The following is a 71,280-nucleotide window of genomic DNA, read 5'->3' as shown; positions in this document are numbered from 1 at the left end:
ACAGCAGGGGGCTGGACAGCTCCAGGCTATAACCGCTTTTGGCGGGAAAGCCTGAATAGAGCTAGTCGTTGACAGCCCCAGGTCATGGTCAGCTCTGGCGGGAAGCCAGGGTTTAAATCCATTGGCCACCTGCACTGGTGGGAAGCCTAGGTTTGAATCTATTGGCTGCGATTCACCTGGGCAGGTATAAAGAGATGCCAGGTAACCCCTTTGCCTCAGCTTCATTCCTGATCAAATAAAGAAGTACTACCCAGCTCAAGTGTCCGTCTCTCTGTGCGACCACGCGACACTGCACTGGCAACAAAGGTGGGATCCTGCACCGGACAACGCTAGCCATGGACGGAATCCAATCGGCAGCCCCGGACCAAGACGCAGGACGACCGAGACGGCGGAATGGCACAACTGGGTCAGTATCCCCTTTTCAATAGCAACCGCCCAGAGGAGTGAGAAGCCTTCGTGGGGCAGCTCGAGTGCTATCTAAGGGCAAACGGGGTGAAAGATGACTGGCAGAGAGTGGCGGCGCTACTCTGCAGCTGCGGCACGGAAACGTACCAGCTGGAGGTCGGTCTCTGCGCACCCGACGACATCCACACCGTCGGGTACAACGAGTTGCTGGCGAAGCTGACCGAGCACTTCAAGCCCGAGATGTCCGAGATCGCCTGGCAGTATCGCTTCGAGAAATGGGACCAGCGGCCGGGTGAGTCTGCCAAGCTATACATGGCCGCCCTGAGGCAGGCGGCTCGCCTCTGTAATTTTGAAAATTTAGAGATCCGGCTGCGGGATCGGATTGTCTGTGGGTTGAGGGACAGGAAGCTGCGCCAGAAAATCTTCGCAAAGCAGAAGTTGACCCTGAGGGATGTCCAAGAGGAATTCCTAGCCTGGGATGAGGCCGAGGAGTCCGACGCGAGAGAGGGCGGATCCATCCACCAGTTGAGCGGTTGCAGTGATGTGGATGGGGCAGAGTCGGAAGTGGACGCCATTCACCGACAACAGCGACCCGTCACCTCCAACCGAGACAACGTGAGGGAGACAAGACCAGCAAACCCAAGGTGCCAGGAGTGCAGGTGCGGAGCGAATGGTCCCCGGTTTACCCAACTCCACGGCTACAGCGCGAATCTACCCAGCATTGCGGTTGCGGCCCCCGGTCTACCCAGCACTGCGGCTGCGGACAACCCTGGTCTACCCAGTGCTCCGGCTGCGGTACGAACAGCTCCCGGTCTACCCGTTGCGCCAGCTGCGGAGGACAGCATCCCCGGTCTACCTGCCGTTTCAAGTCGGCCAAGTGTCGGGCATGCGGGAAAACCGGGCACATCGCGGCGGTCTGCAGGAGCAAGCAGCGGGATAGCCTGCACGAAGTGGAGGCGGAATTCCAGTTCACTACAGGTACCGGGGAGCAGTTGCCGGGATTGACGGTCAGCCACACGACGGGACGGCCGGACGTTTGTCTAACGGGGGCCCCTGTGGCACTAACCCCAAAAATAAAATTGAGGGTGAAGCTGCAAGGGGTCCCCTGCACGATGGAGCTGGACTCAGGGTCAGCCGTGTCCATCATCTCCGCCAGAACGTTTAAGGAGATTTGCAAGCGGAGCGGCCAACGTGTTCCCTTGAGGCCATCCAGACTGACCCTCTCTGACTAAATTCACCCATTAACGTCCGGGGGAGGCGTTGGTGAGGGTTCAGTACAAAGGGTTCGAGGGCAAATTAAGTGTACTGGTCATCGAAGGGCAGCAGACCAGCCTCGTGGGGTTAGGGTGGTTCAACGCGCTGGGCATCGGAATCACGGGGATTCACCAGACGCAGAGCTGCCTTTCCCTTGAAGCTGTCTGCAAGGATTTTGCGGACGTGTTTGACGGGCAGCTGGGAAGGTACACAGGTCCCCCAATCTCATTTAAATTAAACCCCCAGGTGCAACCCATAAGGATGAAGGCCAGGAGAGTTCCGTTTGCGCTAAAACATAAGATAGAGCGGGAATTGGATAAGCTGGTAGACCAGGGGGTGCTAACGCCAGTCGGTGGAGCAGAATGGGAAACCCCCATCGTAACACCGCTCAAGGCAAATGGCGAAATTAGAATTTGCGCCAACTATAAGGGGACAATCAACCAGGCTCTGAGCGCTCATTCATACCCAGTTCCTGCGGTAAGCAGCATTCTTGCGTCCCTGCAAGGCGGGTCGGTGTTCGCTAAACTGGATCTGGCCCAAGCTTACCAGCAGCTACTGGTTGACCCGGAAGCATCAGAAGCGCAAACGATCATAACACACAAGGGGGCGTTCCGGGTAGACTGGCTGCAGTTCGGGGTTAGCGTCGCTCCTGGAATTTTTCAGGAGGTGATGGAAAGAACCCTCAAGGGAATACCTGGGGTTTACCCCTATTTTGACGACGTCCTAATTGCGGGCAGCTCGGAGGACGTCTTGGCAGACTGATTGAAAGCTGTGCTACAGAGGTTTAGGGCTACAGGTCTGAAACTAAAAAGGGAAAATGCAAGATTGGGGTGAAGGAGACAGAGTTCCTGGGGTTCAGAATCGATGCTCGGGGCATCCACCCAGCTGCATCCAAGGTCAGGGCAATCAAGGAAGCCCCAATTCCCAAAAACAAGTCTGAGTTGCAGGCATTCCTGGGCCTCCTCAACTTTTATCATGCATTCCTGCCACACAAGGCAACCATTGCAGAACCGTTACACAGGCTGCTGGACAAGCAGGCACACTGGGACTGGTCGCACACACACACAAACGCGTTCAACTCACTGAAGGACTTGTTAGCAGGCAATGCTACAGTCACACATTTCAGAGAGGACAAGCCAATCTGCATTGCCTCCGATGTGTCCCCTTATGGTATTGGGGCAGTCCTCAGCCATTTAGAGGAGGATGGAACCCAGGCCCCCATCGCATACTGCTCCTGGACCCTGTCAGCTGCAGAGAGAAATTATGCGCAGATAGACAAGGAGGCACTGGCAGTGGTTGCAGGAGTAAAGAAATTTCATGACTACCTTTATGGTAGGGAATTTCTAATATATACTGACCATAAGCCATTGTTAGGGTTATTTACAACAGAGAAGCAGACACCACAGATCCTGTCACCCCGGATGTTACGCTGGTCCATATTCCTGTCTGCATATTCATGCAGGCTGGTACACAGGCCGGGCAAAGAGATGGGGCACGCAGATGGCCTCAGCAGACTCCCACTAAGGGATACGGAGCCGGACCCAGCACCGGCTGCCCAAATACTGGCAATACAGGAACTGCCAGAATGCCCCCTCAATGCAAGGGACATAGCCACAGAGACCCCCAAGGACCAGGTTCTGAGCAGGGTATAATCATGGGTGAGCAGTGGGTGGCAGGACAAATCACCAGGGCAAGAGTTCATTGCATACTTCTCCAGAGGGCATGAACTATCCACACACAAGGGATGTCTCTTGTGGGGGAGTAGAGTCATCATCCCCACAAGGCTTAGAGAAAGAGTTCTCCAGTCGTTACACGAAGGCCACCCAGGGATAGTAAGAATGAAGGCTCTGGCAAGGAGCTACCTGTGGTGGCCAGGGTTGGACAAGGAGATAGAATAATTAGTAGCAGGGTGTTACACATGCCAGAGGTCACGGCCAGAACAGCCACATGCACCAGTTCACAAGTGGGAGGAAACACACACCCCATGGTCCAGGGTGCATATAGACTATGCAGGCCCATTCCAAGGACACACATTTCTGGTTGCAGTAGACAGCCATTCTAAATGGCTGGAGGTGGTGCCTGTGGGCAACATGACCTCAGCAGGAACCATTCAAGCATTGAGGGGGATGTTTGCTACACATGGTCTGCCTGATGTAATCGTGTCAGATAATGGAACACAATTTACCTCCTCGGATTTCCAGGTGTTCCTGAGGACCTTGGGGATTAGGCATGCTCCCTTCCACCCTGCCAGTAATGGATTGGCAGAACGATTTGTGCGGACAACAAAGGATGCCCTCAAGCGCATAGTACAGGGAAATTGGAAGCAAAGACTGGCCACCTTCCTCCTACACCAACATGCAACACCCTGCACAGCCACAGGCAAAAGTCCAGCGGAACTCAGATGGGGCAGACGCCTCATAACAACACTGGACAGGCTTCACCCAGACAGGGTAGCAGCAGACGCTGGGACCCCCAACATCAAAACAAGTTTCCACCTGGGGGACCCCGTCTGGGCCAGGAACTATAGCACAGGTCACCCATGGGTGCCAGGGGAGATACTAGAGCAAACAGGACCCCTTTCCTATAAAGTAAGGGTGGAGGGGGGACTCCTTTGGAAGAGGCACCTGGACCAGCTGAGGAAAAGGGCCCCTGAAAGGGTTGTTGTGGACACACTGGGGGCTGAGGAGGAAGAGCCAACACAAACACAAACACAAACACAAACACAAACACCCAGGAGGGCTACCAGAGGGGCACAGTGGCAACCCCACCCCAGGCAGGAGACTGACAGAGAAACTAGGCAGTCACTAGAACCCGGGCACCGCAACACACACACACACACACCACAATCCACCACAACAATTACAACAAGGAAGAGAGTCTAGACATAGCACCACACCACCAGGAGAACCAGTCCCAAGAAGATCAAGCAGGCCACACAAGGCTCCAAGCTACCTCGCGGACTATGTGCGCTCTTAGGGGGGTGGAGAAGCAACCAAGGGATAACAATTGTAAATTTTGTGTATAGTGTAAATAAGTGTATATAGTTATGGGAGACGGAATGACAGAGGGTAATTCCTCACTATGGGGGAAGGGGTGTAGTGTATGCTCTTAAAGCATACACGGAATGTCAGCACAGCAGGGGGCTGGACAGCTCCAGGCTATAACCGCTTTTGGCGGGAAAGCCTGAATAGAGCTAGTTGTTGACAGCCTCAGGGCATGGTCAGCTCTGGCGGGAAGCCAGGGTTTAAATCCATTGGCCACCTGCACTGGCGGGAAGCCCAGGTTTGAATCTATTGGCTGCGATTCACCTGGGCAGGTATAAAGAGACGCCAGGTAACCCCTTTGCCTCAGCTTCATTCCTGATCAAATAAAGAAGTACTACCCAGCTCAAGTGTCCATCTCTCTGTGCGACCACGTGACATTGCAACTACAAAGGCTTTGTGCCACCTCTGAATGAGACCCAAAGGCTTTGCAAGTAAGGGAATATATGAAACTGAAAATGTGTTTTTGAATTTTAAAAAAGCTCCATTTGAAATGTTCTGTCAGAATATTGTATGCTGGCAAAATAGAACAGAACTCAGATTAAGTCTAATCTTGAGATCAGAACTCTTCCGCATAGTTTGTAACAAACAATTTTGAAGGTAAAACATTCCTGGTAAGGACAGAACTGGCTATGCCAAAGTTAGAGCAGGCCCAGTGTCCAAGCAGCCGCAGCCCGGTAGTGGGCTGCGGCCCACAGGTTGGGGACCCTGGCCCTAAACACAGCCTCACAATGGTGCCCTTCCATTGCTTCAGTGATCAGACATTAAGACTTAATATGCTGAAAGTAAAACAAGAAATTAAAATTTCAGGGTGATTCTAAGGCCATCCCCCAAGTGAGACCCCACAATTATATTATAATATAAACATTTAATTTTTTCCAACTATTTAACACTAGTCAAAAACAATATACACAACTTATTTACTTAAATAGAGCAACAGAAAAAATGGAAAATTTGGAGCCTTTTAGTGCATTTTAATAAAATTGTTATAATGGAAAAATACAAATACAAAATATTATTGTGTAATAAAGCCAAGAGTGGCAATGACAGAATTAAGGGCTTGTTGTCTAAGGGAAAAACCTCTGTGATGCCCCTTGGGGCCCTGAGAATGCTCTTATTTTGCTTAATGGTTAATCCAGGGATGGTCTGAAACTAACTTCCCAAGCCCAGAAGGAGCAGGGGCCTCTCGCTCCAAACGAAATCCTTGGGATCTGCTGACATTTCTAGTGTCTGAGACAATCCCCACCTGTAACAAAATACCTGTCCTTGCATCATTTATTTGGGAGGAGCTCAGCAATCAAGAAAATTGCTGCAGAACAAATTGGAAGTCAGTTTGGGTCTCCCCGGCCCAGCAGGATCAATCAGCCAAATTTCCAATCTACAGGAAATAATCTGTCAAACACACATCCTGGTCATGGAATTCAGGATCAAATGTTAGGCACCAAAGTCTGCCTGCCTTCAGCAATGATGCTTAGAGGGTCCAGAGGGCGAATGATTAATGTTGCATGAGGATGTTACCTCCCCGAAGTTCGGAAGTTACAAGAAGGAGAGTTTGCAGTTTCACCCAAGAGGAGGGGGGATGTAGGAAATGTAATTACATCACTGCTGGCAATTGCAGGATACTAAGCTTGATTGTGAAAAGCCTTGGTTGAGCATCTATGAAACCAACCGTAGCATTTCATTCTATCTTTCATTGTAAAGCATGACAAAAAATAGCTGGAATGGATTATGCTGATTTTCCATCCTTATTTCATGTGCTATATATAGATGAATATCCCCTGCCTGGCTTTGAGAGCAATTCTAATGGCCGCTGTCTTTGAAGTGCTTCTGGTACTTGACATAGCAAGAGGCCTGTGTGGGCAGCCAAAGGGCACAGAGCAGCAAAGACATAAGCAGTCCATTATCTCTTTCCCCCTTTCTTAGTTGTATGAAGTGGCTACAAAAAAGATGAACACAATTTTACTTTGTGCAAGAGTTCAGCTTGGCTAGTTTGGGGCTGGGCGGGGGAAACTAAGTCACCTTGATTGCAGGTTTGAGTTTGAACACAGGATCAGTTTAGGGCATTACACTTTAGAGAAACCAGGACAGGGGACCAAATACTCTTATGGCTTATTTTGAGTCTTGAAACAAGATGAGTAGAAGGGGAAATATGTTCCATAACATACAAATAACAGAATAACAGAGTTGGAAGGGGCCACGGGGTCTTCTAGTCCAACCCCCTGCTCAGGCAGGAATATGACAGACCTGAACGGCTAAAAGGTGTACCATACAGAAGAAGGTTGAGTCCTGTTCCCTCCTCTGTCATAATTCAGAATACAGAATAATGGTCTTCTACTACAGGAAGGCAAATCAGGGTGGAATGCTAGGAAAAATATGGTGGAATCTCCAGCTAGGGTGTTGGGGGGGGGAGATTCCAAGAGGGGGGTGAGCTTAGAATGTCCAGTTGGTGAATCCAGAAAAAGAAACTCCTGGGACATTATTTTACCAAGAGTATAAAACTTTACTGAATAAAACACATTGGCACAAAAGAAGCGAAACCAGCTCTGGGCTTCCCGGCAAAAGCTAGCATAGTTCATTCCCCCTCTCCCCACGGGCCACCCGCAGTCCATTACATCCATCAATCACTTCTGTTCATTTTGTTATGGGAACCAGCCGACCACGCTGGGCCATCTGCTCGGGGTGTCCTTGAGGTGGGAGCAATGTCTCACGGGAACCTACGATGGTTGGATGCCATTCCCCCCACCCTTGCATTCCACACCCCCACACCCCCTTTTCTTTGTCAAGCTGCAAGTGAAGCAGAATACAGGTGAAAGTGTGAGTCATTCTTGACACCTTGCACAGCAGAAAGTGGCACACACACACACACCGCCCCGAGACCCTGAAGCCTCACCTGACCCTTCTCAAGAGAATGCTGTCAATCTGGCGCAATTCTTGTAAATCGGCAGTGCAGCAATAAAGAAGTGTCATGCTTCCAGGATGCAAGTCCCCACCCCTTTGTACATGGTTATAGCAGCAAATAGACACCCATATATACACGGGGCCAAAGCCCACAGACCCCCCAGGGGGCTAAGTTACAGGAAGAGAGCATGAAATCCAGTACGGCCAAGAGCATTCAAACTGGGAAGAGCAGGGCTAAGATGGGAGGGTAGGGGAAATCCTTCCTTTCCTCATTCTAGGGATCACCAGGAGCAGATCCCGTTGGGAATTCAGCCTGTTCTCCCATTAAAGGCTACAAGTGACATTTCAAAATTGCTATTTTTTAAATAATCCAGGTCTCTCAATCTCCTGGAAAACCAGGTGAACGAATAACCTTGCTAGGTTCTTTGTTTCTCTGGGTTGTACTTTTCAAACAAGCACAAGTGTGTTTTTCTTCAGGTCTGTACGTGTACTTGTGTTTTTGGTTCTCCCCCATAGGATGATCACTCTCAAAGAGTCTGACATTTCTAAAGTTGAGTTGTTTGAATTGCCTGAACTGAAAAGCAAGCACAAATTGGCAGACACTCTCAACCCTGCCCTGCTATGGACTCAGGGACTAAGTGGTGCTGGGTTTATCTTCTCGCTGCTGGTGACACACTGAGTGTGAAAAGAAAGGATGGGGGAGAATTCTCCATCTTCTGAATTAAGATCTCTAGGACACCATGGTTGCAATTTATGTAACCAGACTTTCCGGACAAATCTAGGCCAGGAGGGAAGCACATGAAAGCAGCTGCCTGAAGAGTCCTCTCATCCCATAACCTCCAGAACACACACACACACACACACACTCTGTCTCTGTCTCTGTCTCTCTCTCTCTGTGTGTGTGTCCCTCCCTGTGCACTTGTGCCTGCAGAAGTGCACACAGCTTCCTTGGGCCTCTGATTTTCTGGATGTTAGGCTCCCATCTCACATTGTACTTCAACAGGTAAGTTCACTAGAATGACTCTTGAATGACTCAAGACGAGGCAAAAGAACCATCCTGTCTCTGTAAAGCGGCGCTTCGCTGGCTGGAGAATTCTGGGAGTTGAAGTCCACCCATCTTCACGTTTCCCTTGGAACATGCGCATGGTCCCTTCCAAGGATTCACCCAGCGCTCTCTCAGGAAGCAATAGTTCATAGTAAATAAAACCAGCAGGCTGGGGGTCATATGCCTCCTTAACTGCTGCTGCCTTTTCTGGAGGGTCCAGTTTGGCAGATTTTTTGGGGGTGGGGTTGCTCAGAGATTTAAGCAAAGGCATTTAGTTGAAGCCAGTTCTTGGCCTGGGTGGGTGTGTGTGTTAGATTGTGACTTTTGAAAAAGCTGGATCAAACCTATGACTCAGTTGTAGACTGATGGGATTTATAGTGTGGTCTTGGATTAAGTTCTTCCTGATTCCCAAATTCTCCGTAGGAAAGGAGGGGACATCCCCCCCCCCTAGACCACAAGGCGACCTGCAACTTCTCCGCCCACAAAAGGGTTAGAAGCAGCAGCTGCCCCCCCTTCTCCCTTTGTTCCAGTATTTCCTCTCGGGCATTTCTGTTGCCCCCACCTGTCTCCGAGCGCTTTAGTCACGCTGGTGTGACTTGCTGCAAGCTGTGGACAAAGACCACAAACAATTCCTCACCTGGCCTTGCATGCAAATGATGGAAAGAGAGGAGGGGGGGGGAGCCAGCCCCTGAAGGAGCTCCCAGCAATGGCTCTGGAAGTCTTTCCTTGCAACTAACATTTTCTCTCTCTTCCCTCCCTCTCTCTCTCCTCTGCACCTCCCTCCCCCCCCCCGCCGTTTCTGGGATTGGAAAGAAGTACATGTTGTACTTTGACAATAAAGGTTTATTTATTTATTTATTTATTTATTTAAGTGGCAAAGAATCGTACACAGCTCCTGTTGCTCAGCATAAACATCGGCGCAGCCTGCAAATGACACCTAAGGCAGAGTCCAGCCTGGCTTCCGAGGAGGACGCGGAAGGAGAAAGCCTGGAGGAGGACTTACTTGCCTCCTAGCCTTTCCTTCTTCATTTGTGGCTTTGGTTGCTGGGAAAACTAACCAGCCTGGAGGAACTGAAAGCAAACTCCACACTTCTGAAGACCTCTGGGGAGAGAGGAAGCAGACAAATCGAGTGGAAAGAAAAAACAGACAGTAACTCTAAGAACTTAAGAGGAAGGAAACAACCTCCATTTCAGGCTGGATCTGAAAAATCTGGAGGAACGTCCAGTCCGGGACTGGCCCTAAAAGGAGAGAAGTTGAAAGAAGGGGGACATCCCTCCAGGTCCCCGTGATTCTGCCGAGAAGAAAACTTTCCTGTTGCTTTTTCTTCTCCCAGCTATGAACAGGCACGTGTGGTTGTCTTCTCCACACGTCTCCAAATCATTCCGTTGGGTGGGAAGACCCAACAGCACCAACTCTACCCTCTATCCACTCCACAATCGATCCTCCTTCCACGAGGACCTGGATGTAAGCCGCCCAGGAGATTTCGAGAGCGACACGGGGTACAAAGAGGAAACGCAGAGCCAGATGGTTAAAGCTCTCCTGGTTGTGGCTTATTCGATCATTATTTGCATCTCTCTTCTTGGCAATGTGGTGGTGTGCCATGTGGTGGTCAAGAACAAGAGGATGCCCTCAGCCACCAGCTTTTTCATTGTCAACTTGGCTGCAGTTGATATCATGATCACCCTCCTGAACACACCCTTCACCTTGGTAAGCAACCCCGGTCCCACAATTGCCTTCTGAAAGAGGGGCCCCAACGCAGACACCTCCGCTGTAAGACCGGTGGATTGGGCCTGTGGCTGGGGCTCAAGATTCCCCAGGGAAAAGTCTCCAATGGATCTGGGGTCCTTCCTTCCTTTTGCCCAAGGCGCTAGGACTGAAAGATTGGGAAAGCGCATCCCCTCTGAAAAGGTGTTTCCTTTGCCAAATGTCTTCCTGGAACAGGAGATGCCAGGTCTGGAAAGATGTAGCCTTGCGACCTCCCTCCTCCAACAGAAGCCAGGCAGGGACACGCCTTCCCTTGATGTTGCAGCAACCGTCCCCAGCCTTTCTGGCTTTGCGGACCGGGTGGGGGGAGGAGAGGGGACGGTTCTACGCAAGCAGCAGGTAGTTCCACTTGCGCGAGCGGCAGCGCTCGCACAAATGGAGCTGCACACCCGTGTGCTCACCTGCTGCTCGCCCAAGGGCAACTGCTACACACACGCACGGGGTGGCTAATAATCGATGACTTTTTAGAAAAATCAAATGGATTTTTTAAAATTTAAATTGGATTTTTTGTATTTTTACATTTTAATAAAATGCTTTTGGAGTAAAAATCTATCCAAATATAGTTTTCTATTTAAAATACATTAATAATTTAGTTTATTCAGCATGAAATGGAACTTAAGTTATGTAGCATGAGGCTGTATATTCTGCAATATTTACATTTTTGGTAAACTCATTCAATGAATGCAAGCTTTGTAAGCTGAGATAACATGCACTGCATTGATGCGTTCAAAGAATTTCACAGTAACCCTGAGATCACTGCTTTTTTTCTAAAAAAAAAAAAGGTGCCGGAACTCTCATCTTGTTAATCTGGCATGGGCGTGGCCTACTGTGTGGGCGTGGCCAGCTCAACATCACTTGCCTCAGGGGCACTTGTTCAGAGCTGGGCAGGACTGGGGCAAATCTGAGGGTCTCTGGCAGAGGGGGGATGGGACTGGGGCAAACGCTGGGTCATGGTCCATTGGAGGAGCCTCACTGATATTAAAGGGGGTGGGGGAAGACAGTGTGAGAGAGAAAGAGAGATTTTCTTTTTGTAAGTTTGCTTACTTTGCAATGCTTTCCTTTCCCCACACTTTTGCTTCCCTACTGGCTCAATCTCTCTTTCTCTCTGCCGCCCAGATCTACAGCTGCAGAGCAATTTCGCTCCCCCCCACAGCCGATCTGGGCAGCAGAAGCATTTTTGAAGCCTCTGGAGCTCGCATCGATGGCCGTGGGGCGATTTGGCAATGCTCCAGCGGCCCGATCCGGGCGTCGGAGGCCTGCAAAATGCTTCTGCTGCCCAAATCAGCCATGGGGGGGGGGAAGCGAAATTGCTCTGCAGCCCTAGATCTGGGCAGCAGAGGCATTTTGCAGGCCTCCGACGCCCAGATTGGGCTGCTGGAGCATCATAAAATCACCTCATGGCCATGGATGTGAGCTCCCAAAGTTTCGAAAATGCTTGTGCTGGTCAGATCGGCGGGGGGGGGGCGGGAAAGTGAAATCACTCTGCATCCCTAGAGCGCGCGAGTTTGGAATTTGGGAAAGTGAGCAGGGCCTTAACATAAAAGGCTGGTTCTGCTTTCAAACATAGAGAAAGGAGGGAAGATTATTGGGCTCCTTGCCTCATTCCCGGAGGTGGCAGGAGAGGCTTGCACTGCCCGGTCACGGTGCAAGCCATGGGAGAATTGGTGGAGTTAGAGGCAGCTGCCACTGGGCAGGTGATCGGTGGGGTGAAGCGCAAAGAAAGCCCCTCTAGCGGTGCACAGCGCAATGGAGCCTTTCACTGTCACTCCTCCCTGGCTCCGATATGGCGGAGGGGGACCAGGCCTACCCCGCCCATCCTCTGTAGCATGGTAGTCTGGCTCGGAAGGGGAGTGAAAGGGAAGGTCATTGAGCAAGGAATTACCTGGCTGGGGGAGGGGCTCTGAAGTAAGCGGGTGTGGAGCGCATGGGGCAGCTCCCCTCTCCCCCACCTGCCTTGCTTCATTGTGGCAGCAGTGCAACACATGCTCTCCTGCCCCATCGTGGCAGTGAGGTGGGACCAAGGGGGCAGTGTCCTAACTAGGGCTTATTTTGGGGGTAGGGCTTATATTAGGCCCACCCCCAAAAATCAGGTTAGGTCTTATTTTAGGGATAGGTCTAATTTTGGGTGAAATATGGTATGTGTGATTAACCTATTAACTTAAAATCGATTCTGATATTGTTTTACTAACCTGACATCTCATTATTCTAAATAGGAAATGTTCAATTTGTTTGCAAATAATAATATTAAAGATTCTAACTACCAGCAAAAATAAGTCCTTACTTTTAAAGAGCACCTGTCATTTCAGATCCATCATGGCAGCACCTGTTAGCTGGCATCCACTCACCTTCTGCCCGCCATGTCCCTCACCTTGTTGTGTCATGGCGGCATCACCAGCTGTCCTATTAAAGTGAATGGGACTGTTGGTGAGTCAACAGTGGGTCAGAGGAGGAGCCACTGCGGGACAGAGATGACAGTTGCTCTTTAAAAATTATGATCTAAATCAAGTTGATTTAATCAAGCCTTTTTACTAGTGATTTAAATCATGATTTAAATTGACTTGATTTAAATCAAATCCACCCTGTACATGCAATTTCTTCAGAAACTGTTGAATGGTCACCTCCTAGATTTGCCTTGTTTTGCTTTGTTCAGGTCCTTGATCCAGTCCATCTTATTGTACCCCCAAGTATTCAAGGAACAGAGAGGAATCGATGAGAAAGAGTTTGAAGGAAGGTGGTCCTTCAAGGTTGAACCTGTGATGTGTTTTCTTGAGGAGAATGATGGGGCTTAAGATCATATGGAATTTTCCTCCAATGGGATTTTCCCATGTATTTTACTAGAAAACATAGGGCAGCCTAGAAAAGTAAGTGCCCTCCTGACCATACCAAAGCACTCCGAATTTGTTGGCATTGTCCATTATGCTCTATGAGTTCATGGTGACCTAACCCTAACTCTCTACACTTGGAAATCATAAGGCTGTGTAAGAACATGTTCCAGGCATGTTCTTTGCAGACATTGTGCCATGCTGAAGCCATTCCAGAAACACCACCCCCCATGGAATCCTCCTTCCATTCCCGCCCCCCATCAAAAATTCCGCAGCAGCTTGGGGTGCTGTCTTGCTCCTTCTTGCGAGGGCTTTCATGGCAACTTGAGTAAGATTGGTGACCTTTGCCTGGACCCATCTCAGCACTGCAATTTGACATGGCATCCAAAACAAGTCATGAGCCTTTCCTTCAGGGATGTCAAAGTGCTGGTCCACAGGCCGGATGCGTGATGGCGAAACCGCACCTACCCTGTTGCCAGCAATGGAAAAAAAGTCGTGATACTTTGTGACACGTCAGGTGATGTTGTGAGTTTGACACCCCTGTTCTAGATGTTTTGAGTTTGTTGCTTGAATAGCTGTAACAACAGCCTATGAAGTTCACACCCAACACCCAGGTGCACAATACAACTTGCTTTGCTCACAGGCAATGCATTCTTCACTAAGATCTGAGCCATGTCACCTGTGATCAGTCAATGTTCAGTAAATATTACAAGCTACCCATTTTAGCTGAGTCTAGTTACTTCAGCGAGTGGTTGATTTTAGAAGTTCAGCTGCTCTCTCCCAACCTAACATATCCAATAAGTCTGTTGTGAGAAGATTGTAACATGGGGGTGCCCCACCCCTGGGCAGTGCCCCAGTACCTCTCTGTGGCCCATTTGGAACTGGCCACAGAAGCGGTGGGCAAGCCTGTCTGTGCACGCAGCTGCATTTGTGTGAGCAGTGGGTGAGCACACATGCGTGCACAGCTCCATTTGTGCAAATGACAGACGGCGAGCAACTGATGCGCATGCCTGCCACTTGCTCAAATGGAACTACATGTGCGCCTGCTCCTTGCGTGGAACCGTCCCCTCTCCTCCCCCCACCCCGCTGGTCCGTATAGCCAGAAAGTTTGGGGAAGGCTGCTGTAGCATCAAGGGAAGGTGTGTCCACCGCTTGGCTTCTGTTGAAGGAGAGACATGGAATAAGCCTGATCTGAGCCTGCATTAGGCCGGATTCTAGGCTCTGCCTAACTTTCTCTTCCAGGCGCGATTTGTCAGCAGTACCTGGCTTTTTGGAAAACCAATGTGCCATGTAAGTCGCTTTGTCCAGTATTGCTCCGTCCACATGTCCGCACTGACCTTTGCTGCCATTGCACTGGACCGCCACCAGGTAAGGGCCCCTGTAGATTCTCTTCTGGGAACTATTTTAAAAATCTCTATTATATTTGTTTCAATTTTTCAAAAACCTCATCATACAGATAAGCCTCAACATACAACCATTCTTTGGGTGACTTTCAAAGTTACAACAGCACTGAAAAAAGCAACTTGCAGCTGTTTTTCACACTTATGACCATTGCAGCCTCCCCGTGGTTACGTGATCAAAGTTTGGATGCTTTGCAAGTGGCTCATATTTATGATGACTGCAGTGTCCCCCGGGAGGTCACATGATTCCCTTTTGCGACCTTTTGATGAACAAAGTCAATGTGGAAAGCAGATTCACTTAACAACAGAGTTACTAACTTATCAACTGCAGTGATTCGCTTAACAACTGTAGCAAGAAAGGTCATAAAATGAGGCAAAACTCACTTAACAACTGTCTTGCTTAGCAACAGAAATGTTGGGCTCAATTATGATTGTAAGTCAAAAACCACTTATAATACATCCTTTAAAACAGGGGTCCCCAACCCCCGGTCCGTGGGCCAGCATGCCAGAAACCGGTCTGCGCAAACAAGCAAAGCCCCAATTTCCAGCATGTGAGACCCAGCCCCCTCTGGTCTGCAGGAAAACCTCTCTCCGTGGAACCGGTCCCTGGTGCCGAAAAGGTTGGGGCCCTCTGCTTCAAAAAATATCTCTAATGTAAAAATTAAGCAGCAGTGCAATAATGTACCTATATTATTATTGTACAATTAAAAATGTAGCTTAGAGTAGGTACATACTCTCTCTATTTTTTATTTATTTATTTATTTTTATTTTAATTCCATTTATATCCCGCCCTTCTCCAAAGACTCAGGGCGGCTTACAAGCTTAGCAGTACACATTTTTCATATGTGTATGTGTTATTTATATTAGAGAAAGAAAAAAAGAAAAGAAATGACTCTATTAGACTACGTACCGGAAAACCAGAGCGGAATTAAAAAAGAAAACCTCTGCCAGATTTTTTAAAAAGTTTTATGCTAGAACTAAAAATTAAAACATTTGAATGATGCATCAGCACGATATATAAAGGAGGAAGGAAGGAAGGAAGGAAGGAAGGAAGGAAGGAAGGAAGGAAGGAAGGAAGGAAGGAAGGAAGGAAGGAAGGAAGGAAGGAAGGACCTAGAATGACTGTTGTCAATTTTTTGGTGATTTTCAACCCTTTTAAACCCTTTTTGAACCGAGGCCAAGCAGAATCATATTTGCTGATCTTGCCTCTTTATTGGTCCAGCACTCAAACTCCTCTTCTGCATCTGGGATAAAGGGAAGGCATCCCACATCAGATACCGGGAGAGGCTGATTATTAGTGGAAGTCAATCACCAAGATTGAAGTGAACTTGCCCTGAAGCGTTGACCATCAGGGTTCCCAGGGGCATCCAGAGGCCATCAAAAAGGTCATACACACTACTGTGAGCCGTAGGCACCCCTTTTGTGCCATCTCCTTGACCGGCTGGGTGCTTGAGGAGGCTTCAGCCTGCTTAACTTTGACTCTTTTTAGGTAATAATGCATCCCTTGAAGCCCCGGATGTCTCTGGTGAAAGGCGCGCTGTGCATCCTGATCATCTGGATGATGGCCACTTGCTTCTCCCTGCCCTATGCCATCTACCAGAAGCTCGAGAGGCTGCCTTACGGGTAAGGTGGATCAAGATCACCAAGGATCGCCAAGGGGGAAAAAAAAGGCCTCCATCACTCCGAACATCAGACACGGTGACCGAGCAATGCCACAAGGATTGGGGAGGGATCGAAATCTCGCTCATGATTGAAACCTCCTCCCTTCTGTATGCCATGCACCTGTACGTTCCACAGGGGAGAGGCTTGCGCTGTGATACTGCACTGCCCTTTGTGCAGATTTTGACACACACCCTTCTGACATGGCTGTCTTGTGTATGAGTCTGTGTTGTGTTTGGTATTTCCTAGTGTGCATGTACTATACGTGTAGATGAGAACCACTTTGGTGTAGAGATTAAGCACCAGGCAAGAAACCAGGAGACCCTGAGTTCTGGTCCTGCTTTAGGCACGAAGCCAGCTGGGTGGCTTTGGGCCGGTCACTCTCTCAGCCCCGAGAAGAAGGCAATGGGCAAACCATTCATGAAAATCTTTTGACGAAAACTTCAGAGATGAGTCCAGGTCTTTCCTAAGAGTCAAGGCTGACTCAAAGGCACAAACACATACACAGTACGTGTATATATTTATATATTTAATTTTCCATAAAACATCTTGAAGTATTTAATAGTCAAAATTAAACCCAATAATGTTTTAAAAATTAACATACTAATGTTGGAAAAATAAAAGCAAAGCCTGCATTACTATTCACTCTTCATTGCTTCATATTTGGTAAGTGTATATTTCAAAATAATTTGGAAGTGAACACAATTGCCTGTCCCCTATTTCTAAAGAGGTAACGCAATTGCTTCTCCCCTTTTTTCCAGCTTTTACACAAACCTGAAAGAAGATGATCCTGCTTTAAGGAATTTAGTCACAAAAGATTCTTTCAGGGTAGCTTTTTCTCCCAGGCTCCTGTTGTGTTCATGCAAGATCAAAAAGCATTTCTTCCAAATACTCTAAAAAACATGGATAGCTCTCCTTTTATCCTGACAGATTCCAAGCTGAGATCCAATCAGCAAAAAAATTGTTTAAAAAATCAGGCAATACAATTAACCGTTTGACTCATTGACTGAAAGAAGGTATGACTGACAATTTAAAAAATAATTTCATCTAAGTACTAGTATCCTTGTTTTAACAAATTGCATGTGTCTCTATTAACTTCCTCCATCAAATAATTTTGGCCAAAATCCTTACAAAACAATATTTTTGCAGTGGCACCTAAAGTTACTCTGAGTGACTTGTCTGATTAGTCTGACTGGTGAGCTGACAAAAGATGAGCTGTAGAGTATTGTCCGTCCTCTGTCAAATGAGAGAAGATACACAGGAGACTCAATCACCTCCACCTTTGTGCAGGAACGGACCTTCCAAGGTGCAGCTTCTTCCACTAAAGCGTGCTTTCTCTTCTTCTGTCTTCCAGAAATAGGACCATCCGGATGGTGTGCCTTTCCAGTTTCCCTCCTCCGACAGATCTCTACTGGAAGTACTTGGACTTGGCCACTTTTGTGCTTCTGTATGTTCTGCCTTTGTCAGTGATCTCCATCACTTACATATCGGTGGCCAAGAAACTCTGGATGAGGAACGCCATTGGCGATGTGACCGTGGATCAGTACTATGCCCATCAGCGGAAAAAGAAGATGACCCTGAAGATGTTGCTGGTGGTCGTGTTGGTGTTTGGTGTCTGCTGGTTCCCCCTGAATTGCTACTTGATCCTCATGTCCAACCAGGCCATCAGTAACAGCAACACCCTTTACTTTGCTTTCCATTGGATGGCCATGAGCAGCACCTGCTACAACCCCTTCATCTACTGTTGGCTCAATGAAGGCTTCCGCACAGAACTCAGGGCCCTGCTGGGAATGTGCCGTAAGAAGGCTGCCTCCAGCAATCAGTCCTTGCAGTGCATATCGGCTGAGTTGAGACTCACCTGGGATGGCAATTATTGCTGCGAGCAAGAGGCCCCCACTCGGCAGGCCAGGGAGTCGTCTCACAGGAACTGCCCAGACAGACATCTCTGTTGTCGATCTGATCACAACAGGCAGCGAGGAGGAGACTTGAATGTGGAATGAAGCAGCCTCACTCTGGTTTAGTAACAGTTTTGTAGTTGGGTCATCTACTGTCCAGGCCTTTGCAACATCCACATTGCGTGCTTTCTGACAAGAACTTACCACATCAGCATTATATGAGTGGACATCACTTTAGGTTGCTGCTTTCCATGAGTGATGGAAAAAACTGCAGTCCAAAAGCCTTGGTATCGGGGTCGAAACCTTCACTGTCTGAAGCTGGAGCCCAACCCGAGGGTTTAATGCAGCGCTTCTCAAGCCTGGCCACTTGGCGATATGTGGACTTCAACTCCCAGAATTTCTCCAGCCAGCATGGAGACGTCCACGTATCTTAAAGTGGCCAAAGTTGAGAAATGCTGGTTTTAATGTCATTATTTTGAAAGAAAATAACTTGCAGACAAAAAAACAGTGTAGATTATTATTGCGTAGAAGAAGAGGGAGATTTCTCTAATCTTTGCCTAAAGGGAACCCCATTTGAACATCCATTTGCAGCTAAAATAAATCAGTCTGGGAAGCTTCACAGGCCTCAACAGGGGTGGAAATAGCTTTCAGGCATGAAGGTCTGGGAATGCACTTAATTATTTTTAGGAAACTCTCAGTGGCAGGAGAAGGAGATAAAAGAAGCAGCACCCCATAATTCCTGGGGCAAGGCTGAGATTTTTCAACCACTTGGTGTGTCTAGAGCAGTGATTTCAGCCTCAAAATGATAGCAATTATGATGCGATACTTAAACTTGGTGGTGCTTTTGGAAAAGCAAAGGAGCCACAGGAACAGGGCGACCCCAAAAACCAATAATGAAAGGTCACTGCAGAACTTATTTACTCAGTGTGCCCTGGAGGAATTCCCTTGAGAAAACAATGGGAAGGACTGCTGCAGACAAAAGGATGCAATCATATTTATACATTTCAGGAAAAGAGGAGAAAATGATATAGTCATACATACACATAGACAATAAGTAATGTAAGTATCAATATTCATAATTAGCAAAGCTCAAGTTACTTCTCCACCCTTCTACCATTATAATCCTCAAGAAAGAGGTTTTGTCGCAATAAAAAAACCAGGAATTAAGTCGCCATGGCAATTTTGATAAAGCAAACTGAAAACCAAGCACTTCAAGGTTGCCTCCATCAGCACACCTTGCTTCTGTGTTTTTCTCTTACTAATAATATCTCCTCCTAAAACTTGTTTTATTCATGGTCTGGGGGGCAGGGGCGGGGATAGTCAAAAATTCAAGATGGCAACCACAATAGTGCACTCAAAGCTCCACCTGGTTTTTAAGTGCATCACATATGCAACACCCATAAAAATATGGGCAGAGAATTGATCACACCAACATGGTCGCCATCTTGAATATTTTTACCACACCGAGCGGAGAGCCCTAATTCAGAGGGTCTTGTTCTGGATTGGGACTATGTGCTCACCAATCAGAATTTTAAATGTAACGAAGGAAACCCCCCTCTTTTGCTTTCTGCCATTTCTTATATGGCTGAAGATGTGAGTTTCCCGAATCCCCAGAGATGAGACTGGATTAGAGCGAAAGATTGCTGGGGAAGGAAAATGAAGAGCCTTAAAGTCCACCAGGATCCTTCCCAAAGAATAGAACTTTGTGGGAACAGAAGACTAGAAACATGCTGTTTCTATACTGTGAAAGCAGACAGCCTCCCTTCCAAGGAAGCCGGCCTAATCGTTGTGCTGCTGGTCAGAAGGATATCTCTGGATCAGAATGTGTCCACCTCTTCAGCCAAGATGGACGGCTTTGAGAAGCCTGGATAGCTCACAAAGGAACACAAAGCCATGGTGACATCAGGTGTGAAAGGCTGACCCTCCCATTAACAGTTGTGTTGTCTCAACGTTGCTGATGGTGCAGAAGCCCTTCATGCTGGCCTGGCTAAAAGGGGATGAAAGAGAGGCTGAGAACTTTGGTCTGAAGAGATATTGCTTCAGTCCACCAGGGCGATGCCCCACATTCCTCTGGGTCTGAGCAGAACTGGATCCTTTGGGGTCTCTTCTCATGGCACAAATTTCATTCAGAGAACTTACACTGTGACCGTGACTTTTGCTACTAAATCTGGTAACTTTTCCTAAACAAAGCAAAAAACTCTGCAGATCCTTTGCTGTTTCATCAGTTCAATTGTGCAAAAAAGGCTCTAATTTGTTTTTAATCTTCTCATATGATTTTTACTTATCAGAATTGGATTTAATACAGGAACCCTGTCTGGGTGCCGATTCTGAATTCAGAGTCACTGTGAGTAGGGCAATATATAAATTCCATTTATATGGTTCTTCACATAGACAAACAGATGTTCAGACTGGATCTGGCGTTTTTATCCACCTATTATTATATACCACAACAATGTGAAGTTATAGCTGCCAATTCTTCAGCTTGCATTGGTCTTCATAAATACCGGGTTCTTCCCAAGAACCAAGGACCTTTTGTAATTGGCCAATGGAAATTTTGTCAATGTGCAGGATTTTGGGGTATGGCACCCACTGTGCTGATAACCACCAGAATCACCACTGCTGGTTTATGCCATAATCTTTCAACTTCAGTTTCCATATCTTGATTCTTTGTGATCTTCTCCAATTCTTTGCTTTTATTTTGTTTTTTTAATTCCATTTATATCTCGCCCTTCTCCGAAGACTCAGGGCGGCTTACAAGCTTAGCAGTAGCCTTCATTCTATGTATATGCCTGCTTATTAGGGCTTTCACACACACCCCAAGCGGCATTATTACAAAGTCAGCTTAATTGCCCCCAACAATCTGGGTCCTCATTTTACCTACCTGGGAAGGATGGAAGGATGGGTCAACCTTGAGCCTGGTGGGATGCGAACCTGCACTAATTGCAGGCAGCTGGTGTTACTTAAGGAGGCATTAGCCCACTGCTCCACCAAGGCTCCTCATTTTAGTCTACCATCCTCTGGTATCCCCACATCCATTATCTTCCTGGTTTGCTTCCCCTTCCCACAAAAGCAATAGAAGACTTGTATACCGCTTCACAATGTTTTACAGCCCTCCCTGAGCAGTTTGCAAACATCAGCATATGACCCCTGCCAACAATCTGGGTCCTCATTGTACCGACCCCAGAAGGATGGGAGGCTGAGTGAACCTTGAGCCGGTCAGGATCGAACTGCCGAATTGCTGACAATTGGCAATCAGCAGAATTAGCCTGCAGTACTGCATTCTAACCACTGCGCCACCAGGGCTCTTTGACAGAAGAATAACACAGTTGGAATGGACCTTGGTGGTTTGTCTGACCAAGGATTACGCGAAGACAGCAGGTTCAGCCTTTCGGTTTATTGGGGTACACCAAGGCAAAAACAGTGGGGTTACAACTCCCTTATATAGTCCGCAGAATGTTGGTTCCGCCAATCACTGGACCCGCAGCTTCCCGCTTGACGGCAGGGCCAATCGTCTGCGTTGGTTCTTGACAGCGAGGGACCGCGTGTGGAGCTGTCAAAAGCTGCGCCTGCGTGTTGGCTGCCGGCAATTTGACAGCTGTCAAATTGCCGCGTGCTGAACTGTCAAATGGGAGTTTACCTCACGAACCTTATTCCAACTTGCTGTAACACAACTATTTCATAGGTTAATAACAAGTGAACACTTATAACAATAACTGATAATACATATCACCCCTTACCCCTCCCCTGAACTGGTGCCGATCCTTACTCTTTGTTGTTGTGATTTGCCCCCCCACTCGAAGTCTCGTAAATATGCTGGCGGTTGTCTTTTTCGGCCGGAGCGTCTAGGGGTTCCGACGTTCTCTTCTTCTCCTTCCCCCGGTGCTGGATGGTAGAATGTGGGGATTTGACGGGTTCCAGATTGCATTTGTGGAGCTGTGTGGGGCGGGGTGGATGGAGGATTGTTTTGGGGTTGACGTTTTCGTAATTGATCTAAATGTCTGCGGATGTGTTCGTTGTGTTGGGTTTGTACAGTATAAGAAAGTGGCCCTGTTTGATCAACTATGGTACCTTGTAACCATTTAGGACCTGTTGTATAATTACGGGCCCAAACTGTTTGTCCAATTGCAAATGTTCTTGATGGAAGGGGATGTTCCGTTTCGAAGTTGCTCCTGTCCGGGTGCATTCTGTCTAGACGAGTGGTTAGTCTTCGTCCCCATCGTAGTTCCGCCGGTGATTTTCCGGTGGTGGTACACGGTGTGGAGTGTTGGGCGAGAAGGTACTGGGAGAGTCTGCGGTGCCAGTCGCCATGAACAATTTTTCTGAGGGCATCTTTAGTGGTTTTTACCATGACTTCAGCCATCCCGTTAGAGGAGGGGTGGAAGGGCGCTGATGTTACGTGTTTAATAGAGTTGCCCCTCGTGAATATCTGGAATTCGCGGGATGTAAATTGTGGTCCATTGTCAGTGACAAGTGTGTCAGGGAGACCATGTGTCGCAAAAAAACCTCTTAAAGCTTGAATTGTATTGTGAGAGGTGGTGCTATGGATTGGGGCAATTTCTAGCCATTTAGAAAAACTATCAACTGCTATGAGAAATGTTTGACCTTGGAAGGGTCCCGCAAAATCCAGGTGGACCCTCGACCAAGGGTTCTTAGTTACCTCCCATCTGTGTGGTGTGTTTTGTGGTGGGGCCGATCTTGTCAGCTGGCAAGGGTAGCACCCAGCGACATACAGTTCGATGTTGGAATCTAGGTCTGGCCACCACACATAGCTTCTAGCTAAGGCTTTCATTTTTACGATCCCCGGGTGGCCCTCGTGCAAAGTTATTAATGTCTTTTCCCTGTGCTTTTGGGGAACTACCACCCTGTTTCCCCATAGGAGGCACCCTAAATGTGCAGAGAGTTCGTGACGCCTAACGTAGTATGGTTTGAATTCCTCTCCGGGGCATGTGGTTGGCCAACCTGCAGAGACCCATTGGTATATTCTGCTGCAAATTCTGTCCGAGGCTGTGGCTGTGGAAATGTCCTTAGCTGTCAGCGGGGTGTCAGGCAATTCTGAGATTGCCAGGATCCGCCCTGCCGGGGCTGGGTCTGGGTCAGATTCAGGCAGGGGAAGTCTGCTAAGCCCGTCCGCGTGCCCTAGTTCTTTGCCCGGTTTGTGGACTAATTTGAAGGAATATGCTGATAAGAATGTTGACCAACGTAATGTTCTGGGTGAGAGTATTTGTGGGGTTAGCTTGTTCCACGTGAATATGCCCAGAAGGGGTTTGTGATCTGTGAATATGGTGAATGTTCTACCGTATAGGTAGTCGTGGAACTTTTTAACCCCCGCAACGATGGCAAGCGCCTCTCTATCTATTTGGGCGTAATTTCTTTCTGCTTTAGTTAGGGTCCTAGAATAGAATGCTATGGGTTTTTGTTCTCCTGAGTCTGACAGATGACTTAATACTGCCCCGATACCATAAGGTGATGCATCGCAGGCGATGCAGAGGGGAAGGTCCTCTCTGAATAGTGTTACTGTTGAGCTGTGGCATAGGGCATTTTTGAGCTTTTTGAAACTGGCATCGTGTTCGGAAGTCCAGAGCCAAGGGCGACCCTTGTCTAGAAGGCGGTGCAATGGCTCGGCTAGGGTTGCTTTGTGTGGTAGAAATGCATGATAAAAGTTTAAGAGTCCTAAGAACGCTTGCAATTCCTGCTTATTTTTTGGTGCCGGGGCAGATTTGATAGCTTTTACGTTAGCATCGGTGGCGTGTATCCCTTTGGCATCAATTTTATAGCCTAAGAATTCAGTTGATGGGACTCCTATCTGGCATTTTTGTTTATGCAATTTCAGGCCAGCTGTTCTGAATCTTGTTAGAACAGCTGACAAGCGCTCTGCTAAGTTTTCTTCGTTTTCACCAGCGATTAGGACATCGTCAAAATAGGGGCATACCCCAGGAATTCCTTTTAACGTTTTTTCCATTATTTCTTGAAAAATTCCTGGGGCAGCCGAAATGCCAAATTGCAAGCGTTTGACTTTAAAAGCCCTGCAGTGGGTTACTATCGTTTGCGCATCTGCGGTTTCAGGAGTTACTGGAAGCTGCAAATACGCTTGCGCCAAATCCAGTTTGGCAAACATGGCGCCGGACCTGATCGAAGAGAGGACGTCCTTCACCGCGGGGATCGGGTAAGCATGTGCGTTTAATGCCCTATTTACTGTTGCTTTATAATCCGCGCATACGCGGATTTGGCCATTAGGTTTAATGGGAGTAACTATAGGGGTTTCCCAGGTCCCTCCCTCGGTGGGTTCTAGGACTCCTATTTTGACAAGGCGGTCCAGCTCGTCCTCAATTTTTTGTTTGAGGGCGAACGGGACCCTTCGAGCTCGGATTCTGATGGGAGGTATGTCTGGTTTTAACTTAAGGTTGATGGGGGGCCCTGTATAAGTTCCTAGGGAACCGAATTTGCAGACGTCTTCGAGGGTTGCGGCCTGTACCCTATTGATGCCTGTTAGTTGAATGCCCAGCGCCCTGAACCAATCTAGGCTGATTAGGTTCGACCTGTTTTCTTGTGTCACTAGGACTTTGAGGGGCCCTTGGAATTTTTTGAATTCCACTAGGATTTCTGCCTGGCCCTTCAGGGGTATTGGGGACTTCTGGTAATCTGCTAGGTTCACCTGGGGTGGTTTTAAGGGAATTTGCCTCTTGTTAATCCGGCAAATTTCCTTGAAAGTCTGCCCTGATATGAGGGTGACAGCCGAGCCTGAGTCCACCTCTAGTTCACAAGGTACCCCTTGCAGTTTGGCTTTAATTTTTACTTTAGGGGTTAACTTGAGGTTGGCCCCCCCCTTCTGTTTTATTAATAGCTAGTTCTAGGTGGTTTGGGGGTCTGATTTTTTCCCAGCCTCGGGGTGTCATACCTGGGGCTGTAGTTTCCACTTCGTGTAGCTCCCCCCGGTTGCGGCTTCTGCATGCGGTTTTGATGTGCCCCATTCTTCCACAGTTGTGGCACCGAGCATTTCTAAATCTGCAGGATGACCTGATGTGGTTTCCCCCGCAGCTGGTGCATGTTACTCGGGGGTCTCGGTTGGAACTCTTGGGTCTTGCCGCTTCTTTGTTGTCGGTTTTTCGGCTTTGGAGTTTTTCGAAGCGGCGGTGGCTGGCGTCCACGTCGCTAAGATCTTCTATTTCGTCGTGGTCTCTGGGGACTGTTTCCCCGTGGTTTGCGGCCCTGGTTTGGTTTTGTTGAGCCCTGGTGTTGTCTTCCGCGTGCGTGTCTTCGTATGCCTGAATCTCTCTAGTGACTTCAGCTAGATTCAGGGCCGGTTTCGCCATTATTTTCTTTTGGAGGTGCTCATCTCGAAGGCCGATGACCAGTTGGTCCCTTATCCGGTCCTCCAGGTCCGGAAAGCGGCACCATCTGGCGGCCTGTCTCACTCCTGATATGAAGTCTGCTGCCGTTTCCCCGGGTTTTTGGCGACGCCTCGCGAACTGGACCCTCCAGTAGATTTCGGAGTGGGTCGGCATGTAGTGTTTGCTGAGCTTCTCTGTCAGCTCCGCGTAGGTCACCTGCGCGACCGGCTCTGGGCTACACAGACCGACGGCCACATCGTATACTGTGGTTCCGCTGAGGTACAAGAGTGCCGCCGCTTTTGCTCGGTCGTCTGTTATCTTGCTGACTAGTAGGTAACCTTCAATTTGGCCAAGGTGCGATTCCCAACACTCAGGAAATCGAGTATCAAACTCACGAATCTGACCGAACGCTGCCATACTGTCTCGGTTCTCCTTCGGCTTGCTTGTGGTGGAAGTTACAACTTCCCGTGACTTAGCTCAGAGCCTCCAGAAGGAACCCTTCCTAAGCTCAGTGACTTCAGCTAGCAAGCCGATCCCACCTTCGTCGCCAGTGGTTTGTCTGACCAAGGATTACGCGAAGACAGCAGGTTCAGCCTTTCGGTTTATTGGGGTACACCAAGGCAAAAACAGTGGGGTTACAACTCCCTTATATAGTCCGCAGAATGTTGGTTCCGCCAATCACTGGACCCGCAGCTTCCCGCTTGACGGCAGGGCCAATCGTCTGCGTTGGTTCTTGACAGCGAGGGACCGCGTGTGGAGCTGTCAAAAGCTGCGCCTGCGTGTTGGCTGCCGGCAATTTGACAGCTGTCAAATTGCCGCGTGCTGAACTGTCAAATGGGAGTTTACCTCACGAACCTTATTCCAGCTTGCTGTAACACAACTATTTCATAGGTTAATAACAAGTGAACACTTATAACAATAACTGATAATACATATCACTTGGAGGTCTTCTAGTCCAACCCCGTGCTCAGGCAGGAAACCCTATACCATTTCAAATAAATGGTGTCCAGTCTCTTCTTAAAAACTTCCTGTGTTGGAGTACTTACGACTTCTGAGGGCTAGTCGTTCCACTGGTTAATTGTTCTAGCTTCCAAAATGAATCCAGCTGTATATAAAGCATAATTTGGCAAAGGACTCTCTTTTCTAAGTCTTAACAGATTCCCTACTTTAATCATCCCTACAATCTACCCCAATCAGTCTCACATATGCCAATCTCAGCCAAACCATTTTACTCAGGTACTGTGCTGTGTTAAATGAAATTTTCAAATGCTGGCTGCACATAAGGTAAGTTATTTTGATAAGGGGGTCCCAATGGGTCATTAGTTTAGTACAGGGGTGTCAAACTGCCGACCCGCGGGCCGGACGTGTCATCCGGAAGCCACACCCATTCCACTGCCGGCAATGGCAAAACCGTCCTGATATGTTGCGTGATGTCATGTGACATTGTGAGTTTGACATGTCTGGTTTAGTGTATAGGCCAGGGGTAGGCAACCTTGGCTCATTTATGACTTGTGGACTTCAACTCCCAGAATTCCTGAGTCAGCCATGCTGGCTCAGGAATTCTGGGAGTTGAAGTCCACAAGTCATAAAAGAGCCAAGGTTGCCTACTCCTGGTATAGGCCAAGGTACCTGTCTCTCACCCTCTTATACAGGCAGCAGTGAAATAGGATGTGAGCCAGGTCCTCAACCTCTGCCGCTCTGCAGATGCAGAGACGTTCATTATAGGTATAGAGTGGAATCTCCCATATCTGACCATTGTGGCAAGCTGTTCAAATCTCGCTCGCGTGAATATTTCCCTAAGATGTTTTGGTAGTTGTAACTTCAAATAGCTGTCTACTTGAAAAGTGCGCTTGTATTTGCTCAGCCATTTCAAGTTACCCACCTTACTAAGGATGGCTATGTCATTTTGTGCTTCAATATCCTTAATTCTTCAGGCAGCTCTTTTTTCAGATCTGTTACGATCTGTAAGAGACAGGAAGGCCACAGCTTCTTACAAAATTTGTCAATTTAGTGAACCAGGAAGTTTGCGATTGTAATTTTATCTGTTCTAGTAGGCATAACTTGGGGAGTCTATCACTATCCATTTCATTAATTTTATGCCAGTAATTTATATGTTCTAATTTTGGATAGAGCATGAATTGTATGAATTCACAGTTCAGCTCTAACTGCTGCAGCAGATGTTCTTGGATCTATGCCCAAAATACATCTCAGGTGCTGGGACTGCGTTTGTTCTAGTGTTGTAATTGGGTAAATACCCCAAACTTCTGCTCCATACAAAAACATAGGAATAATCTTAGCTTTATATATTCTGATTAATGGAACAAGGGACCCTGGATAACTATGATTCTTTAATTTAAGCAGTAGATTCAAACGAGACTTTGTTCTAAGTGTGCTCCGTTGATGATGGCAAGCCCAAGATCCAGTCTTGGAAAACATTATCCCTTATACAAAGGTGTTAACCTGTTCACCATGTAATTGCCATCTACTGTATGTCTCTCATGATGTTTTCCAAACACCATGATTTTTTATTTAGTTTTACTAATGGTTGGGGAATTGTCCTGGCAATAGGAGTTAAACCTTCTTAATAGCCTATGTAATCCTACTTGCAAATACGATAATAGGATATCATCAGCATATAGAGCAAGCTATTGCAGTATGTATTGGTGTCATCTGCAAATTTGATGAGTTCCCCTTCTATTCCTTCATCTAAACCATTTATAAAGATATTGAAAAGTACTGGGTCTAAAATAGAACCTTGGGGTACCCCACTGCTTACTTCCCTCCATGTAGATGTGGTACCCTTAAGGACTACTTGTTGAGTACAGTTTGTCAGCCACTTAAAAATCCATCTGGTGGTGATGCTGTCTGTCCCACAGTTTTCTAGCTTACCAAGAAGTAGGTTGTGATCTACTTTGTCAAATGCCTTACTGAAATCCAAACATACTATGTCCATAGCATTCCATTGGTCCACTAATTTAATTTGCTCAATTATCTTTTGCAGGAACTCCCAGGTATTGATGTCAGGTTGATTGGTTTGTAGTTTACTGGAACTTTTCCCCTTTTTTGAAGTTAGGAACTACATCAGCTCTTTTCCAGTCTTCTGGTAGTTCTCGGGTGCTCCAGGATCTTGGAAAGATATGGTTCAGATCTGCCAGCTCCTTCAGAATTCTGGGATAGAATCCATCATGTCCTGCTGTTTAGAACTCATCTTAAAGTGGACAGCTGTTTTCTTACCATTTTCCTGCCTATTTTAACTTGAATTCCCAGTCTGTCTTTTATGATACTGTTTTTGGTAGGTTGGGCTATTTTTAAATCTTGTGTGAAGACGGATGCAAAGAAAGAATTAGCAGTTCTGCTTTCTCCCTGTTACCTGTCACTTCCTTGCCATCTCCCATTTTAATGGACTGATTGTTTCTTTGAATTTTTCTTGTTTTACATGTTGAAAGAACTTTAAAATTATTTTTGACATTTGTTGCAAGTCTAAGTTTATTCTGAGCCTTAACTACCGTGACTTCATCTTTGAAGATTCGGGCTATACGCTGGTATTCCCTCTTAGTTACGTTCGCCTCTTTCCATTTTTTTATATTTATTCTTTTTTGTCTTTCAGTTTATCAGAGTTCTTTGTGCAACCATGCTTTTTTTCCTTGGATTTCTTAACAGTTAACCAGTGGGATAGCTTCCCTCCAGACGTTATGTGTGCTCCATCACTGGAGGTTTTTAAGAAGAGATTGTTCAGAATTGTGTAGGGTCTACTTCTTAAGTAGGGGGTTGGACTATAAGGCCTCCAAGTTCCCTTCCATCCCTATTATTCAATGTTCTAAATCAAGTTAGTAGCCCGGGGACTGCCTCGTTGGGAGCGTTTGCGTACCATCAGAGGATTCTGGGAGAATGAAAATTTGCTCACTACAAGCCAGTGAGGACATTGTACCATTAGATCAAGCTAGCAGCCCACATGAATCTTACAACCAAGAATCTAAATCAGAAAGTGTACACGTGCCAAGCTCAAACAAAGAGAGACACATAGAGTTACTTCTGAGTAGTTTCCTTTATTGTTCCTCACCTATAGACAGAAACCTTGCATCATTAAAGATGTAGCCTGAGAGCTTCCAGGAGGATCTCTCTTGACCTTCCTCCCAACCAAACTATCTAAACTTCACTGTCTCTTGGTCCTCTCCTTTCTGGGAATCCAGACTACCTGTATTAGGAAACATAGAGCCCTGGAGGAGGAGGGGTGGTAGTATGTCACTCAGAGGACAATGAGAAGACCATCCATTACACTGTCCAGAGGCAAGGAAATGTGAAAATGATCCCTTTGGGATTTTATTTAGTAGAGAAATAAAATTGCACAGGTTTTTCAGATTCTGTTATTATACTCTACAAGTAGGAGTCCTGGAATCACTGTAGCAGCTCTTGATGTTGGAAGGTTGCTGCATTGTCCCTCCTTCAAAGTTGCTCCTTATTTATTAGAGATTATTTCCAAACCTCACTTAAGTGAAACCCTGGAAGACATTTCCATGGTCATGTGGCCAGCATGATGGCACAGAGCACTGTTACCTTCCCACTGAAGTGGTACCTATTTATCTACTTGCATTTGCATGCTTTTGAATTGCTAAGTGGGCAGGAGCTGAGGTGAGGATGGGAGCTCACCCCGTCACATGGAACTCGGGTCTCAAACTCAGGCTGCTGGTTTTTCACCCGACAAGCCCAGTGTCTTAACTGCTGATCCACTGCTCTGCACCTCTTACCATATAAAAGCTATTTTAAAATCAAAGTGCTATGTGCAATTATTCCAAAACATTTGACTGATAAATCAAGTTTGAAATGGTCTTTCAAGCACAGACATTTCTTTAGGCACCGAAAGAGAACTGAGATCTCTGTACCTTAGAGTAGCTTTAATAGACTCAAAGCATTTTGACACACACTTCGGTCAATTTTGTTGACTCTGCTGTCATGGCCTTCAGGACTCATTCAGAATTTGTCTTGATTAATTTAATAATAATTAGCAAATTTTGGAAAAATTGAAAATTTTGGTTTTCACAGTTCTGATGCTGAAGAACTCAACCCCAAATAGAATTCAAACCCAAAGTGTCCCTTTATTGTCAGCTGAAAAACAAAGCGTCTCACTTCAGGATTTTATTTTGGTAGATGGTTTCCCAACCAATTGTTGGGTATTGTTAGTCTTTATTTGTCATACAAATAGAGGAGGAACCTCTCTCCAGTCAAAAGTTTGCGGAATTGTAGAAAATGTTCATTAAATATAAAACAGCTTTTACTGAGAGTACATCCATTTCACATGCTCTCACATTCTTTATATATTAAATTAATATTTCAACTATACAATATTTACAGTTAGGAAAAATATTATTCATGGTGATTAAAAAATAATAGTCCCATAAATAATTGCATAAACCACACACCTTCTTACCATAAGGAATCTGGCAAGAATCACTGAATCAGCTGTAAAACACCCATCTACCTGTCTAACAGATTAGGTTTTCTTGCTTCCAGTTGGAAGGCTGTCTGATCAACTGGGTCCCTGGTTAAAGAACAAACTGACATGCTTGCAGGCCAGTATTAACCAAGGTCAAACTGTACACTTGGAACAATTAGAGGATCAAAATGATGTTGGAGAATTCTGGGCATCAAGCATCAGTCCTCTACATAACTCTGAGGACAGCCTGGAGATAGGTGTTGTGATTCAGGGTCAGCCTGTGGGTTCGGCAGTTGGGTCGGACGACTCAGAGGAGGAGGAGGAGGGGGGTGTTGAAGACCTTGCTGAGGGGGTTGAAGATCTTGCTGATGAGAGCCCTCAGCCAGGCCCCTCCCACTTGGTCACCACGGAGACCCAGCTGTGTGAGCCTGACAGCGTGGATGAAGATGACCCACAGCTGGCCCTGTTCAAGGACGCCCGACGCAGGAGGCAGTCAATTAGGAGTAAACAGAGGAAGGCAATGGGGCTCCTCGGAAGGAGGCAGAGAGAAGCCACGCCCTGAACTCTATATAAGGGGAATGTGTGGGAGGGCTGGTTTGCTGAAGGCAACCGCTTGGATAGTTCCTGTTTCTTAAAGCTCCTGTTTCTTGGTTTGTCTTGTTCCGTTTGTTTTTGTGGTAATAAATTTGGCAGGCGTAATTCCAGCCTCTTGCCTTCTTGAAAAAGGGGTTGTCCCTGCCTTTTCTGCAGGGCCGGTAGCAGGCTGGTACAGAACAATAGGAGGCGTAAGAGGAGGATTCGGCTCCCTGTGGCTCTTCTGGTACGGTGAGCCACGTTTGGGAGATCTTAGCCTGCTTCAGTTCTGCTTGTGTAGCCTTCCTTCCCCTTCCAGACCACCTATGAGCTTCTGAGCATTTGGGGACTCCTCCTCCTCCTCCTGGCTTCAAGATCAGCAGCTTCATCCAATTTTGAGGATGACCTTGGATGTGTGGTGGACGGATGAAGAAGGGCAGGTTGTGGTCAGCCTTTTCTTTTACTGGTCTGTTTCTGAGAATTTGGAGCCCCCAGCTGCCATTTCACTCAGGGGACCAGAGGGGATCTACAGATTGATTAACTGGCCTGGCCAGTGTTCTCTGCTGAATTATTTGCAGGGAACACATTTACTGTTAAAAAGTAGCGTTTCCTCCATTAGTGTCCCCCACCCCTCCAGAACCAGTACAGTCCCCTCCTCTGACAGTGACTCTGATTTGGATCCTGACAAACAAGCATTTGAAGGATAAGACAAGATTCTTTTAAGCCTTAGTGAACTGGGCCACAAGAGACGTCTATGCGTGGGACGATGGGTTAGAAGCTTGCTTAGCAGATGGATGACTGCTTCCCAATGTGTCAGATCCCTAGCAAACTGGCCACTGAAAGGGAAGGAAGTGATGATCCTTTGTATTCCCTCCAATATTTTGTGGCAAATAGGACTAGAACAAATCTGAATGCTCTCTGGCTATTTCTCAGACACTTCCTTCTTCGGTGGTCATTTCCAAAGTAATTACTTTAATTATTGGCTTGACTTGGCTTTCATCTCCTTCGTGGTGTAATTCTCCAAATGAGGCTTGTACTTATGCTCCTCCTCAGGGTGAGTTTAACACACCCGTGCTGAGGCTGGGAAGCGTGGAGTGGCCAGCCTCATAGCCCAGAGAATTCTGCAGCTCCAGGGCCATCCCTTTCCCTTTTCCTACTTCCCATCAGAAGGATGGAGGTCCCAAAACATTCGAGATGAATAAGATCATAGACAGACATGCTAGCTTGCCTAATACTTCTCTTTGCCAGCCGCAGCATTAAAGGCTGACTTCCATCCCCCAAAACAATGAGCATCAAATGTGATCTACAAAACAGTAGAGATTCCCCTCAATTCCCTGAGATGACTTTAAGACCCAAAGATTTCATGTGGTTTAACAATCTGCAAGCCCTGATTCAGGTACTTAGACTGAAATTATGCTGAAGGAAAAATAAGTGTGAAGTCTTGGAATTCCAAACTTTTCCTCCATTGTCTTGATTTTTAATCTTATAACTACTGGGGAATTCTTATTCCCTGAAATATTAAACTCCTGGAAAAAAGAGTGTTCTCTCCACCTACAAGGTCTGGAATAATTTCAGTCCCTTTTGGCCTTCTACCGCTGAAGAGATGGAAGCCGGGATGAAAAGAGGCTAAGAGCATGTCGTGGGCAATGTGACCTAGATGCAAACTCTGGCTCTTTTTCACACATGTTCCATGCCTGACAAGTGCATGTAGTAAAAACCTCTCACCCACTGAAGTACCTCTGACACACACAGCTCTCCTTTCCTTTCTCCAAGACCACTTCCTGTTTAAACATGAAAACAGCTTGCTATATTTGACTCCATTCCACCCACACCTCTGCTACTCCCTGGTTCTTCCCAGGGATTGCCCTGTGCAGGTACACCTACCTGCTAAGGAAATAGTGGTTGCAATTAAAAAGCCGCAAGGAGATATTTTGTGCTGAGGTGGGCCCTAATACTGCTTCCCCAATTCCCAATCCTCTCAAATCAGATTGGGATATCTTTCAAAGGCTGCAGGAAAGTGGCTTGGACAAATTCAGTCCTTAGTCTAGATTTGGGATGGTAGTTCCTGAACCTGAAACCTGGTTCAATAAGCACCATGTCTGCTACATCTGAGGACAGCCCTCAACAAAGCAGTCTAATCCTTTAAAGTGGTTTCAAAATTGGCTTTCCCTGACTTAGGTGGATGGATAGACTTCTCAGATGATCATGAGAAGTTTTACAGGATGAGACCAGATTATCTAACATTTTGTTCTCACAATAACCAGAGACAAACTGAGAACCCCAAAGCAGGCAGGAGCTCAGGAGCATAATTGTCTTTTAGTAAACAGTGTTCAAAGAATTCTTCTAACCCTGGAGATAATTTATGGAGAACTCACCACTAGCATAACGCTTAACCTCTGGATCATGTTGCTGAATCATAAAACAGAAATGTTAGGAAGACTTGGATCTCATATTCCTTAAAACAAAGAAGCAAATGGAAATTAAAGGGTGGAGGTTCATTCCAGGAAGCAAAGGCTCAGTTCCAACATTCTGCTCCAAAAGGATTCCAACTTGAAGTCTACCCATCTGGTGGCATCCTTCAGATCTTGGTTTCTGGTCCACAGGGATTGAATGCTGGGAAAGAATCGCGAATCCTGGCCAGCTCCATAGCACAGAGATGGCCAAAGACCTTGTTGTACCACTCTGGAGACCTCCCTCTAGAAGTGCAAAAAGCAGGGAATTAGCAACAGAATAACAGAGATGGAAAAGGTCTTGCAGGTCTTCTAGTACAACCCCATGTCAAGCAGGAGACCTTATACCATTTCAGACAAATGGCTGTCCAATCTCTTCTTAAAAGCTTCCAGTGATGGAGCACACACAAGTTTTGAAAGCAAGCCATTCCACTGATTTATTTTTTCTAACTGTGAGGAAATTTCTCCTTAATTCTAGTTTGCTTCTCTCCTTGATTAGTTGCCATCCGTTACTTCTTCTGGTGCTTTGGAGAACAGCTTGGCTCCCTCTTCCTCGTGGCAACCCCTGAGCTATTCTGTCTCGTCCTTCTTTTCACTAGACTAGACTTACCCAATTCCTGCAACTGATCTTCATGTTTTAGCCTCCAGCCCTCTAATCATCTTTGTTGCTTTTCTCTGCACTCTCTCTAGAGTCTCAACAGGCCAAGAGCTCCCTTTGTGCAACCGTAAATGGAATCCAGAATCCAAACAAACTCAATCATCTGGAACCTCAGAAGCAATCTGGGGCGGGGGGAGGCAAGGTTTGGTTTTATCCTTTACCGCAGAAACAAAATACTGAAAGAGGAAATCCAAGCTTACCACAATTCAATGAACTTGCAAAATCCTGGCCTTGCTTTGAATAGGATAGGTTATCTTAGGGAAATATTTGTGCGCAGCAAGATTTTCACATATTTCAAGATTTGATTGAAAAGCAACAGGTTTAGCTGAAGGAATTTTCTGTCTCTGGGGTGGAAACAATATTCCTCAGTCTGTTGCTCTCAACGCCCAACTTCAATAATAGCTAGCCAGTGTAGGAATTACGGCACTGTAACCAGCACATCTGGATAGCAGCAGCCTGGAGAAGTCCTGTTAGACCTACGATGATATTGTCCCCCTTTGGACTGAGAAATTCTCTTGTCATGGCTAAGGAAATTGGAATGGTCTTGGCTTGTTGTGTTGCTGAAGGCCAACCCCTTTTATGGGGGTAGTGGTCAAAGGGATGCCCACCTCCCTGCCCTTACACGTAGGACAGCTGGCTTGAATTCTTACCGGAGATCAATTTGGCAGATGTGTGTCACCTTGGAGTGTCCTGTTCTGCAAGGATCCATCAGGTACTGGGAGGTGAGCACCGTGGCCCTGACTCCAAATTCCAGTGGCAACTTCTGATGCTCCAAAGAGAAGGAGACCAGGAGGCAACTCCCACGAGGTAAGTCTGTCTGCCACGACCTAGAAAAGGTGATCTTGGCTCAGGTATGTCTAAAGTCATCTGCTCCTTCCCGTCTCCAGAGGCTACCTAATCAAGCAACTGATGGAAGCTCTGTTGGGATCTTCAGGGGCAAGATCAGGCCCTGGGTAGAAGCCAGGTGGCTGGCTCTAGACTCAGAAGACAGACAGAACCCGAGAAGGCTAGAATTATTGCAAGCACTAAATTTATTTGAAGGTCAAGTACAATGTTAGGAGTCTTTGCTCCAATCTGGATATTAGACTCACCTTTCCAACTGACACTGAAGCTCTGATTCTAACTTTCAACCAACCTAGGCTGAATATCAACCTGGCTACAGCATGGTCACTACTTATTGCTGGGTGCAATTCTGAACTGATAGGGGGGGGGGGAAGAAGGGCTTTGTTTCCAGAGAGAAACAGACTTAAGGAGCAAATTAAAAAACTAAGCGGGCAGATGAGAACTGGGACACCCTGTGATGAGCCCAAATTATGTGGAGCTGCCAGAGACAGGAGCAGAAGCCTAGGACTGTATCTCACAGCCACTTCTAATCGCTACAGTCCAAAATCGAGATAAATGGCATGCAGGAAATGTTGCGTGAGGCAGCAAAGGAAGGCTACAAGACGAAGCTGCTTCCCACAGACTGAGGGCTTGAGCAAAATGGCGTCCTCAACTCCAGCTAAAAAGATCTAGGCAAAGGATTAGTGCAGAAGCGATGGGATCAGAGAGCCGGAGATGGGGCACCGTGTTTGTTTATGGAGATTTCCTCTCTAGAGTTCCTCACCTCAGAACCACAAAGTCCCGCCGTGGGTGCGGAGCCATGCTGTCGGTCACATAATGGTACACTTCGGTGTTCTTGTCCAGAGCCTCCACCACGTGGCCCTGCAGCAGGTCCTCGTCCCAAAAGTGCCGCTCCCTGAGAATTCGCTTGAGCACCAGGTGAGGGGGGGCGGCCACTTGGGTGGAGACCTTCCAGAGCCGCAGGGGGTGTCCATCCTCCACCTGGATATCACAAAGGCATTATTGCTTCGGGCCAGGTCGTGCCCAGGGGGCAGAGTCTCCCCATCATCCATCCGTTCCCTGAAGGCCATCATCCTTCGTGCCTTCTCTACCGTTGCCCCAACCTTTGTAACATCTGGCCCCAGAGGTGAGGCAGCCCCCACCTTCAGCCTTCTAGAAGTGCATTAAGACTGGCTCTGCCAATGAGCAGGGGGCGGCTGGGGGCTTGAGGGTCTCCTCTGCCTTGTCACCCTTTCAGCATTTTTAACTCTGAATTTGCATTTTACCTTGTAAGCTTTAACTTCTCGTCTTTAATTATCATTTTATGTTTTTATTATGTTGTTGTAAACCACCCAAAGTCACTTAGGTGAAATGGGCAGAGAAAGAAAGAAAGAAAGAAAGAAAGAAAGAAAGAAAGAAAGAAAGAAAGAAAGAAAGAAAGAAAGAAAGAAAGAAAGAAAGAAAGAAAGAAAGAAAGAAAGAAAGAACACATAAAAGATTTCTAGACTTGATACAATCTCCAGCTCCTGATTATAAAGAGGGAACTTTCGTTGTCTCTGCATTGCTCTACCATTCCAGAAATAAGAAATCTTTTGGTCCATCTTTTCTTGTCACACACTGAGGGTCTCTTAGATAAGGTATCAAGTTTGGAAATAAATGAATACGCATATGCCCACATCAGGCACCTACCCAGCCAATCTCTGCATTGACTTACTCCAGGAACTGGGTTCCTCTTAATTGGGAACCACAAACAGAGACTGCCCATGCCTACCCCCTTCACCAAGCCCCCACCATCCCAGCAAGGGCCTGCGTGTGCCCCAGGAGCCCTTCCTGCAGGTTCTAGGCAGCCGGGGCAAAGAGAGCCTCCTGGCACAAGTTACTTCACCTTCCTGACTATTCTGGATGGCTACCTTGAAACATAGTCAGAAGTTCCGAAGGCAGTTGTAAGGCCTCCCTTGGCACCCTCCTACCTTCTTGCACGAGAGCTCCGTGTGTTGGGGGCCGAGCATACTGATCCAGCCTTTGAAGCGTTCGGATGACTCCCGCAGCAGGCCTCGAATGCTGGCCTCCAAGACTGGGTGGGAATCCTGGATTTGCTTCCTCAGCTCCGCTAAGGAGAGTGGCTGAGCATCAGCCAACAGGTAGGAGTTGCTGAGCTGCAGTATCATATCCTGGGGAATCTGGAGAAAGGAAGAGGATCCTTTGAGGGACTCTGCAACTGAGGACGAACCTCTGCGTGCACCCACCAGCAAAGCTCTCCCTGCCCAGACAGGCTCTTCCGCGCTCCCTATTTCTGCTAGAGGACAGGGATGGTGGATGCTGGGAAAAGTGGAAGGAAAGAGAAGAGGACGATCAGCAGCAAGATGGCGGGATTCTGTTATGTTGGCATTGGGGGCCCCCTTGGAAGACTTGAAGGACCAAGCTAGGGATAGATCGTTTTGGAGAAAATAGACACTTGTGATTGCTAAGAGATGACAACGATAGAAGGTGTTTGATTACATAAAGTTCTTTATGTTGATTTGCTATCTTAATTATACTCTTATTTTGTATGGTTCTGGGTTTTTCATTTTTTTAATTTTACTGTAAACCATTCTACAAACTGAAGTTGAAAGCAGTAGAAAAGTGTACTTGAAATAGTAACAACCTAAAAATCACCTGAGGCGATCTGGAGCCCTCCTTGCAACATCCAGAACTCCTTTCGGGCCCTACTTATATCAGCCCTTTAACGCAGAGCAGAGAAGAAATCCAACCAATCATATAGATCGGTGGTGGCGAACCTATGGCCCGTGTGCCAGAGGCGGCACTCAGAGCCCACTCTGTGGGCACGCATGCCCCAGCCCGGCCTCCCCCCACGGTTCCCTCCTAACCATCAGTCCCCCTGGAGGAAAGTCACCCCCAGGCGTGGCCCCCGGGGGGCAGCGCAGCCAAGGACATGGCAGCTGGGCAGTGCCCTGTCGTGCACAGATGCTGCTGCGGGGTGTGGGTGGAGGGCCTGGCCGCCATGGGCGATCTGCTGCAGTGGGCCTTAGAGGTGGTGGGTGACCCTGTGGGGGAGCGGGGTGGGGTGGTTTGGGGGCACTCGGTCTATAGAATGTTCGCCATCACTGATATAGATCAATACTACTTTTAGTGTATAGCTTTAGTAACAGAATCTTTCAAGCAGGAAAGCACTCACCCCTCCCTCCCTTTATCTCTGTGAGAACTCGGGGCAAGCTCAGTCCTCTTTATCTGGCCACTCTTTTGGCAGGGGCTCTTCCTCTTGCCCCGCAAGGTCAAGCCCGCTGCGAATGGATGGAATTCTGGGAGCGCCAGGCAACCCTTTGGAGTGAAGAGCAACGAAAGCCATTGGTACCTGGAACAGCTTCTTGCAGTGGGCAATCATGTGGGAGAGGCCTTGGGTGGCAGCCATGTTTTCGTTCAGGTCTTTCTGCTCTGGTTTCCCCACAGTGCCCCTCCTGTGAGCTGACCTGTCAGGCGGACAAAGAGAAGTCAGCATCGTCTGTGCTCCTGCTCCGGCCCTTCTAGCCACAGGCAGCCGAGAGGGCCGCTCAGGGGAAGCTCTCTTCTCCCGGATTTGGCCCCGAGGCCTGACAAGGCGAGGATGAAACCTCCACCAGCGTCACAAGCAGATGGGAGCTGTGTCAATGCCTACCGCCACGTTTGAATCTTATTCTTCAGGATTCTAAGTGTTTTACCTAAGAAAAATTCTAATAACCCCCATAACTATGATAAACTATCATAACTATGATAAATGTCAGTTGGCCTCATTAAGCTGGTACAGTTATGGATTTCTGATTTTAATTCATATCAAAAATTATTTGATATTCAGGCAGCCTTTCAACATAAGACTCTCAAATAATATACCTCATTTTCTCTCATATGTGTGTGTGTGTGTGTGTGTAAATCTTTTGGCTTGCTAACAAAGAATAAAGGGAGACCTATATGATCATTTCAAACTTGTTTGTTCTCATCAGTCAGCCATACCCTTCTGAGATTTGAACCTGGGCCGACTGCATCTTAAGCTGTTGTTTTAACCCCTAGGCCACAGGCTCTCTCTCTCTCTCTCTTTGTTAGCTGAGAAGCAAGGGAGATATGTGTTAAATGTTTGTTAAGCATTCAGAATACACTTGCTTGGTGGCCTAGGGGTTAAAACAACTGCTTAAGATGCAGTCGGCCCAGGTTCGAATCTCAGAAGGGTATGGCTGACTGATGAGAACAAATAAGTTTGAAATGATCATATCGGTCTCCCTTTATTCTTTGTTAGCCAAAAAATTTACACAAATATCAGCTGCCACTGCTGTGGCTACTGCCTGTAGATGGCCTTGGGCTAGGCTGAAACAGGAAATAAGATTTGTTCCGTGTCTGGGACCAAGCAAGTGTATTCTGAATGCTTAACAAACATTTAACATGTATATATGTATATATACATACATACACACACACACACATACATATATACATACATACACACACACACACACACACACACACACACACACACACACTGTACAGGTAGACAACGCAAAATCACACTCCTTTCCAAACAGAAAAGGGCTCTGCAACAATGGAGAATGAGGTCTAGGACAACTTGCCACAGCCATTTCACTATGGCCATCTGGCCTCCATCAACTTACGGTGGGATGACTTGCTGTGGGAAATCCACATGGGAAAACTCAACACAATAAATGTTATCCGCCAGTGTTTCTTCGACATTATTTCCATTTTTGTCAATAGAAATAATATAGAAGAAACAGTGGTGGATAATATTTATCACACTGAGTTATCCTGCGTAGAATTGTCCCAGGGTGAGTTATGGCCGCAATGACTTATCCCATTCTGTGGAAAATGGCATCCAATAGCATGAATTTTACTTATTCTCTTTATAAACTGTTTCTTTTGATCATACAGCCTCCAAAGACTAGTGCTAGGTGGATAATAGTAGAAAGTGATGGTTTATTTTAAAATCATAGAGTAAGAGAGAATTGTAAATGTACTCATATTTGCTGCAAAGGAAATGGAAAGCTTCCTTCCTTCCTTCCTTCCTTCAAAAACTTTGATAAAAATCTACTTTAAAAAAAAGACTGAAGCCTTGCTGCAGTTCTGAAGGAGTGACTCTGCCATCTCGAAAGGGCCATCAACCTGGGGTTTGAGCACCAGGTAACAAAGAGCCAAGAGATCTGACCTGCAGCTGGGACATATCACCTCACCTTGGAGAAGTGCTCTCTTTCTTGGAGACATTGAGGTGAAAAATGGAGGGAGCTAAGCACACAGCCAGGTTTCCCACTGTCATCTGGTTCTCCTCGGAAGAGGCAACATCGCTGAGAAAATAGAGCAGCGTCTGCAAAACCTCCCGGTTCTCATCCGGCATTAACATGATGGTGGCCTGGACAGCTTGCAGCCTCTGGTCTTTGGGCACAACTGGAAAGTTCGAGGAACAAAAGTCAGTGTCTGAGCTGTGGGGGACTAAATACTAACAGCAGCAGGAACTTGCTAGCATCCCATTGGCCTCTGCTCCCTGTGTAAGCTCTGCTGGTGAAACAGAGGCCCGGCCCTACTCAGCCCTGCTCTTCTCTTCAGATCAGGACTTCCCATCCCTCCCTATGAGAAGACGTTCCATTTCTCCTTCTGCCTCTGGTTTCTGAGACTGTGCCCAGCTGACTGGCAGATCTTTCATCCTACTGAGTATAGCTTGAAAATAAAAAAGCTCTTTCCAATTCTTAATATTAATTAATTACTTTATTGATTAGCCCTTGGGCCATATCAAGGCGCAGAGTTCCAAACACGTTATACTAAAATGCAGTAAAAACAATTCAAAATGGAACTGGTTAAAATACAATTTAAAATAAAATAGAAATAAAATACAATTCAACCAATTCTTAACACATTTTGTTATTCAACCAACAAACCAACAGCGGGGTTCTAGTGAGGTGGGCAAAACCCATCCCCTAACCCATCTGTGGGATGTCCACGCTTTCCCCAGCTGCTGGTGCAGTAAAACAAGCAGTACCAGAACTGCAGAACAGGACTCTCTGGAGGAAAGAGAGGATACACAAGCCAGAGCCCAGCCTGCCTTTTGGCCCTAGGATTAACAATAGTGGTCCAGCTGCATATATCTAGGTGTGAGGTGTGTGTGCTCATAGAAGTATGCCCACTCCCCCTTCATAATACCAAACACACACATGAAGTCCCTGAAAATGAAGTGAGCTTGCAGTGACAAGGTCAACAGGGCTGGAGTCTGACAACTGTGGAAGAAAACACCAGTCATCTAGAACAGGTGGAACAACCCCTGGTCCACGGCCTATTGGGAACTGGGCTGGGCAAGCAGTGGGCAAGTGCACAAAGCTTCACTTGCGCATGCATGGGATTTAGGTTGCATGCTCAAACTCGCCCCCGTCCAACACACACTGCAGCCACTTTCCCCACGGCCGCCGGCAGCCCATGGAGCCAGAAAGATTGGGACCACTGATCTAGAAGCTTCCTGGGAAGTGGAGAAAACTGTTCAAGGAGACATCTTTGTCTGTGTAGGAGAAGAGCTGGGGAGGGGTGGAGTTAAATCATCTTTAGTTCACAGTCCTTGCATTCCCACTCCAAGTCCAACCCCTCCTGAATTCCATTGACCCTTATCTGGCAGGGAACTTCAGTGCTGAACTTCAGTTGACTAGACTCTCCTGTATAGGCTTGAAGAAATCTTCTAGGCTGCAACCTGATGAATGGTCCCGATTCTTTGCACCTGACAGTCTGCAACCACTAAGCAGTTGATAAGGAGATTCCTAATGTCTATTTGCGGGAGAGGAGGCGGCACTTGCACTGGGCTGCACAAGCGGTCTCTTAAAACTATACAAAGTTACTAACGTGTGGATTGTCAAAGGCTGTCATGGGCATTTGCACAAACAGAAACAGTCCTGGTCAAGTACCATCATCGGATATCCATGGGGGGAAGAAAGCAGCAATATAGTTCTATGAATCAGAGTCCTAGCTGTGAAAAATACATAGGACAAGCTACTGCTGTGGACAGTCCCTACAAGATATGGAGCAACCTTTTAGCCAAGCTTATTTGTCCATAGACATACTGACTCTAGCCCAATAGGTGGTCAGCTAAAGTTCCAAAACCATGGGTCTTCTCCTCCTCCTCCTCCTCCTCCACCACCACCCCATTACTCACACTGGTATATCTGCAGAAATGTATCTGTCAGCTTGCTGGTGAAGACAGGCTCTGGGAGATCACGGAAGTACTGCTTCAACAGGTCAGCCACATCATAGGCTGATTGCCCTTCATAATTCACATAATCAGGAGAGGCTTCGCTCATTTGTCTGAGGACCTGGATCCGGGACTTTACACCAGATTTGCGAAAAATCCCAACCTGTGCAGGAAAGAGATATCAAGTAGGTGTACAACCTCCAAGGTCCCTTCCAACTCTGTTATTCTGTTCTGTTCTGCTGAGGTCTGGTCTGGTCTAGCACTAGAGCAGATCCTTTATATGCCTGCATAGGTCTTCCAAGGCCAACTGAAGCTCCCAGCTGCCATTTTTATTCTAGTCTCATATGTTTCAGACATCTTAAGCAGAACAAAGCAGTAGGAAACCATGTGAAACTCTAGACAGAGAAAATATAATTAGTCAGGTCAAGAGATAGTGATAGTTTGAGCTATATGTGAAGGAGGAACACAGAGGTACCTGCAAACATTTAGGCATCTCTGCTCATCCTGAATGGGTCAGTCATCCCCACATGCAGAGAAGGGGACCAAACCTCTGTAGGGCACAAACCTAAACAGCTTTTTTCACAGAGAAATACTTCCCAACTTACAACCTGATGTCCCTCACCCCTCTTGGACTGCAGCAACCATTAGTCAACGTGGCTGCGGGCAGGAACTCTGGAATTCCTCCTTCAAAATATATGAATGAGGCTATCACTGCTTTGGAGCAGTGACTCATGACTGGTCCTCTGACAGGCAAAGTCAAGGGGAAGCCACTCAACAACCGCATCACCAACCCAACAACGGTGACAAGCAAGGTCGCAAAATGGGGCAAAAGCCACCTAGCAGCTGTCTCACTTTGCGACAAAAATCTTGGTCTCAGCTGTGATCACAGGGCCATTTAGCACCGGCTAAAAAGAAAGGCCTTACGGAAAAAGAAAATTAGGAAATTAGAAATAAGTCCCATCGGGGCGGGGGAATCACACGTATATCAACAACTACAAAGAGCTGTATTTCTTCTGCCTTCTGTTCTCTTTCCATCCCCCCATTTAACAATGCTAGCACAATTAGTTTTCAGACAGGATCACCTACAAATCTCCGTTGATCCAGACCACGCATCAGCAGCAAGTCTCGGCTTGGCTCTCCCACCCGCCTCTTCTCCTCTACGGTGTGGGAGCCTGTGCCCCATTATCTCAGGATTAGGCCTTCCTCTGTTTCTAAAGAGCCTCTTGTTGCGGGTGAAGAAGGAGAGTGCAAAACTTGGGTTGAAACTTAACATTAAAAAAACCAAGATCATGGCATCCGGCCCTCTCAATTCCTGGCAAATAGATGGGGAAGAAATGGAGGTAGTGATAGATTTTATTTTCCTGGGCTCCAAGATCACTGCAGATGGAGACTGTAGCCAAGAAATTAAAAGACGCTTGCTCCTCGGGAGGAAAGCCATGGCAAATCTAGACAGCACATTAAAAAGCAGAGACATCACCCTGTCAACAAAAGTGAGTATAATCTAGGCCATGGTCTTCCCAGTTGCAATGTATGGCTGTGAAAGTTGGACCATAAGAAAGGCTGAGCGCCAAAGAATTGAGGCCTTTGAACTATGGTGCTGGAGAAGACTCCTGCGAGTCCCTTGGACTGCAAGGCGATTGTTCTGTACCAGCCTACTACCGGCCCTGCAGAAAAGGCAGGGACAACCCCTTTACAATAAGGCAAGAGGCTGGAACTAAGCCTGCCAAATTTATTGACACAAAAGCAAACAGAGCAAAACAAAACACGAACCATGAAACAGGAGCTATTCAAACGGTTGCCTTCAGCAAACCAGCCCTCCCACACATTCCCCTTTTAAACAGTTCAGGGCGTGGCTTCTCTCTGCCTCCTTCCGAGGTGCCCCATTGCCTTCCTCTGTTTACTCCTGCTTGACTGCCTCCTGCGTTGGGCGTCCTTGAACAGGGTCAGCTGTGGGTCATCTTCATCCACGCTGTCAGGCTTACAGATGGGTCTGCGTCGTAACCAGATGAGAGGGGCCTGGCTGAGGGCTCTGTGGAGCCTCAATACTATCCTCAGCAAGCTCTCCAACACCCCCCTCCTCCTCCTCTGAATCGTCCGACTCAACTGCCGAACCCACAGGCTGACCCTGAATCACAACAGCGATCAAACCGGTCAGTCCTAGAGGAGATCAACCCTGACTGCTCTTTAGAAGGCCAGATCCTGAAGCTAAAACTCAAATACTTTGGCCACCTAATGAGACTCACTGGAGAAGAGCCTAATGCTGGGAAAGATTGAGGGCAAGAGAAGAAGGGGACGACAGAGAATGAGGTGGCTGGATGGAGTCACTGAAGCAGTAGGCGTGAGCTTAAATGGACTCCAGAAGATGGTAGAGGACAGGAAGGCCTGGAGGAATGTTGTCCATGGGGTCGCGATAGGTCGGACACGACTTCGCAGCTAACAACAACTGTTTCCTTATGTCTTCCTTCCCAGCTGGGTTGTCTTAGGCCCAGTGAGAAATGAGGGTGTGTGTATGTGTGTGAGAATTTTTCCTCACCTGGTCCAGGCACCGGCTTCGGATATAGCGCATGGCCTGCTGGATGCTCTGGGGCAGCGGCTGCCCCGTCCTTTGGACACTGACGATCAAGGGGACTCCAAATACCATCTTGCCCCTGTAGTTTGGGGGCTTGCTCCTCTTCATGAACTTGGGAACAGTCCTGTCAGAGAAGATGTGGGACTTAGTAGAAGGCAAGGCCTGGCTGGGGAATTCTGAAAGCTGAAGTCCAGTTCTTAAAATTGCCAAGGTTGGACACCCTTGCTCTAGTGCTTAAAACATTTTCAATGTTATTTATCTTTTTAAATTTATTGCCCACCCAGCTATTGCCCCATTTCTGCATAAATATGACCCAAAATATGATTTTTCCACATGTTTTAAAATGAAAGATGTAGAACCCAGTTAAATAAATTGGTCAAAAACAAAATGTGTCCATTTCTTTATTGGAAATTATCCAAAGCTACATATTTGTATGTTGCAAAAGTATGTGAACCTTTGCTTTCGGACACTAAACATTTGTGATAAATGTTAATCAGTCCTTCACATTGGCTTGGAAAAATTTTAACTCATTCCTCCTTTATTTATTTTTTCATCAAATTTCTACACCACCCATATCACTTAAGGAAATGAGTCCTGGAGAAGTCCTGCTTTGACAGGGCCACACAAGTTTCTCCATGTCCAGCTGGTGAAATAGAAAAATGATCGTCTCTAACCAAAAGAGCGCAATTGGGTCTCAAACAATTCTGGGGCTGTGTGGGGTTAAAATGCCCCTTTCCTAGCCTTTTGTTGACACGTGACACACCAGCCCCTCATGCACCATGCGAACAGAGTTCAGCAATTCTCTGGGTCAAGATATGAAAGAGTCAAATGACTTCTGTGCAACAACTGGAATATTCTGTGCTCTGCTCTAAAAAGAACAGTTACCAACTGGAACCAGTTCAGGGAAGGGCTGCCAAAGTGGAAACCGCATTCTACCAGGAGTCATTAAAAAGATCTGGGTCGCTTTAGTCTACAGATAGATAACTGAGAGGAGAATCTTTAGAATAAGGAGTGAATTTACTGTATTTGCCCAGAGAACCAATAGTTGACACTATAGAGAAGTAGATTTACATATTATGAAGAATATATTAACAATAAACATCATGAGGTTGTCTCACGAGGTTATCTCATGAGATGGAGGGCTTCAAATCAATGCTGGATCTGTCTAAAATTGTTCAGCAAGTCCTGTTTCAAGGAAGGAGTCAGATCACAAAACCTCTGAGGCGCCTTCTAACTTGGCAATTCTAGGAGCCACCTTGAACCACATGCAGCCTCACACGGAAAGGAGAGCCCAAAACGTATAGAACAGAAGCACCCCCAGAGCGAGGACGTGTCAATGCCACTGAGGCCCTGCTCTTCTTCAAGCCCCTCAGCGCCTCAGGAGAGGCCCTCCTGTCCTCACGGACTTACCAGGCCCAGGACTGCTTGTGGGGAACGGAGAACTTCTCCACGATGGCTGTGAGGCGGAGAAGGGAGCACTTCTGGAGAAGGCTGAGCTGAGCTGCTGACTGGCGGCTGATCTCTAAGGAGGCCGAATTTAAGCTGGGCCGGTGGGAGTTCTGGAAACTGTGCCAGCGGAGTTTCCTGAGGTGGGACAAGGAGGAGAAAAGCAGTTGTTTCTTTATCTAATGAGCTGTTATATTTCCTTAGCAGGACCACATATTCTTATATTCCGCTTCACAGTGCTTTAACGCCCTCTCTAAGAGATTGCAGAGTCAGCACCTTGCCCCCAATAATCTGGCTCATTTTATGGACCTTGGGAGGCTGGAAGGCTGAGTCAACCTTGAGCCGGTCAGGATCGAACTGCTGAACTGCTGGATATAAAAGAGGGGGAGAGAAGAGAGGATATAAAAGGGGGAGGGGTGAGAAATTTTTTAAATGAGTTTTGCCCCATTTTATGACTTTTCTTGCCACAGTTGTTAAGTGAGTCACTGCAGTTGTTAAATTAGTAACATGGTTGTTAAGTGAATCTGGCTTCCCCACTGACTTTGCTTGTCAGAAGGTTCCAAAAGGCACAATGTGACCATCATAAATATTAATCAGTTGGCAAGCATCCGAATGTAAATCACATGACCCTGGGGATGCGGCAACGGTCATAAGTGTGAAAAATGGTCATAGGTCACTTCTTTCAGTGTCATTGTAACTTTGAACAGTCACTAAGGGAACTGCTGTAAGTGAAGGACTACCTGTACTTTATCACTTTTTTCCTTTTGTTTTTGTTTCGGTCATCAAGTTTTTGACACCTTGCTAGGTGACCGGTGGTACTCGGAAATGGCCATATCCTAAAAGTGGTACAATGGGTGAGAAGGTTGTAAAGCCCTGGTATAAAACACTAGTACTATCACTTCCTGTGATCTTGATGCAAGCTAGGACTTTGCTGCCTTTTTCACAGCTGCAATACACTGCTGGCTCAAATGATGGTCTACTAGGACACCAAGATCCCTCCCAATTACTGCTGTTGAGCCAGGTACCACCTATCCCGTACCTGTGCATTTGGCTTTTCCTGCCTAAGTATCAAACCTCTCTTTTCTCACCACTGAACTGCATTTTTTTGGTTAGGATTCAATGCTCAAGTCTGTCAAGATCCTTCTGGATCTTGGGCTTACCTCCTAAAGTGTTGGCTATTTCCCACCAGCTTGACATTGTCTGCAGGTTTAATGAGTATTCCTTCTACCTCCCATTTAAATCATTGATGAAGATGTTGAGGACTACTGGACCTAAGACAGAACCTTGAGGGAACCCACTCCGTGCTCCCCTCCACGCAGATGCAGTTCCACGTCTTTCAGATCATTTCTTTCTGTGGATGGACATAAGAGCAGAAGGGCTCCTCAAGAGAACTCTGTGGTCTGTGCAATTTGTGGCTAGCCATAAGGAGGTGCTTGCCCAATCCCATAGGCTGGCCTACCTTGCGTGGAGCTGGGTGGAGCTGGGAACTCGTGTTGCCTGGCCCATGGGGTGAGCGACATCATGAGTAAATTAGGTAATTCACAGATCTGGGGGATGACTTGTCACTGCCAGCTGCAATGGAAGCAACTGATTCTGCCCTTAATGAAGAATGCCCTCCCCTGTAACGTCCTGGAGCAGAAGCCAGGACAGAGAGATGGAAAGCGCCTAACCTGACCTGCTCGGGATAAGCAGCCTCTGACTCAGGGCTCTCTGGGGCCTCTGATCCGAGAGCCGAGCTTTCTGTCCAGGGAGGAAGCAGGACCTGATGTCTGAACATCTGATCCTGCCTGAATGCAAATTTAAGACCAGACCTTTTTGTTTCAAAATCAAAGGCAATAAAAAATTAACCAGGGCAGAATGAAGGTGATGTGGCCAAGCATTCATACCAGAAAGCCTCACTCAAATATGGCTTCCTTCTGGGCCAGATGCAAGGGGCAAGAACCCCTCTAGATGGGCAAAGACTTGAATAATATGCCAGAAGGAGAAAGAAATACTAGAAATAGGGGTAGCTGGAAGCACAAGGTCTCATAACATGTACCTTTGCTATGAACTATTGATTAATTAAGCATTTGTTAAATTGCCAGATTTTTTTTCAGCTTGGTTTAGAAAAACGAGTTGGAAAATATTATTTTTATAGATGGAAAACAGCTGTGAAATGTTTTAAATTTTGTTTTTTTTAGTCTAACTCAAATGAAAGGTGAAGTATTCTGCCTCTAAGAGACTAGTAACAGCTGGGCTGTTCATTGTCCATTGCTCAACAGGTCTACTCCTGAACAGGATTAGATGGAGAACTCCTGGTAGGGGATTATGGCTGGCTGACCCTCTCTGAAGGCATCGAGAGACACTGCAGCTGAGAACGTACAACCTCCCTTGATCAAAGGGAGATCATCAGATCAACCACCTGCACTCTGGATGGCAGGTCCTTATGCGTAAATGGAGTGTCTTAATTGCAGGTGAAGAGGAGATAAATCAGGATCTAGTGGAAGTGCAAATCAGCCATTCCCTCCTCCTTCAACAATGTGACTCTTTCAAAAAGCAATGTGACTTTTGCATTTGAAAAGAAGAAGCTAGGGCCGCTGCCTTGTTCTTTAGTTCTGAGTACGTGAGTGTCTCTTGCATCTGAAAAGGTGATCAGAAATTGCAGCCCCAATACCATCTGATGTCTGGAGCCACCAGCTTCCCTTCCCCTAAGTGGCAAAGCCTCCACAGTCATCCCAAAGTTGATTCTGAGCTATATTTTTAAAGTGAAAAAAGAGCAGGTTTTTAAGTTAATATTTGAAGAATAATCATATCACTATTTTCATTTGGTTTTAATTGAATTAAAATGGGACCATACTCAGTTTAGTTGTCTTGGACCAGCCTGTGACAGTCCATTCAAGTCGACTCTGTCTTGGATCCAGAAACGCCTCACCTTTCCTAGTCTTAGGTCCCCACAAGCATCCCGACTCCAGCCTGAAATGCTGCCAAGCCAGGCGTCGTGCAGTGGGTAAAGGCTGCCCCTAGACTGGCGAGTGCCTTTGGTGCCACGGCAACTATCGCTCTCTCTTGGCACAGCCTACCTCACAGGGATGTTGCTGGGATAAAATTAGAAGGGACATTTATTCAATCTGCCTTCTGATTGGGACAAAACTCTAATCCATTAATAAATAATTAAGCATCATTGTAAATAATTTTGCAAAATGATTTAAAGCCCACAAAATTTTTAAAGTTTATGTCTGATCTTTCATGACATTGAACTGTAGATAGTTTTCTTTTTACATGCAATACTAAACATATTGCCAAATCTCAACTTCACCCTAAAGAAATTTGTTGAATTTCGTACAGTATCCAAGACTACAATTTCTGTCCTGAGAACAGACAGTATATCCTGCGAGTATTTGGAGAGAGAAGAATCCCCCAAAAGACGGCACTGGAGCATCATCATCCATGGCCACTGAACGAGAGCGAGGGGCTCCGATCCCAATTCTGAACAGGGACCCGGTAGACCCGGTCGGTATTTCCACCTTTAAGTGGGGGGACTGGAAGAGCAAAAATCTGAAATTATTATTGCTCTTTATTAAACGCACAGGCTACACAACTCCATCACAACCCTGAGCAGCAATCAGATGGACTTTCCTAGGGAGAGAGAAGAGGATCACGAGATTCCTAATCACCCCCCAAAAGTTGCCTCTAAACTCTTCCCAGACTTACCTGCAAGGCCTTGTAAGTGATGCCCCCACGCCAGAGTCTCTGCGCTCCCTCATTTCGGGATCCTCCGTCTCATTCAGAGAGTTGGCCATGCTCTCGAAGTCGCTGGTGGAAGTACCCATGTCAGAGATGGAGCAGTTCTCCACGTTCAGATTGGTGGGCTCCCCGCCAGAATCTGCTTCCTCCCTTTCCCCCACCCCAATAGTTTCACCTTCCGTGTCCAACTTAACCGCCTTTGACCAGAGCTCTATTTTCTGCTGGAGTCCCCAAACGTGCTGCAGGATGTCATCTAGGTTTTCATAAATCATTTCCTGGTCCAGATCAAAGAGATCATCTCCACTGCCAAAGTCAGGAACGTTATCATAGAGGCTGATGCAGCTACCTGTCAAAGCGCTCGAAGGCCTCCTTGGTTGGCGTTCCAGGGCACGAGGAGAGTTGCTCCCGTGGACACCACTGCTGACGCCAGTGCCACCTGCCGAAGAACTTGAGGCTTTGGGGGTCGATTTCCAGTCTGCCAAACAGCCGCTCTCCAAAGGACACAAGCTTTCGAGGGAGAGAGATCTGGGGAAAGTGCCTGGTTTGTAATCCCCTGGGATGTGGAATAAATAATCTCTTTTAAATGCAATTTGGTGATCCCACGTTCTGGCATCCCATTTCTTGTTCAGACTTGTTTCATAATCCTCTAAATAAATACTACCATATTTAGGCTCACACGGCAGCTTGTGTTTAACTGAGGCCGGAGCCTGGTCAGTCCAAACACCTGTGCTGTAGAAAGAAGGCGACTTTTCGTTTCCTCCTGCAACCTGCGTCCCAGAGGTAGGTGCCTTGGCGTCCTTTGGGGAGCTCCAACTAGGTGCGATGCGAGTCCCGTCTCCATCTGGAGCTTTAGCGGAGTCCAATTTCTCCTTGTCCTTCTTTCTCAGAGATTCGATTCTTTTGAGGAAACTCCGTGTCTGACATTTCTTGGGTTTTTCCCTGCTGTTTCCATCTGAAGACTGGGCCGCTGGTGAACGGCTACTCAAGCCTCCACACGGGTTGGGGAAGGTTGGAGAGTTCTGACTGGAGGACGAAAGGGGCGCCTTGGCCCCGAGAGCGAAGGCCCCACTGGCGTTGCTGGTGCTGTGGAGTGAAATGGCCTCCAGGTCAGCACTGAGGTCTGTGAGGACACTTTCCTGGCTGGAAAACTTCCTCATGGCAGAGCCGCTCTGCCAGCTCTCCTCGGGGTGTTCTTGTGAGTCACTCTGGGGCCACCTTTCGCTGTTGCTCTGAGAGGCCCACCGTCCGCCAAGAGCGCAGAAGTCTTCATCGTCCAAGTCTTCATTCTAGATCAAGCACAGAAATCGGAGTCATTGGATGGTTGGGTGGGGAAAGACTGGTTCTAAAGGAACTACGGCCTCTTTGCATCATTTTACGACCCGCACTAGACGAGGGACAATTGATTCAAAGAAGTAATCCGGAAGAGTTTACATTGGATTGCCCATCCCATCCCTTGCCATTCACTCAAAGCCGAAGGGCGAGAGAACCTCCAGGGTCATTACGGAAAGTCCAGCTAAATTGGTGGTGCTTTTGAAAGGGCAAAAGACAGATATTTTAATTATTTATATCCACTTTAGTTTTCTTTCCATACAAGTGATCTCAAAAGCTCTGGATCATAATTTAGAAAAAAGACAGATGTTGGATGTTCATGTACTTTTTTGGCAACATGGGGACTACAAAACTACAAATTAAAAATACAGAAATCTTGTGAGAATTTGGCAATCCTCAAATTGGGAGAGGTCTCTAGAAAGATGGTTGATCCCCGATTGTGCTTCAAACTAAAAAACCCACAAGGTCCCTTCCAATCCCATTATTCTATGTTCTGTTCCCTTCTGTCTCTTGCTTTGATGGTTTTGTTCACACTGGTTACTCCTGTTTCTAGATGAATTTTATGTTAGCTCAAGCTTTCTGGCTTCTTTTGACTTGACAATTTTATTAACTGTTTGCCACACTTGTTGTATTTACATAACCTGCTTAACCTGGATAGTTAAAGACAAGGCCAAATCATTCATTTGAATATTAAACTTGGTTAGCACTAACAATTAGGGGGGATTTGAGTCACGGTCCCCAGCACGTTTGTTTCAGTGTTCAGGAAACTGGCTGATTCAGGCAAAATTAAGTAAAAAATGTGCACAGAGAACTATATTTGCCAGTGAAAAGGCAGGATGTAAGTTATCTAAGTAAGTACAGCTTTAGTTTCTGCCTCTGAGGCCCACAGGGCCCGTCCCATTCTCCACCCCGGGACTCGTTCCCAGGGCCTCAAGAACTGAGGCCCGGGACTGTCCGGCTGAGCTCCGCGGGGGATACCCTAGGGAAGTTTTCCTGTCAGCTCAAAGGGCATCTGGAGAGGACGCAGGGAGGGGGCAGCCAGGGGGTGGGGGTGGCAAGGATCAGCCAGCCTGCTCCCCTCTGGACTAGACCTGGGTCCAACTTTTACCGGGACACGGACTGCATTCTCAGCCCCATCTTGCGCCCCGGGCTGCATCTTACCTGTTTCTGCTGAAAGTGGACTTCCAGCTTCATCGAGTTCAGAGTCATGAGCCTCCTGCAAGGCAAAACAGAGATCTGTTTCAGTCGGCTTGTTCAGCCCCAGCGGCATTCGTGAGGTTGGTCATGCTATTTAAAAACAACCAGCCCTTGTTTTAGGCCATTGTCACTTGACACGCAAACAGCTGGTGATCAAGGAAGCAGGCAAGGCTCTACACACACACAATCACGCACACACACACACACACACACTTGAGAGAAGCAGGCTCATCCCCACGGGGTGGGCTGGACGTATGCCCCTCCCCCCACCAGATGCCAGCTCGTGGGCCTCTCGCCCTCCAGCGCCAGAAGCTTCAAGGCACTCAGAGGCGTCACTGCCAGGCCTTTTCATCTTGTGCCAGCAAAGGCTTTCGAAGCCCCACGTGAGAGAAGGTCGCTCTCCTTCCCAGGCACTCGACTCAGCTGAAAGCATCACTTCTGGGTGCATTCAGAGCGCAGGCCGTGATTCCACCTCTGTTTTCGTGAGAAAAAGTCCGAGGACTTGATAAAACCCTTTGCATCCAGCTCCACTGGCCTTACCTTTATGATTTATATTTTAAACTATGGCCTCGCTTTTTGCTCTAATCAAATCCAATCAAAATCAATATTAACCTGGAATAAGGAAAAAGGACAATAAAGGAGCACAACGGGCAGAAAACAACGAATCAGGAAAAGCAACCAGCATCATTCCAATTATCGTCGTTTTCCTCAGGGGTCAAAATTAATCCAAACTTTCTAGAAAGCTTCCTGGTCAGCTTGCAAAAGGAAGGAGAGGCTCAACAGTGTGGGGAGCACTGAGGCTGGGCCAGAATCAAGACACTCCGCTGTGGCCACCTCGGGATGACTGAGTGGACCGCAAAGCCATTCTTTAAGGTAGTGGATTTTAGGTATACAATTCAAAATTTGCTGTTTGGGCTAACTTGAGAGTACAAACAAACAGGTAAACACAGTGAGAGTTTTAGTAGCACATAAATGCAAACATTTATTCTAAAAATCAGTAGTATTTCTGTGAACCTGCCACTAGAATGTCCACAGTACTGGAAAAACAGAGCGAAGACATTAGCGCTCTGGCCCCCAACATGCCTGGCGCAGGGCCAGAGCTGGGAAACTGACCTCACTCTTCAGCTTCACTCTGGCCAAGGTTAAGGCCTTCTCAAATTTACAATCTGAGTTTGTATCGCATACCACCCAGGGGAACTATAATTGTTTTAGGCCAGATTAATACATTAATTATTTATTTATTTTATTTTAATTCCATTTATATCATGAGAGGGAAGAATACCAAAGGGATATTATTAATGTTCAGTTTTATTCATTGTCGTTGTCTTCCTTCTTAACCAGCTTATTGTACTATTCATGGTTACTGTATTTTTGTTTAGACTGATCTTCAGACGACGCTTTTTCATCAGATTGATGCTAAGTGGCTGAGCAATCTTTCAGTCCTCAGCATATCCAGGAACATATTTCAATTTTCAGGGAAAGCCAGGAGAACCGCGGGCGATTTCCCCGTTCCTTTTTCTTTGCCAATCTTTCAACAGTGCCTTCACCAATTCTCTTCTCAGGGCACGAGTCCAAACTAAAGCACCCCAGATAGATGGATGTCCTGCCCCCCACAAGGGAATCCCCCCGCTCTTTCCGAAGTCATTATGCTGCCTGCACTTGGGGTGATGCAGAACTAGACCTGGCCTTCATCTCTGGAGAACTTCCTCAGGTACTGAAACAGGACTGTCATCGCCTCAAGGTACACATACCCATTTCCCCCAGTCTTCCGTTGCAAGACGTAAATTGCTAGTTTGCTCACCACCCCTGCAACCTTTTGTTGCATCTGTTCCAGTTTCTGAATTTTGTTAGTCTGGTGCTCCCAACAGGATTCAGCACTTAAAAGGGAGAGTAGTTAAAACAGAACAAAGTGGAGCAATTACATCCCATATTTGGGGCAACCTTCAACTGCACTGGTCTTCTCTGCAGCCCCCCCGCATTGTTGACATTCTGCTTGTGATCAACTACAATTCCAAGGTCCTTTCTGGAAATGTGATTGCCAGATAGGGAATCCAGGATTCTGCACCTTTATATTTGACCGTTCACATTTGTCTTTGACAAATTTCATTGCTACTTTCACTCAAATGCACTACACTCTCAAAAGCACTTTGAAGTTTTTGATTCAATCTTTTTTATTATTCTTAAAACCACCCAACATCCTCCAGAAAAATATGTCTGCATATGCACAAACCTTTTGGCAAATGATCACCAAAAGAAGGTTTTCCTCATCTGTCCCTAAACAGATGCTAATAGAATATAACTATTAGCAGGTCTTGGCAAAGTAGAACATTGATTTGACTTTCAAAGCAAGTCTAGAGAAAGCAAAAGCAACATGCCAAAGCGGCAGGAACAGAAGAAGGAAACTCAAGAAGAGAGACATTAGTCCTGTCCTTAGAACAGGATCTAGATCAGAAGTAGTAAAATTCCACGATCAGATGGTGTAGTTTCTTTGTGCTGAATTTTGCCCCTTGGCTGCAACTGTCTGGCTCAGAGCAAGGAGTGAAGCTCCTCCAACAGAAGCCAAGGCCCCCTTCCCTTTCTCTCTGGGCTGCAAAGTGGGCCAGGGTGATAGAATTTCTTGAGGAGGCCAATAATCCAAAAGGAAGCAGGAAAAAAACAAGAGGGTAACAGGAAGGAGAGTCTTCCTGTGGATACTACAGTGAAGCTGACGGAACATAGAACACAGAATAATAGGATTGGAAGGGACCTTACACATGATCATAGAAAGAAGAACAGAGTAACAGAGTTGGAAGGAACCCTGAGGCTCTCCGGTCCAACCTCCCACCCAAGAAGGAAATCCTATACCATTGTAGACAAAGAGGGGTCCAGTCTCTTTCACTGGTCTACTAGTTTAGACACTTTCTCAAAGAATGAAATAAGATTTATTTGACATGATTTGATTTGATTTGACACACCCATTTTGGTTTCTAGTTGCTTGTAGGTGTTTGCAGATCTGTTGCTTGATTACCTTTTCCAGTATCTTGCCAGGTATTAATGGCAGGCTGATTGGTCTGTAGTTTCCCGGATCCATTTCTCCCCCTTTTTTTGAAGACAGGAATGACATCAGCTCTTTTTCAGTCCCCCGATAATTTCCTGTTATTCCAGGATTTTTGAAAAATATTGTTCAGTGGTTCTGAGTTCATGTCTGCCAATTCCTTCAGAACTCTGGGATGTAACCCATCTGATCCTGGAGGTTTGAAATTGTCTAGAGTGGATAGTGTTGTCTTACTGCAAGGTCCTGCCTCAATTATCTGCTCAGGAAAGCGTGACTCTTGAAACAAGTGTTATTCCAAAAGGATCTTTTACTGAGAGAAAGTGACTGCAGAGAAGCCCGGCAGAATCTGAAGTTCCTGCGCAAAACATTAAGCTAATTTCCCGTTGTTCAAACCCCACTCCAATGCCCGTGCATCAGGAGCCAATCCACTGGCCTGAAAACTGTGTTTTGAAAACTCCAGGAGATGAGAAGGTAATAAGTCATTCTCTGGCGCTGTGACCTTGGTAAAAGGTGGGAACTGGCTAAAAGGAGTCCATCCAGGTGGCCCTAATGGCCCAGCCCCCCCCCTCTGATGGCAAAAGCAGTGGAAGTTTTGCGGAGCAGGTTGATTTTTCTGCAGCTTAGCAAGTGTGCCTGAGTTACGTCCCTAAGAGGCAGAGCAAGAGAGGGAAGCAGGAACAGAGCAGACGTGCCTTAGAATCATCCCAACACATTTCTGGAAATATATAATTTAGCAACAAAGCAGTGGTGAGATAGATAAAAATCACTGAAGCAAAACTATCAATTAGAAACAATTATTACCGGTAATTGCATTGGTATTTCTAAAACTTTAAAGAATTGTTGACAGATCTCAATGGAACTTACGACTTTCCATTTCACATACGTAACAGTATTTCCTTTTTCATTCCAGCTTCGAACTCCTACAATTAATAGAAGTTTTGGAAGTAAAAGGAGATGGGTTTTTATCGGGACTGTGCGGAGGAGAAAGAATGCTATGCTGGCTGAGGAATTCTGGGGGTTGAAGTCCACAAGTCTTAAAGTTGCCAAGTTTGGAGACCCCTGATCTAAGGGGCAAAGAAAGGTCATCTGGCTACTTCAAGGATGGATGTGACTGTTTTCTGCAAAGTGACCGGCATGCCCACTGTCTGACGAGCACTGACTGTCCCAGGGGACACACGATCCCCGTTGGCCCTGCAGGGACCCCAGAAGGCTTCTTACCTTCACAGAGTGGTGCATAGTGAGGGGATCCAGCAGCTGCAGCCATGCAGGACCTTTCTTAGCCTCGGCGTCTGAAAGAAAGCCAACGGAGGGTGAGGGGGCGATGGAGCAAAAGCCCTGAAACTCTTTGCATTTGCCAAGGGTAAATTTAGAGTAAAACCTGCATAGTTTGGGTAGGAGCCTTATTCCTATGCCCAGAATCCACAGTGCCCTTTGCTATGCCTGCTAATTAATAAAAAGCCAATTCCATTCAAATGCAATTTACCCATTACAATACGATTCAGTGCTTCTATCTTGGTAAAAGTGATCCTCCCTGGGTTCAACGGGATTCAATTTCAGTTGTGTATGCACAAAGTATGGCAACATTAGCAGAATCAGCTTCAGGATCTAGACCACCCAGTTTTTCCCATTTCACTGTGTGGGAGGAATTTGGGTGACAGGGGAGCTAGTTAGCTTTTGTGGCATTTTATAAGTGGAAGCCGACTTCACAGCCAGGGGTCACTGTGCTTAACGGAATGCAAGGATTTCAAAGAAACCTGCTTAAGTTGTTCTGGGTTTCCAGAAAGAGGAGCTGCTTTAAAAGGCCACAAACAGGAACCCCTCTTCCCAGGACGGCACTTTCTCTTCCAAATCAATTGACCCACGGCTGTCCTCACTGTGTCCAGAATACCAGCATCATTGCAGTAGTAGCAGAACACCCATCTTTACACACACGAGTCCTAATCAGCCTTCTCAAGGCAAGACACGTCTACGATTCCCTCAAAAAGATTGTGCAAACAATAATCTGGATTATTGTTGGGCCAGCCCTGGCAGGAGCTTTTCTCAGCTCAGAGACATTGGGTGTGTCTGTGTGTGTGTCTGTGTGTGTGTTCAAGAGGCCATCTGCTGCCCTGCCTCCTTCGCGTGGCCTCCTAGGTGAAGTTCTCCCATTGGGCTCAAGAGCTGCCTACCATTTATAACTCTGGGACGAATCACTAGAACAAGACCCGAAGGCAACATGGCAACTCAAACCAAGGCAAAGTAATTCACACCCTTGCCAGAGTTCAGCAGAAGAGACCCTTGGGGCGAGAAGGAGCAAAAGAAGACCTCCCAACTCTGCCTGTTTAAAGCGATTCTGGAAGACCAGGAGGGCTTTTGCCAGCCTTGGCTCTCTTGTGAATCTCAGGCCAACTGGACCAATTGCAGAGTCCGCAGAGGCTGATGGTTCAAAATCTGAAGTCCAAGGAGTAGCTTCTCAGGGCAAGGGCACATGATAGCTGCATGGCCGCCAAGATCTGTTTCTGAAGGAAAGTTATTTCACAACTTTTTTTTTTGCACAATTTGCTTGGAGACAGAAATATTAATTTAATACTAAGTCCTCATTGATTTTTCAGAAGGAATACCTGAGCGTACACTCTGGATCTGGGATACAGAGTTTACCCGTATGATGGAGTCTGACCTCCGCCCTCTTCCCAGCTCCGCATGCAAGAGAGTCTCCTTGCTGGCAAACAGAGCAGACGGCCTATCACTGTGTGGTCTTGGGGTAAATAAAATCCACTTTTTGAAAAACAAATATTCCAAAAAACCTGGTCAAAAGAACCCCACTACTCTGAGATCCTCAGAGCTCTCAGCAAGTGAAAGACCAATTTCCCAGAGTAGAGACATAAGCGCCCAAGTCAGAGCGGAGGGGAGACGGGGCCTTGGCCCTCTGGAGGAGAAGCTGCTGCTGACAAAAGCACCTCCAGGCGGATCAGAAGCCCAGCAGGTCTCGGCTCCACCATCCAGGCCTCCCAGAGGCACAAGCTAGGTTGAAAACCAGGATTCCCGCCTGGAGTAGAGCTTGCTTGCTGCCCCCAGGCACCCACCGGGGGAAGCGGGCAAAGCAAGGCCTCTCTGCAGACCCGGCCAGAGCAGCGGAGCCGCTGAGCAGCTGGGCGGGTGAGCCGGCCGGCCTGGGATCCTGCTGAACTCTCCTTCACATCAGCCCTGGGAATGTGAACTCTGGCGGGGCATTTCCTTCCTGCCTTCCAAGGGCCCTGGATGGGAGCCGGGGGGGGGGGAGGGGGGAAGAGTGCAGGAAAAGAGGAGGGAGCCGGCCTTTGGCTGAGACTATCGGAACAACATTTGTTTTTGTAACTAGTTCTTCGGCTTGGAGAAGCCAAAAACAAAGACATTTGGGGCAGGGCAAATGGGGGAAAATATGCTTTTTTGGACACCAGCATCAAAAGCTGTCCAAGCCACTCGCCCGGGCCAAGGGATCCGAGCCCCGGCCCACGCTGCACAGTCAATTGTGTGGGACTGACGCTAACCTTTTTCATTGTAAACAGTTTGTCTGTATGCACACACAAATATACACATATCCCTGAACAAATACAGGAAGTTCTTGACTTATCACCACTCATTTAACAACCGTTCAGTTACGACAGCCTCGGAAACGGTATTTTACAGCATGGTGAGCACAACTATCATAAAATGTGCAGTCAAATGATGTTTCAGGTGCTTGGCCACCGGCTCACACCGATGACTGCTTGCCATGCTGTGCAATCACACAACTGCAATTTGAGACTTTTTTTGCTGTCATTTTAATTATTTTTTACATTTGTTGCAAATGTAAAAGTCTTAGTTCATTCTTAGCATGCACAAGTATATTCAGTAAATATACAAGTACATTTCAAACCTGTTCCGCTTTTCTATGTGTACTAGATTTACAAATGATTTTACTATTTCTCTGCTAATCCAATAATGAGGAATTGCAGGACCAGAACTCCATCTCTCCTAGCGATTAGGTGCCCCAGTCAGCTTTCATGTCTAAGGAGGGACCAGAGTTTAATAGTTTCCTGATGATTGGCCCAAAGCCATCCGGTCCATTTTCAAGCCTACGGCAGGACTAGAATTTACTGTCTCCTGGTCTTTGGGAACTGAACTACTGGAGCAAACTATCTCTTCTTAAGAAGCAAACTATGTATTAACTAAAGTCCATTGACTGAATGCTCCGTTTTAGACATCAGGCTTTGAAAAGGGTGGTGACTGCAGTGACTGTCCAACATCCCAGATTAAGAAGCTTTCCTCTGCTTTGCTAACCTGTCCATGTTGGCATGTTCCAAGATGCACATCCAGTTCACGGGCACCTTGTTTTCCTGGGTGGGAAACTTTGACAAGCGTCCTCTAAACAAAAGAACTTAGGTACTCCTGCATCTGCACAGATGGACCAAGACAAAGTTCTTCTCTGCTTCTTCTTTGAAGTTAAGCTTGCTAATTAGCTGTCACTAATGAACATTACTGACTAATGAACTCCTGTGAGTCCCTTGGACTGCAAGGCGATCAAACCGGTCAGTCCTAGAGGAGATCAACCCTGACTGCTCTTTAGAAGGCCAGATTCTGAAGCTAAAACTCAAATACTTTGGCCACCTAATGAGAAGGAAGGACTCCCTGGAGAAGAGCCTAAGGCTGGGAAAGGTTGAGGGCAAGAGAAGAAGGAAACGACAGAGAATGAGGTGGCTGGATGGAGTCACTGAAGCAGCAGGCGTGAGCTTAAATGGACTCCAGAAGATGGTAGAGGACAGGAAGGCCTGGAGGAACGTTGTCCATGGGGTCGCAATGGGTCGGACACGACTTCGCAACTAACAACAAATACCCATAAGTACTCTGTTTCTTCATTCCAAGTTCACTTTCTTTACCCCTCCCTCAACCCCAACTGTTTTATATTTCACCTACCCACAAAGAAAGAAAGAAAGGAACCAATCTAGCCAGCCTCACTCTTGTCTCCTCCTTTATAAGAGCATCAACCCCCCCCAGGCTCTGAATTTTAACTGAAAGATCCTAAATTCCTCCTTTAAAATAGCTACACAGTCAAGTCATGTGTTGAAAAAAAAGCCTACATCTGACATCATGGAAAACTGTGAAAGAGGAGAGTGGGCAGATGTGGGCAGACTTTTCTAAGGACCAGCTGTTGCTTTCATAGGGCCTAAAATAAACGGCTTTCCCAATGTTTAATGCGAGCTATTTTACAGCTCAGTAATATAAACGCTCTTCTGTTCAGTGCAAAGAATGCACGCATCCTAGGAAAGGCTGACGTATCGCCCCTACTTGGGCACCGGGAAATCCTGTTCCAGAGGCCGACTGCAGACAGGCGTGGGAGATCAGCCCGTCTCTTCAGCATTTAAATGGGGCTTAAGGAAAACGCTGCCCGGTTGAACCAGGGAAGAGCTATTTCAGTGAATGCAGCTCCCCAGAGGGCTAATTGGCTATCACTTTTGTAGCAGGCAAAAGTCTATTATTTCTCCAGACATTTAATCACTTTCTACTTGCTCTAAGTCTTACCAAACTCCATATGGGGTCACGAGGGTGGTGGTTAATATCCTGAAAATACAGAGATGAGCTGATATATAAGGATTTAACATTTTTGGAAACTGGAAATGTTCTGAAATATTTGCTGAATTGTCAAAGCTACTAAAGCAAAATAATACAGATATTACTACCAATAGTTTCTATGTAGTATAGATAACCAAATTTTGCCGGATCTTTGAGAAACAAACAGTGGAGAAAAGCCTATGATGTCGAAAGCATTCACACAGACCAAAGAAGAGTCAAGGTTCACAAGAACTGGAAGACAAAAACTGGGTTAGGATAAGTTTGAAAGCAAGAGCGGAATCCATTCTTCCTCCCTTTTCCTTCCTCTGGATCTGCTTCCGAAGCCTTGAGAAACCTTCTGCCCTGACCAAAGAAGTTCTCCTGCAGAATGAACAATCAGCAAGTTTATGTAGCCACAGGCTGCGGCGACTTCCTTCACTTTGAAGGAAAGACAGTTCAAGGCTTAGGCAAATTGTGAACCTGGTTCCTTTCACAAACACATAGAAACCTCAATTCCAGCATTTCACAGGTAGCTGATACCAGACCAGATCAAGTCAGACACAAACAAACTCACAGCAGGAATACACCCACTCTCTGATTATCAATTTTCCTAGATTCTGACTTTTAGGAAGATTTTTACATAACCCTATGCTCTAAATCATAGGGTTATGTAAAACGCGGTGGCTCAGTGGGTTAGGAGGCTGAGCTTGTCGATCAGAAGGTCGGCAGTTTGGCAGGTCAAATCCCGAGTGCCGCTTAGCAGAGTGAGCGCCTGTTACTCGTCCCAGCTTCTGCCAACCTAGCAGTTCAAAAGCACGTAAAAATGCAAGTAGAAAAATAGGGACCGCTACGGTGGGAAGGTAACGGCGTTCCGTGCGCCTTTGGCGTCTAGTCATGCCGGCCACAGGACCACGGAGACGTCCTCGGACAAGCGCTGGCTCTTCGGCTTTGAAACGAAGATGAGCACCGGCCCCTAGAGTCAGAAACGACTAGCACGCGTGTGCGGGGGAACCTTTACCTTTACCTTATCTATGCTCTAAATCTAGGAAGAGAGCGGCATAGCGTGAGCTTTCGGCTCCATAAGTTCTTTCCATGGAGGGGGCTGCCTTCTTTCCAAGAGGAACCGCATCTGAGCTACCAAGCAGGAGAAGAGATAGCTCTGGGTTCCTTCCATGGCTCCCCCCGTGCCACAGTCTTTGTAGCCCCACTTTATTTACCGGAGGAGGTGGACAAAGGCAAAGAAGGGGAAGAGGTGGGGAAAGGGGCAACTGTGTCTCCTGGAGTAAAAGGAGTCACTGCAGGAGATGACCTAGCCGAGTCCAAGGGAGGGGTCAAACGCATCAGCAGCTTGGAATCGTTACACCCCCATCAGAGACCCAGGTCCAGTCCTCCCCCGCCTCCTTGAAGTCCATTGACTTTTATTGGGTGCCAATTTAGTAAATTAGCTGCTTGTGTGTAGGTTGCATGGAATAAACCTGTAATGCTTTTGAACTCTATTGTGGCTCCTGGTTTCCTGTGCCTCACACTTACTTCATTCAGCAACTGGATGACATCCTAACTGCTGAAATGCTCCGTGCAGGATATGCAGTTCAGAAACAATAAGCAGTGGGAATCACTTTTAAGATAGCAGAAGTATGCAATGCATTCAGAGTTCAAGCCCACCTCTTTTGAGTATTTAGCTCAGGACAAAACCAAGTGTTTCTTTTTTAAAAAAAATATTGGAATGCCATCACGGTCAACAAAACCTTCCTTATGATAAGAACAGTGCAAGCGTGGAACAGATTCATAACAGGGGAGGTGGGCTCTTCAAGATGAGGCTGTACATCCATCAGTCAGGGATGCTTTAGTTTGGATTCCTGCATCAAACAGAAACTAGAATTTGTTGGCTTCTATGGGCCATCTAGGCCAGGGGTAGGCAACCTTGGCTCTTTGATGACTGGTGGACTTCACCTCCCAGAATTCCTGAGCCAGCCATGCTGAGGGGGAAAGGGAGAGGTTTCCAAGCTGAGCCAGGCTGGCTCAGGAATTCTGGGAGGTGAAGTCCACCAGTCATAAAAGAGCCAAGGTTGCCTACCCCTGGCCTAGGCCTAGGCCGCTTTATGACTCGTGGACTTCAACTCCCAGAATTCCTGAGCCAGCCATGCTGAGGGGAAAGGGAGAGGTTTCCAAGCTGAGCCGTGCTGGCTCAGGAATTCTGGGAGGTGAAGTCCACGAGTCATAAAAGAGCCAAGGTTGCCTACCCCTGCTCTAGGAGCTAAAACAACTTGAGAAAAGACTCTAAAATTGTCCTAAAGAAGATATATTCTATTGAAAGAATTCCACATCATCTCCTCTATACTTTCAAAGACATCTTCAACCTTTTGTGAATGTATATGACACATTATGGCTCCGTGCAAACACACGTACGCACTTGCACATCACAGCATATCTCCCCCCCCCCAATTCCATAAACTATTCAAATAACCAAGCTGTCCAGTTGCACCTAATCCTATTCCTGGATCAATGACATCAGAGAGACCACCCTTCAGTGAAGCCACAGCTGCAGATCATTTGGCAAATAAAATATCTACATGGAGATCCAGTTTCAGGCCATTTCCCTTCTCCTGGCAATGTAGAGAACTGTTTCAAGCAATGAAAGTGGGAAGGCAAAAATGCCCACTTTTTTGCAAATATGCAAAGGTGACTTGCTCATGTGAGATTACAGCATGTGAAGAGGGCTTCAGCCTCTGTTCTTGCCAGCCCAACCCAATCCTCTCTTAGGGGCTGCCAGCCAGAGGACTGTGAAGGCAAGTCCCCATCGCAACCACCCCACAGCTCTGGGAGCCTCTCCGTGGCTGACTTCAGCTTCTGCTGGAGAAACATCCCTTTCCGCCCACTCCATCTGAGGCAGAGCTACCAAGAGGGATGATAACCATGCTCAGAATTGGACTGGCTCTGTTGAATGACAAAGCAGCCCTGGTTCAACAACTTTTCATTTATGGACATGCAGATACGAATATGATCAATTTCTTTAAAAAATAACCCATAGCAAATAGTCACCTTAGGCAATGAAGCATGAAGAGTGTCATCTTAGCTCAAGGGAAATCTAGGTATGAAATGTAGGCAAAGGAGACTAGAGAAATTTATCTGCCTATTATAATAAAAAGCAGATGAGCATTTTATCTGTTTACCAATTCAACTTGCTCATGAAAGGTAACTGCAGCATTTTACCTAAATTTCATTGAGGACCATAGTGATTGAAATCCTACAAAGGGTAGGATGTGTAGGAATGAAAATGAAAAAAGGCAAGGCGATATCCCCACAATCACAATGAAGCCTCTTGGCTGGAATAGCCCCACCCTATTCTGTACTTGCAATGGCTCAGCTCCTCCAGCAACCAGACTGCCGGGTTCAAAATCCTCAACCATACGAGGAAATCCAAAAAAGATCAAATCAAATCAAATCAACCTTTATTGTCAAAGTACAACATGTGTACAATGAGATTGGCTGAGCCACCCTTCGTGCACACACCCCCAACTCACAGTGACAACAAACCCACCATCTTATTACACTATGTGAACTAATTGCACAACGCGCTGGCCCTGCAAATCTGTCATACATGGAGTTATTTCCCATTCAGGAGCCTGACAGCCCATGGATAGAAACTGCTCTTCAGCCTGTTGATGCGGCTGGCTATACTCCTGTATCTCCTACCTGATGGTGCTCCCAAAATGATGTCACATTAACTAAAATACAAAGTCTTAGAACACAGAACAACAGGAATGGAAGGGACCTTGGCGGGCTTCTAGTCCAATGTCTTGGCAAGTTTTGTAGATCTAAAGGCACTCTTCCTCTCTTTAGATTTTTTTTTATGACAAGAGGGACTTAATCAACGAGATGCAAAGGCTACTCTTCTTGAATCAGGAGTTACAGGAAAGTGCTTTTGCGGCTTGACTGAGAAGAAGAGGATCTTTAAACAAGCCTAGAAATATAATACTGCTTTATACCATGCTAATGAGGCCACACAGGGAACACTATGTCCAGTTTTGATCACCACAATAAACAAAAGATGTCGAGACCCTAGAAGAGTACAGAGAAGAGCAACAAAGATAAAGAGTCTGGAGGCTAAACCATATGATGGTTAAGGGAACCACATATGCCTAGGCCAGGGGTCTACAACCTTGACAACTTTAAGACTTGTGGACTTCAGCTCCCAGAATTCCTCAGCCAGCATAGTCCATAAATTTTAAAGTTGTCAAGATTGCAGACCCCTGGCCTGAACAAAGAAGAGAAGGTGTGATAGCCATCTTCCCATACTTGAAAGGATATCACAGGGAAGACGGAGTCAACTTACTCTCCAAAGCACCAGAGACCAGGACAAAAAGTAATGGGTAGAAGCCTGAGATGTGTTTGAATATTAGTAGCTCGGGTTGGTAGTTGGGCTGTCGTTTTAATCTCTGAGCATGGCGATTTGGCTGCAAACATTTCATCTCCATTCAGGGAGACATCTTCAGTGCGCTTTGAATTGTGTGTAGAAGCCTGTTAATGCCCAGAACTTTTCTGACAGTGAAACCAGTTAATCGGGGGGAAAGCTTGCTTCCTGGAGCCATGGGTGCTCCATCTTTGGAGGTCTTCAAGAAAAGATTGGACGTTCATTTGTCCAGAATGGTGTAAGGGCGCCTCGTAGCAGACGTCCAACTCCAGCCAGCCCTATGATTCTTATGTTCTATGATTTCTACCATCAGCTTTTCTTCTAGGACTCCAGGGCTAGACTCCAAACTTAGGAGGAACACACTGTAACGAAGCCCATATTTGCAAATGAAAGGGTGTAAACAGTTTTTACGGAATCAACACTCAGGCAGACTTTATGCTTCAGAATGAGATCTTCTTCCCATGGCGCACAGAATGGGAGCACAATCTGCCTTGCTTCCCCAAAACGTGGAGCCCCCGAGGTGGTTTCTTTTTCTTAGCCAGGGCGTTAGGCTGCCAAGACGGCCCCTTCAGACTAGAAGAGGCAGCCGTGGAAGGTTTGGAGGAAGGCATCTCTTTGAGCTCCTTCCGTAGCCCCAAAACTAGAAGCCTCCTCCCTCTGTGGCACAGGAGGGCATCGAAAGACAAGGTCGCTTTGGCAAGAATGCAAGGAGTCTTGCCAAACAGGATGCGCGGGGGACCAGATGGCCAAACTGACATCCTGAAAGCTGGCTTAGGCATCCGGGCTAGCCGGACTTACTGGCATCAGTCCATCCCTGACTCACCAAATGCACAGAGAAGGGCGACTGGAGCTCGGCTGAGGAACCCACTCCAGCCGCTCCAGATGTGAGACTGCTCCTGTACGTTACCAAGAACCCACTGGGTGAAGGTGGCACAGGAGCCAACCTCTTTATTTACCTGACCTTTTTATGTGCCACTCTGCTCTCCACAAGCCAGCCAACCGCAGCATAGCAAGGCCCAAGACCTCCCAGCCCCCTTTCCCTCTGCAGGAAGGAGAAGGGCTGGGTCCCTGCAGGATCAGCCAGGATGGACCTTCTGAGGAGGAGTCTGGCTCTTTTCAGTTCAGTTCTGGAATTTTTTTTTTTAGTTTTATTTGGCTACCTTTTAGGAAACCGCCGAAGCCTTTAAAGAAGAGATCTGTGGAGGACAGATTGCTCCACCGACTTTAAATCTTTCGGCTGGCTCTCCTTCTGTCTGAACAAAGCTGTGTTTAAGATTTTAGAAATCATGCAAGTAATATTTTTAGCAATTATTTCCTGTTTATAAGCAGCTTTTTTAAAAAAAATTCCTTTAAAACAGTTCCAAGGTAAGTCCAGGAGAGCTGTTTTTTTAATCACTTCCTGTTTTAATGTCAGGGAAGCCCAAGGGGGCAGAGGGCATCTTCCACTCCAAGAACACACCAGGAGCTGCAATAAACATCTTGAAGCGCGCATTCCTGTGATGCCTTACTTATGTTTTAAACGTGAGCTGAGTGTGGAACACTAAAGTTGCAACAAGAAAAGAAGCTGGGCAGAAGCCAGGTGGCATTCCTGAGCCCGCTGTAGCTAATAGTCCCCAGACTGAGTTGAGGCATTGCTGAAAAAACCTGGCTTCTCAGGTAACCTCAGGCTGCAGGGGAGCAGAGAGGGAGAAGCTTCAAACCTGAAGGTGCAGCCAGAAGACAGGTACTTTTTAAATACAAGAAAGCAAGCAAAAGCTAGGTTCCTATTACTATATCTGGTGTACATGCCCTAAAGCTAAAAGATTTTGATCAAAAATGCACTTATGATTCGAGAAAGTGACTAAAAAACAAATAGACTTTAAGCCAGAATTATTTTTGTTAGGAATAATAGGAGCAAATTATGAGAAAGACTGTATATATTTAATTTTACATGTACTAACTGCAGCAAGCATTGCATTGCCCAATATTGGAAAAATGAAAACTTACCAATTGAAGAACTAATTAAGAAAACTGTAGACTGTGCAGAAATGGATAGATTGACTTTAAAGATAAAGAAGATTCAGTGTATTTTAGAACATGAGATAATTTTTATCAACGGCTAGAAAAACAAGTTAGAGAGAAAGGAATGTGATATGTAACAATGAATATATACTAGTAAGAAGACGACTATTGAGAGATTAATTAACATAGTTTAGGATAATTATTATTGTTTTTTTAAATACATGAACCCAGACAACATGCTGTTTGCTAAATATTGTTATTTTAAAAAACCTCTTTTCAGATAGCTTGAAAAATACTGAACTCTCCAGATCCGCTAAGAAACCACTGGCTCCCCACCTGAAAGGGGGGCGAGTCCATCTGGGTTCATTTGACCATTCAGGCCAGAGAAATCCAGGGTCCCTCCTGGCCTTGGCAGTGGAAGGCAGTGGAAGGGAACAGAACTTAGGAAACGGATGTGGAAATGGGATCACTGCAAAATATGATGACCGGGACGGACAAGAGGAGAATATGAGTGGAATCCATGAGAAACACATTGAGTCACATCTGTAACATCAGGAGCCATCAATGTGGAAGGGCAGGGCAGGTGATTGCGGGGGAAAAATCAAGCGGGAGAGGCTTGCTAAAGGGCCGGGAAATGATCGCAAGTCGGATGGTGGACAGGCACCAACTTTCAGTCCACAGTGAGCGAAAAGCTCACGCAGGCCAGGGGCTCTGACAAAGGGTGGGTTATTTTGTCCATTTGGTTGGCTGAGTATTTTTCAGTAGTGTTGGAATGTTTTCATTAATTCACACGTCACTTTAACATACAAGTTAATTGCACTAAGGTTGGAAGGCATCACAATGTTTCTTTTTCTTCTCCTGCCCCATCATTTCTCAGTTTTCAAAAAGAAAAGAGCATGTAGAATATATTCCTTGGAAAAGTACATTGGAAGTTTATGTTCTTCTGCAGGAAATAATGCTGCTGCAGCTGCTGGCAGTGCCAAGGGCTTTCCTTGCTCCTCTGCAATCTCACCAATTACATCTCCCCCTTTCAGAATTACCCATTTCTACCATAGCACAAAACATGGGAGAGATGGAAATGCATGCAAGTCAGAAGTTCAGCCTTAGAGGAAAATGGTAGTTGCCACGGATGACAAGTCAAAAGGGAAAAAATCCACCCGTAGGTGTTCTCCAGACGATGCAATGACGCAGTGCCCATTTTGCCTGGCAAATCTGCCCATCACTCACATGCTGCCAAGAGGAACTTGCTGGTACAAACTTCTGCTTGCAACACAACAGGAAGGGAGGTTAAAAGGAGAATCATAATTCCTTTTAATGAACTTTCTGGGCAAGCAAAGAACAACCTAAAAATGGCTACCAGATACATATTAGCATTCTGGGTCAAATGGCACATTTTGGATTCAAGTTAGTTCAGGGAAATGTTTACTATAAAATGTCTCCAAATACCAAATATTTTGCAACTGTGCCTGTATATCTAACTTTTCCTAATGATTCTCCCTAGCCTTTCTACATAACTTTCAGGTATATATTTTTGTGCACTTTTTTGATGAAGAGGTACAGTTTTTTAAAAATCAAAGTACAGGATTTGAAGGATAATTGAATTTGACAACTGCCAAATGCTCACCTTCAACACAACCTCAATTCTTGTATCTCCTTCTGGATACGTGTGACTTTTCCCTCCCACTCTCAGTGGCACTTATGTGTCTTAAAATAGGGTGGATCTGAGAAATCCTAAACTCCATCCAGATGGGAAGAACAAGAAGCCACCCATTTTTGCCACGTGCCCTTCTTGAGAAGGAAACAGACTTGCTCCCAGCAGCCGAGATTCGCTGGATTGGCCCCGAGAACAAGCAACCTGTTCAGTCACATCTGCTGACCCTTTTCCACAAAGGGGCCATTTGTTGCTAGAGTGCAGCTGGCACCCGCAGGACAGAAAAGCAGCACAATCAGCTTAAAGCCTTCTGCTAATCAAGTGCTGTACAATCGTCCCGGCAGCAGAGCAGGCCCAGTTCCAGCTCTTGAGCTAATGAACTGAGTTGCTGGCATTGCCGGCAGCCAACCTGCTCAAAGTCAACGGCGGGGCTGATGTGCCCTTCTGGGACGAAGGAGGCAGCCAACAGCAGCAACTGGGTGAGGGGAGAACAGCAGGAGCTCTAGGAAGCCTACTCAGGACGGGATGGCCATTGTCCAACCACGCACCGCCATCCTCTTTCCTCAGTAACAGGATTCCCTTCAGTTGTTCCAGGCAACACGGGAGAAAGGATTCTTTTGCACTTCTACAGGAAGGGAGGGGAACGAAGAACCTCAGAAGATAATTAATGGTGGCTCAATGATAAATCATTAGTTTATCTTTAGTCAGGAAGTGAAAGGAACTTATGCAATCTCCTTCCTCAGAGTTTTGCATGTTTCTCTTTCTTACTCAGCATATTTCCTTCAAGGATACTTTGGGGATATAAAATCTAGGCTTGCCAATGATTCTCTTCTAGAATTCTGGCCCAAGCAAAGACACTTCCGAGCAGCCCCACATTATCAAGAATGGAACTTCCGTGTTCCAATGTACCCCAAGAAGATTGGCTGGGGGTCAAGGAACCAGAGCTAGCTTCGAATGAGGTGGCCTGGAAGGAGTAGGTAGGATTGGAAACACATCAACATTCTTAATTATATAGACGTCTAAATGATCAGAAGTTATTTCCTAGCACGGTTTTCATTTTTCCTTCTGAGATAATGAAAAAAAAGATTGTAACAAGAACTTTTGAGGGGTTTTGCCAGGTTCTGAAAAGTTGTCTCTGGTCAGGCTGTAGTCACTATCAACTGCCACTGTTATAATCTATTATAGTCAACTTTGCTAAACTGCTTTCTAAGAAGACCACAGTTAACTCTGCACCAGCCATTTAATGGAGGAGACCTTGCTTCATCCAGGGAACCAGCAAAATGGCTGGAAATGTGAGAGCCCAGCTGGACGAAAGCCTAACTAGGAGGAGCTCCAGCCTCTCTCTGTCCCATCTTCCCTTTCAGGAAAAATGAACAGGAATAACTGCCAGGTTTACCTTTCTTGCCGAGAAAGTGCCTTTAAAGAATGGTTGCTGGAATGGGGTACGGCTAGTCTACTGAAAAGAAGGGCTAGGGGTGACATGATAGCAGAGTTCCAGTATTTGAGAGGCTGCCAAAATGATGGGGGGGGGGTGTCAACCTATTCTCCAAAGTACCAAAAGGCAAAACACGAAACAATGGATGGAAACTAATCAAGGAGATAAGTAATCTAGAACTAAGGATAAATTTCCTGGCAGTTGGAGCAATTAACCAGTGGAACAGCTTCTCTCCAGAAATTGTGGATGCTCCATCACTGGAGGTTTTTAAGAAGAGATTAGACAGTCATTTG

The 71,280-nt window shown here is 46.6% G+C and overlaps 2 protein-coding genes across 3 annotated transcripts; one reads left to right on the top strand and one right to left on the bottom strand.

Annotated features, from left to right (window-relative positions):
* Positions 1 to 9,979: 9,979 nt before the first annotated feature.
* On the top strand, positions 9,980 to 18,289 carry GPR83 (G protein-coupled receptor 83; the record flags this gene model as incomplete). The annotated part of the gene is made up of 4 exons (XM_083371849.1): positions 9,980 to 10,351; positions 14,473 to 14,598; positions 16,120 to 16,253; positions 17,644 to 18,289. 4 exons carry the CDS (start codon positions 9,980 to 9,982, stop codon positions 18,287 to 18,289), a joined length of 1,278 nt encoding a protein of 425 aa, XP_083227975.1.
* A 15,691-nt stretch (positions 18,290 to 33,980) lies between these two features.
* On the bottom strand, positions 33,981 to 53,840 carry STARD8 (StAR related lipid transfer domain containing 8). Of its 2 annotated transcripts, XM_083371838.1 has the most exons (13): positions 53,449 to 53,840; positions 52,873 to 52,927; positions 50,350 to 51,668; positions 46,624 to 46,797; positions 45,178 to 45,337; positions 42,609 to 42,807; positions 40,654 to 40,864; positions 38,799 to 38,913; positions 37,417 to 37,626; positions 36,231 to 36,448; positions 35,275 to 35,451; positions 34,825 to 34,966; positions 34,164 to 34,212 (listed from the first exon to the last, which is right to left on the bottom strand). In XM_083371838.1, exons 2-12 carry the CDS (start codon positions 52,918 to 52,920, stop codon positions 34,831 to 34,833), a joined length of 2,967 nt encoding a protein of 988 aa, XP_083227964.1. In that variant the 5' UTR covers positions 52,921 to 52,927; positions 53,449 to 53,840; the 3' UTR covers positions 34,164 to 34,212; positions 34,825 to 34,830. The 2 variants fall into 2 exon arrangements, with proteins under 2 accessions (XP_083227963.1, XP_083227964.1); XM_083371837.1 differs by lacking the exons at positions 34,825 to 34,966; positions 53,449 to 53,840 and having other exon boundaries at positions 33,981 to 34,212; positions 52,873 to 52,937.
* Positions 53,841 to 71,280: the final 17,440 nt, after the last annotated feature.

The sequence above is a fragment of the Vipera ursinii genome (assembly GCF_947247035.1).
Source record: "Vipera ursinii genome assembly, chromosome: 12".
NCBI classification, from domain to species: Eukaryota; Metazoa; Chordata; class Lepidosauria; order Squamata; family Viperidae; genus Vipera; species Vipera ursinii.
Note: the sequence above shows the minus strand (reverse complement) of the source record. Positions and strands in the feature narration are given on the sequence as shown.

Bases quoted from the DNA above. Each gene is read 5' to 3' on its own strand.
- STARD8 (XM_083371838.1), bottom strand. From the start codon at position 52,920: ATGACTCTGAACTCGATGAAGCTGGAAGTCCACTTTCAGCAGAAACAG. The intron at 51,669-52,872 runs GTAAGATGCAGC...TGCTTGATCTAG, and splicing joins TCCACTTTCAGCAGAAACAG to AATGAAGACTTGGACGATGA. The intron at 42,808-45,177 runs GTGAGGAAAAAT...TTTCCTGCACAG, and splicing joins GAAGCCGGTGCCTGGACCAG to GTTGGGATTTTTCGCAAATC.